General features: G+C 35.9%; 2 protein-coding genes across 16 annotated transcripts; one reads left to right on the forward strand and one right to left on the reverse strand.

The window, feature by feature from the left end:
* The first annotated feature begins 512 nt into the window (after positions 1-512).
* LOC141390574 (alpha-tocopherol transfer protein-like) lies at positions 513-3,564 on the forward strand. The gene is made up of 5 exons (XM_073963525.1): positions 513-1,261; positions 1,334-1,441; positions 2,898-3,042; positions 3,105-3,318; positions 3,379-3,564. Exons 1-5 carry the CDS (start codon positions 987-989, stop codon positions 3,537-3,539), a joined length of 903 nt encoding a protein of 300 aa, XP_073819626.1. The 5' UTR covers positions 513-986; the 3' UTR covers positions 3,540-3,564.
* A 12,521-nt stretch (positions 3,565-16,085) lies between these two features.
* Positions 16,086-60,673, reverse strand: Zmynd8 (Zinc finger MYND-type containing 8). 15 transcript variants are annotated; one of them, XM_073978521.1, is made up of 12 exons: positions 60,341-60,661; positions 60,181-60,269; positions 54,339-54,463; positions 54,171-54,281; positions 38,362-39,595; positions 36,571-36,740; positions 36,263-36,344; positions 31,323-31,500; positions 28,286-31,248; positions 24,966-25,493; positions 24,557-24,910; positions 16,086-17,389 (listed from the first exon to the last, which is right to left on the reverse strand). In XM_073978521.1, exons 5-12 carry the CDS (start codon positions 39,526-39,528, stop codon positions 17,132-17,134), a joined length of 5,700 nt encoding a protein of 1,899 aa, XP_073834622.1. In that variant the 5' UTR covers positions 39,529-39,595; positions 54,171-54,281; positions 54,339-54,463; positions 60,181-60,269; positions 60,341-60,661; the 3' UTR covers positions 16,086-17,131. The 15 variants fall into 15 exon arrangements, with proteins under 15 accessions (XP_073834622.1, XP_073834630.1, XP_073834614.1 ...); XM_073978529.1 differs by having other exon boundaries at positions 54,343-54,463; positions 60,177-60,269; positions 60,341-60,648; XM_073978513.1 differs by having other exon boundaries at positions 60,177-60,269; positions 60,341-60,648.
* Positions 60,674-60,948: the final 275 nt, after the last annotated feature.

Below are 60,948 nucleotides of genomic sequence, written 5' to 3' on the forward strand. Positions count from 1 at the left end.
AACCTTCTGTTTAGAATATAAAGCCATCTAAGTAAGTAAGTAATATCGATTTCTGACGTCCTTGTACTTACTTAGCTGGCCTTTTACAGAACATTTGTTCCATAAGCCGGACTAAGAAAAAATCTCCAATCCTCTCTGTTTGCTGCCGTATTTTCCCTATATGGGATATGTAGCTTTCTGATATCTCGTTTGACTTGTTCGATCCAACGAAGCTTTGGCCTTCCAGATCTGCGAGAACCTCCATGCGGCCCGTATTTATACGCCTTTTTAGCGGGTTCATCATCACTCATTCTTATAACATGGCCTAGCCATCGCAATCGTTGTATCTCGATTCGTTCAACTACATTGATGTCATTGTATAGTTGTTACAGTCCTGAAGTCCTTGGAGCAATTCGTATTTCCCTATTAATTTCCGTGTACATTTTGTAGTTGATATTTTGGCATTACTTTGTGGTTGTTGATTGAATTGTACATTTTCTAGAGTTGGGCAATTGAAGGACCTATTTCAAAAACATAAAGTCTCCCAGTATGATAGTTAACTCACGAGGCTTGGTCAGTTTTATCAATTTAAAGCATTATTAAATCCACAAATGCATCCTCTCTGCGGCAGATGCTTAAAATTTTAAGGTATCACTACTCATTTACTTTCAATTGTTACTACGGCAGTCAAGAGCGGCTGACGAGTATGATTAAATCACATTGAATACAAGTTTTATTATTGCTTTCAATTTTATTAGCAATTATTTATCTACATATGGATGTATGTATGTACGTCGGAAAGGGTCATAAAAAATAAAAACGTAGCAACTTGGAATGCCGTGGGATAGACAAATAATTACCCATGCAGTGAATGACCGCATGAAACGTGTTTTCACGACCAAAATCTTTAGATCAAACATTGAAATATTCTACGTTTTTGCGAATTGAAATTCAAATCAATTTGGGACTTATTGAAGATCAGAAGACATTCTTTACTTGTTGGCAGAATGTGGCAATTATTCAGTTTGGAACAGCAATATTCAAGACATCCTGAAATTAAACGCGATGAAATATTAAAACTGTTGCAATGGTTGGATGCACAACCCCACATGCCAGTGCTTACCGAACAGGAGGCGTTGCTATTCTTTCATGCCTGTGACCGTAGTATGGAATATACAAAACGGGTAATTGACATCTATTTGACATGTCGCACACATTTTGATGAATTCTTTGGTAATATGGATGTGGAGACGCCAGCATGGAATCGAATATTTAAAACTCTGTAAGAAAAAATTACCTGAGTAGAAGAGTTATCGTTTTTTGCTGATATTTGAATTTTTATTTCGTTTTTTAGGAGTGGATTTCCATTAGACAAAATCACACCGGATGGCTACGGTGTCATACTGGGGAAACTTGACGATACCAATACGGCAAACTTTAGTTTTACCGATGCCATGAAATTGTGAGTACAAGATATTAGAACAATATTGCAACATTTGCGTGGATTGAATTGAGTTTTTTTAAAACAATTTTTTAATAGAACTCACAAACGTCTTCAATAAGCAGTAGATATCTTGATTGCAGTTAGCAAGAAGACAATCTGTCCTCTATATAAAGAAGATCTTCTAAAGGAGACCTATAGGAGAAATAATGTTCTGTACACAGAAGATCTTAGGGCCTTCTAAACGGCTTCCATTGACATCTCGCAGTACTCCATAGCAGAGAGCCTTATAACAGAACAGAATAATGTCTTCTTACAATAGACCTTCTGAAGGTCGTCTATAGAAAAAGTTTATCAAACTCATACAAACTAAATTCAGAAGTCCCTCTAATGGTCTTCCACAGATATGAAGCCTTCTAAATGTCTTCTATAGACAGATGATCTTCCATGAACTTCATCATAGACTTGAATATAGAATGTAATTTCAATTGAAACAGGTATAACAGTATGAAAATATTTTAGGCTATAGCCATGGCTCGCAGGTTTCTATTTTTCTTTAACGGTGCTTACCGTGTTTCCTAGGCATACCTTTGAGGTTGTAGTGATGTTTTGTTTTACATTATTCCATAATTTCTTGTATGTAATGTAATCAATCTGAATTCTTACAATGTTTTTACTGTTGAATTGCGATGGTCTCCAACTGTACAATCTTCTAAGATGCGGATTGCTCTTAACAGAATTTCCCAATATTGCAATATTTCCGTGGATTGGCAGAGCCAAAAATACAAGTTGATTTTCTTTAAAAACATCTTTCAACAGAAGACATTTGAAAGGTCTTATGGAAAACCTTTGAAAGTTCTTATTTCCTCTTATTTCTTCTCATAGAAGACATTTGAAGGTTTTCTTCCCAGGGAAGACTTTTGAAAGATTTGTTCTCTCAAGGGGAACTTCTGGAACGTCTTCTTCCCACAGAGGATATTTAATAATCTTCTTCTCGCAGAACTGCTTCAAGATCTTCTTCCTATAGAAGGCCTTTGAAATAAATTCTTTCCATAGAAGGCCTTTACCTTTAAAGATCTTCTTCTTGCAGAAAAATGAGTTCTTCCCATAGAAGACATTTAAAGGTCTTCTTCGCAAAGAAGAAAGAACCCGAGTTGGTATAATTTGGAAACAAAAAACCATATTTTTCCCAAAACCTTTAAAATAAATTCTTCCCATAGAAAACTTTGAAAAGAATATTTCCCATAGAAGTCCTTCAAAGGGACGTATAGGAGGTCTTCTTCAAACCGAAACCCTTTAAAGATATTCTTCTCGCAGAATAATTATTTCTTTCCAGGGCAGACATTTTAAAGGTCTTCTTCGTAAAGAAGAAAGAACCCGAGTTTTTATAATTTGGAAATAAAAGACCTTCCATAAATCCCATAACAAATTACCCACAAAAAAATACTAAAGCTTACTTAACCCCATTTTATTTCAGATACTTTTTGATTCAAGACATTTGGTTGCAAAAACTCGGCCTTATAAAGGGTCTGATATTTGTCATAGACTTGGATGGTGTCACTTTTGGTCACATAGCACGAATTGGTTTAATGCAAATGAAAAAGTTCCTCTACTATTTACAGGTATGCACAAAATCATCTCTTTCCCTTTTGCTTTCCATTATTATCTTCTATTTTCCCTTAAGGAAGCAATACCCGTTCGCCTGGTGGGTTTACATTTCATCAATGGAGGACCAGTTATCGACAATCTAATGGCACTGATGAAACCATTCATGAAAAAGGAATTAAATGAAATGTTTCATATCCATCCCACGGTAGAGACATTTTATAAATATGTACCGCGTGAAATTCTGCCACAAGAATTGGGTGGACCTATGGCACACTCCAGAGAGCTTAAGGGTAAAGAGCAATTGACTTCGAGTGGTAGTTATAATATTTACTTTTTTTTCTTTCTTGCAGAAAATTGCTATAACGAGCTAAAGGCAAATCGTTACGAGATCCTAGAATATGATCGTCACCGTCGCATTAATGAAAAGCTGAGACCTGTTAAAGCATCTTTATCACTTGATTCAAGTATTTTCGGTACTGAGGGTAATTTTAAGAAATTAGATATTGATTAAATAAAGCGTAAGAAATAAGAACAAATTTTTATTACAGAGTATAGATGTTTATGGCCAATTGAAACGACTGCACTACCCATTATTGTAATATTCGGGCAGGAACTTACCCCTATCCGAATAGAAAAGTCGTATTAGAAATATCTTTTTGTATTGAAAGACTTGAGAATGTTCTGCAGAGCTTGTATCATGTTATTCTAACTAAAGTCTATGCAATGTGAAGATATTGCAAAAAGTCCAAAGAACATGTTGCCTAAGCATTAGCGGGGCAATGAGGACAACAACGACTAGGGCTCCAGAAACAATTTTGTTTATACACCCAATAGAAATTCAGGTAAGGTATAAGGCAGCCATCGCAGCTACAAGGCTAAAGTCGACGAGCGAGTGGATCAGTAGAGACCACCAAAACATTCTAAAGGTTACAATGGGTGAATCTATAAACCAAATAGTATCAGACCGCATACCTCAAACTAGTGAAGTAGTTTTGTGTGAAGTTTCAATACCAGACAGAGACATGTGGATCGATGGAACTCTAGCACAGATTCCCGTTGGAAGCTGCGGGTTTACGGATGGGGCTGTGCTAGAGGGGAGAACCGGACTGGGTTTATATATAATGGAACCGGAAACCAAAATCTCCCTTCGACTGCCGGATCATAATACGATTCTTCAGGCGGAAGTCCGAGCTATAACAGAGTGTCTGAAGTGGTTTGACACTCACACAAAGCCTACCACCGCGAACATCCTTACGGACAGCAAAGCAGACATCACGGCTATAACGGCCAAGACAGTGAAATCTAGAACTGTCTTGGAATGCATACAGTCTATTAACAACTACTTCCAACATGGTACGGTAAACATTATATGGGTACCAGGGCATATTGGGATTAGGGGTAATGAAATAGCAAACTCCTTAGCAAAACAAGCAAGGGAGCAGCCTACAGTCAGCCTAGATAACGCCAAGCCCTTAAAGGCGACGCGCATAGGGCTAAAGGCATGTGCAAAAAATGCACATATATCCCTCTGGAATAGAGAAGACAAGGGAAAAAACACAAAAATCCTATGGGGGAACCCAGACGAGGACAAAACAAAGGGACTACTTTTACTAAGTAAAAAAGACATTAGTAGACTGACGGGTATCCTTACAGGACACCTGGGTCTACAAGCGCACCTGCACAAAATAGGTTGTGCAGGAAGCAGTGAATGCAGGGTATGCAGAGAGGACGACGAAACGTTGGAACACTACCTCTGTCATTGCCAGGCTTTCACAAACCGGAGAAAACAGCTACTAAGCAGCAACATAATACAAAGACTCAACCACATCAGGACAATCGAGCTCAAAACATTAAGAGACTATGTCAATATGACAGAAATCTTAGACTAACGTCAATAGAATAATCAGGAATTTTAACTAATTCACACACTAAATTTACAACCTCATCCTGACCGCAAATTAGAGCGCACAACAGGCCTACTTTATGGCTTATGTGTATGTCCACATGGACATGTGGTGATCCTGCATCACCCCTCTTTTCAACCTAACCTAGCCTAACTAAAGTCTATTACACTGCTCAACAAAATTGAAAAAGTTGAATGTTTCAACCAAAGTTGTTGTTGTTTCTAAATGAAATCGGCGAGCTATTTTCAAATCTGGTCACGGTTTTTCTCCATCAGCTCTTGTTCTTGAGATATAGCTCAAAATCGGTTTTTACGAGTTTTACCCAGAATTTCGTTATTTTCGGATACAAACAAATATTTTTTGCGGGTTTTTCGACACTAATATATTAAGAAGATGTTGTACGCTCGACACAAAACGTTTTTTGAAATAATTATGGCGAATATTTATCAAAAAATATAGAAAACATACGATGAATCTTGTAAAAATTGCATATTTTGAGTACTTTAAGCTGTAATTACGTCATTTGGGGAAGTCATAGAAGCTTCGTATGGCATTCCGGATATGCTCAGGGTGTCTACTATATAGTCCTGTATTCAAATATATAATATAAAGTTCATAGCGCCCACGATTCGCCCATAACCTAAAATCGTCATGAAGACTGCTAAAGGGAAATTATTACCTGTGATATCATTACCAAATATGCCATTTACTTTTCAATGGCAGTCTTCATGACGATTTTTAGGTTATGGGCGAATCATGGGCGCTATGAACTTTATATTAAATATTTGAATACCGGACTATATAGCAGACACCCTGAGCATATCCGGAATGCCATATGAAGCTTCTATGACTTCCCCCGATGACGTAATTACAGCTTAAAGTACTCAAAATATGCAATTTTTACAAGATTCATCGTATGTTTTCTATATTTTTTGATAAATATTCGCCATAATTATTTCAAAAAACGTTTTATATCGAGCGTACAACATCTTCTTAATATATTAGTGTCGAAAAACCCGCAAAAAATATTTGTTTGTATCCGAAAGTAACGAAATTCTGGGTAAAACTCGTAAAAACCGATTTTGAGCTATATCTCAAGAACAAGAGCTGATGGAGAAAAACCGTGACCAGATTTGAAAATAGCTCGCCGATTTTATTTAGAAACAACAACAACTGCGGTTGAAACAAAAGTCGTGTTGACCAGTGTTATCAATGAAATAATTGATTCAAATCTATGCGAGACCTGGCAAGTCCATCATAAACCAGATATTCTAGACTAATAAGACGCAGATTGATAGTACGTTCGACTACAAGGTTGTTTTCGATCGAGCTAAAAATGCAAGTTGAGTTCCTTATAAAAAACGCTTGTCTCTTTAATAAGCAAGAGATCTCCTGTTAGCAGGAAAAATACATAACTGTCGTCTGAAGATCTTCTAAATGTGACCTATAGAAAAAAAAATAGAATATATTGTATACCGAAGATCTTAGGACCTTCTAAATGGCTTCTATTGACTTATTGACTCCAGGTCTTCTATAACAGAGCTCCATAACGTATTCTTCTAATAGAAGATATTGTGAAGGTCGTCTAGAAAAAAGACTATCAAACCTATTTACTATATACAGGAGTCCCTTTAATGGTTCTCCACAGATATGAGGCCTTCTAAATGACTTCTATAGGCATATGATCTTCCATGAACTTCGTAATGGACTTTAACATAAAATGTAATTTCTATTGAAACAGGTATACCAAAACGAATATATTTTAGGCTAAATACATAGCACGCAGATTCCTATTTTTCTTTCATGGGTTTTATCGTGTTTCCTAGACATTCCCCAAAGCTTTTACAGCCTGGAAAGATAATATGGCATCATTAGATGCTCTTATTCCTACTCCGATTTATCCCAAAGAAACTATTTGCAAATATTACCATCCACAGAAGACTCTGCTCGTAGAAGATCTTTCGAAAGCCATCTTCTTTTAATTAACGGCCTTTTCCCATTGAAGATCACTTCCTTCAGAATGTGATCCTGGTATAGGAAACCTCTAAAAATCTTCTTTCTACAAAATACTTTTAAAAAGTCCCCTTCCCATAGACAATTTTTCATAGGTATTTTCCCATAGAAGGTCTTTAAAGATCATGTAGATGATCTTTCTTTAACAAGTCTTCTTCGTTAGATATTTTTTCCATGATAGAGAAATTATTTCATAGAAGACAGGAAAGATATTCTTCCCAAGAAAGACCTTAAAATATCTACTTCCCATAGAAAAGCTGTGCAAGAGCACAATTATACCCACACAAAGAAAGATCTTATTCCGTGTGTAGACTGTCTTTTCCATCGTCTTCTTCTATAAAGTATCCTTAAAAAAAAGTATTTCTAGAAACCCTTAATCCCACAGAAGATTAAAGATCATCTTCTCATAGAAGATCTTTGAAGGTCTTCTTCCATACTAAAGACATTATTTTTATAGATGTCCTTTGAAAGGTAATGTTTTCCATTAAATACCATTAAAGATACATCTATAAGGCCTTCTTCCCATAAAAGACATTTAAAACGTCGTCTTCCCAACGAGGACCAGTAAAATGTCTTCTAAAAGCCTTTATTCCTACAAAAGAGAAGTTTTGTTGCCCTTTAAAAGTATTCTTTTCATAGATCTTCCAAAAGATGTCTTCCCATATTCCGTGTCATAGACGTCTTTTGAAAGTTCATTTTCAATTAAAGACCTTTGAAGATACCTCTTTAAGGCCTTTATTTCACAGAAAATGGCCATCTTCCCTTTTAAAGAAGAAGGAGATATTTAATATATCCTCTTTCCCAAGAAACCACTTATATATAATTGTTCCACAAACATCCCAGATGGGGCAAGGGAGACTTCTCTCATATTAATGAGTGCACCCCGATTCATATTAGCTCAATGATATGGGACCTACAGTTTATCGCCGAGTCCGAACGGCGTGTCTTAAGGCACCACTTGCAGAGAAGTTTTACATGGCTGAAATACTCAGGAAATGTCGCCAACATTACTGGGGGGTATTTTGCCACCGTTGAAAATTTTTGATGTTGTCTGGCCCCAGATAGCATTTAGAAGACTGTTTTGTCAAAAATCACATTGAGGAGTCTTTATAGAGTCCTTTTGGTGATCAAAAATTGATTAAGTCGCTTGTGTGATCAGAAAGGGACTCGAAAGTGACTCCCTGTAATGATTAAAAAGAGTTCAATTTAAAATACAACAACAAATGTGTAGCAATCACAAATAAATCATTAAGGTGTTTAAAATGTGACAATTTTTTGTTATTTATTGTCACATTTTGATCATCTGGATGATTGAAAAATGCTTAATCAAAAAAGGGTCATGCAGGTGTTTGAAAAGTGATTATAATTATGTATATTCTGATCATATTTTGAACAGTTAGGTGATTAAAAACTGATTGCTTTGTTTTATTTGGTTGTAAATAAAAAAATAAAATTCTCATATACACTTTCTACAAAATTTTGATATAAATGTAACGTATAATATTAAGTGTTTATACAAACACAACACATGTTCAGGTTTTGCCAAGTGAAATGAAGAAGCAGTATACTCACCGCCCAACATAAAGGATAATTAAAAGTCATAACAAAGCAGAAAAGAAAACAAAGGAAAGGAAAGAAAAAGAGAATAAAGGGAAAATTCTTTTAATTTATTTCGTTTAATAAAAATACTCATAAATGACTCCCTAAAGATTCATAAACGATTATAAACATGACCCAAAAAAGACTCGAAAAAGAGTTCCAAATTATTCAACAAATCACCAATAAATGATTGAAATGCGAATCGAAAAAGACTTTATATGCCATCAAAAAATGGGCAAAAATGACTCGAAACTAATACAGAGGAAGACTCATTTGTGATTTGCTTAGACGAGTCGCCTAAGGTTATGTTTTCCTACCGACAAAGGAGTCATTTATGATCAGAAAATGAGCTCATATTCTAGCTTTTTAATCGTGCAGTCGGATCAAAAAAGACTCGAATTTGATTAAAATTTTAAAAAAATGCTGACTGGGGCCGGGGAATCGAATCCACGACATACCATTGCACCACTGTGGCACCCTTAGAAACCACACTTAAAAGGTTTTATTCTTTTCAAAAGATCCTCTTCTAATAAAGGTAATTTTCCCATTGACAGTGAATGAATAATATCATGAAGGTCTTCTTCCACAGAAGACTTTTAAAAGATATTTTTCCCGTTGAAGATCAAAGAACGTATTATTTTATCTGAAAAGTGTTTGTCTGTAGAAGACATTTAAAATGTCTCCCTTCACATAGATTACAAATTATAATGGCCGTCTTTTGATAGAAGACCTTCGAAAGCTGTTGTTGTCGTAGAAGAACTATGAAAGGTCATTTTCCCCATAGAAGATCTTCATAGCGATCATGAATACTCACGTAGGGAGCTTCTCACAAGTGAGTTGCATCTCACTTCTCACTTATCGACCTATCACAAATGACAAGGGAGGAGCGAAAAAAGTGAAAAAAGCGTTCAAATGTTGGAAAATTGAAAATAGTGCCGCATTTTGTAAACCCTTGAAAATATAATTTGTGTTGCCATATCGTTTGCAAAAAGTGAACAAATATCGTTTAAAGGTCATTAAATGAATATATTTAATATTGCGTTTTGGATGATGGCCGAAAGGACAAACGCTGAGGAATACAAAAAAAAAAACCAAGCAAAATTTTGTGGAAGTTGTTCCATGCGATTCCAATATCTCACTGGATCTTTTGTATTAGTTCAAATGAAGTTGTGAAAGATCCCATCTTCAGCATTTGAAGGAATTTCAAGAATTGTAAATAAATACAATACGTGAAACATCCGATCTTTTCTCCAGCATTAGGACCAATTTTATGAATGCTAAGTACAATTCACTTAAATTCCTTTATTCAACATTTAAACCAATTTCATAATAATAATAGATATTTTCATACACACTATTGGTCTGTTCCAGTACTGCAAGAATCTAAAAATGTTTACTATCGTAGTAAAAAATTTTAGATTCTTGCAGGTTCTGGTACATAGCAGTTATCTTTCTTTTTGTTATGTTTTTATTTACCTATAATATTTTTACTTTATGAATTTAATCCTTCATATTTTGACTCCTTCTTGTTCGTGGCATATGACATGACAAAGCGTCAGCGATGTCATCCCAAGTTGTTGGTTAAGATACCATTCCACTGGGTTATTGAAAATGCCATCCAAAATGATTTGGATCTTTTAGCGGTAACGGTCTTGTAAAAAGAATGGGCGAAGGTGGTAAAAAGGTGACATGTCACTTTCACTCACGCTTGAATAGCATCTTTGGCATCGAATATTTTGCTGGGAACCTTAGCGAACAAAGAGCAATTCAAAGGCACTTACGATATGTCACTTATCATCTTGAGTTGCCGCAAAGTTTGCAAATACCTACATATGTATGTATGCACATTGTTCTATCGAGGAACAACAATTGCGGAAAGGGCTTGCTCCTGATTGGGTCCTCTTCCATTCCTGTTGCCATCCTATGATTCTGAACCGCTTCCCATATCTGAAAAATATTGGCCAATTTTAACTCCGCCTCCAAATTACGCCAAACTCGATCGATGTCTCCTTGCTTCATTAAAACACGGATGAACATGTACAGTCTCCAAAAGAATTTCTAATTGTTTTTTATTTGTTACTTTCAACGTAAAACACAAATAAATGCAATTAATTATCATTACAAATGCGAAATATTCGTTTTCGTCGATTTTTTTTACATTTTTAAATTTTTTTGTTCAACTCTGTAGTGAGAGAAAATTGCCTCACATTCTCACTTTTTTGACATTTATGATAGCTACTTTTCTCACGAACGTGAGTTGTGTTCTCCCTTATGATGTTTATAATAAGGGAGGAGGCGAGAGTAAGAAAACTCACGGTGAGATAATGTTTATGATTGGGCTGCTTATTTTGAGGTAGAATACCTATGAATGGTCACTTTTCCCACAGAAACCCTTAGAGAGAACTCTTAAAGGACATTTTCATGCACAAAAGACCTTTAAAGATCTTCTTTTAGGAGATTTCTGAAGGTCTTGTTCCTACAAAAACCTTAAAAGATATTCTTCCCATAGAAGTCTTTTGACATTTATTCCGTCTTCTTCCCACAGCAGATCTTTAACAATATTTTTTCGCAGAAAATGTTTGAAGTTCTTATTCCTTCAGAAAAACATTAAAAAGGTCTTCTTCCCCAAGGAAAACATAAATTATTATTTTCCCCATAGAAGGTCTTATTTGGCCGTTGAAGACCTATGAACTTTAATTTTTCTCATAGAAGGTCTTTAAAGAGAAATCTAAAAGGGATTTTTCCCACAAAATGCCCTTAAAGATCTTCTTCTCGTACAAGATCTCCGAAGGTCTTCTTCCTATAGAAGACTTTTAAAAGATATTGTTCCCATAGATAACTTTTGAAATATCTTCTACGATAAAGGATATTCTTTTTGTAAAAATGTTGGAAGGTCCGCTTCCAATAGAAGAAGGAATTCTTTTCATGGAAAGCATTTAAAAGTCTCTATTGTCAAAAAAAAAACTTGACGACGTTTTTCCTTTAGAAGACCTTCAAAGGTCCACTTTTCGTAGAAGATTGTAGAGGGTCTTCTTCTTTTTTAAAGGTCTTCTTCCTATAGATGAAGGAATTTTTCCCATAGAAGACATTTATACGTTCTTCTTCCCAAGGAAGACCTTGAAGAGCTGTTTCCTACAAAACATTTTTTACAACATATTCGAAGATCTTTTTCCTTTTTTATAGGGCTTCTTTCTTCCATAAAAATGTTTTAAAATGTCCTTTAAATTACTTCTAGGTTTTCTTCCCACATAAGATCTTCAAGGATATTCTATTCGTAGAAAATTTTGTAAAGATATTCTTTTCGTTGGAAATACTGGAATGTGTGGGAATTCTTTCCATTGAAAATATTCCCAAAGAAGACCTATTTCATACCGAAGACTTTCAAAGATAGATCTTAGATGGTATTTTTCTTTAAGAAAGGACATTTAACATTTATAAGTTATTTTTCCCAGGAAGACCTGTTTCCTGCAGAAGATATTTAAATTTTCCCCACAGAAGGTCTTTTTTGCCTAAAAAACCTATGAAGGGATTTTTTCTGCAGAAGAGCTATGAAGGATAATTTTTTCCATAGAAGGTCTTTAAAGGGAAAGCTAAAAGGTCTCTGAAAGTCTTAGTCCCATAGGAGACCTTTAAAAGGTATTCTTTCCATAGACGACTTTTGAAATAACTTCTACGATAAAGGACCTCTAGATCTTCTTCCCACAGAAGGACTTTAAAGATATTTTTTCGTTAAAATGTTGGTAGATCTGTTTCCAATAGAAGAAACATTTAAAAGACATTTTTCTCAAAAAAAACCTTCAAGACCTATTTCCTTTAGAATACCTTTAAAGGTCCACTTTTCGTAGAAGATTATAGAAGGTCTTTTTTCCTTTTAAGTATCGTCTGCCTATATATGAAGGAATTTTTGCCATAGAAGACATTTAAACGTTCTTCTTCTAATCATTTTCCTTTTTATAGGGCTTCTTTCTTCCACAAAAGCAGTGTTAAATGTCTTACTTCCTTTTTATAGGGCTTATTCCTGTAGAAGAAAATCTTTCTATAGAAGCCACTTAAAGCCTACTTCACAAGAAGATCACTGTAGACCTCCTTCCTAAGAAAGACGCCTTAATGCCGTCTTCCCCTCTAAACACCTTTAAAGATCTTGTTCTCGAAGTCTAAGCGTTTAATGTTAAAACTACTGGTCAATCGTGAATTAAAATTCCGTGCGGAATTCGTTCCTTTCCCCCAATTTCACAATTTTCTATTCCCATATATATGTCCAGAAGGGAATATTTTTGTCGATTCAGCGAGAATATACCATAATTAAGAGATTTCAGTAGTTTTCAACGTTTCAAAATATTCAGGGCAATCATAAATAAAAATTGCGTGCGGAAGTTCTTCCTACTCCCAAATATCAAAATTTTTTATTTCCATATTTATGTCCAAAAGGGAATTATGTTTGTCGATTTGGTGAGAATACTCCATAATTAAGTGACTAAGTAGTTTTCAAATTTTTAAAATATTCAGCCCAATTATGAACGGCATCTCACCGTGAGTTTTCTCTTTCTCGCCTCCTCCCCTATTATAAACATCATATCGCCGTGAGTGCTGTTATGTTCTCACTCTTCCCTTATTATAAACAACAAGAGGGTAAGCAAAACTCACGTTCGTGAAAAAATTAGCTATTACAAATGTAAAAAAAGTGAGAAAAAGAGGCAAATTTGTGCTGAAATTTCTCACTACCGAAATCAAAGTGAGTTGAACAAAAAAATTTAAGTGTGGTCATTTATTTTAAAAAATACGAATATTTTGTATCTGTAATGATAATTAATTGTATTTTAGGTTGAAAGCAACAAAAAATAATTAGAAATTTTTTATGTTTTGAGGTTATTGTTGACCTTTGAACGCTTTTTTCTTTGGTTTTAATTTTGGCTTGAGGTCAACTTAAGAATTACAATTTTTTTGTTTTTATTCTTATAAAAAGAAAGAAATATCATTGTTATTATAAATTTCTACCATATTGTTTATAGTTGCATAAAACAAATGTTCTTGTTTTTGAAAGCCAATCCCTGAGGATGACCATCAAAGATGGTTGAAATATTGGAAATGGAATAGATTCTACCTTATTGTGATAAGAGTTTCTTTATATTTTTAATCGCAATATGTTTTAGACAAAAACAAATATTAGGACATTTACCGCTAACATTTTTTCAGAGTTCTTTACGAATTCGGTCTGAATCTCTGAATTCTTTCAGAATTTGGTACAAAATTGGGTCTAACTTCAGTTCCAAGAATGGGATGTAACTATCCACTGAAGTTAAATGACTAGGTTTGGCATCGCACCATTAAAAGACGAAGAGTGCTATGCATGGTGCTATCAACATTTGCCCTATAAGAATTTAGACGACTGCAATATCCCGAGTATAGTTGAGCAAAAACTACTCTGGTTTGTGGTGGACTTTATTCACACTATATTTGTTTACATTAGAAACTGCGACTATGTGAAAGCTATACAAACCTACTTGAAATGCTTGTTGAGCAAGGGGTTCTCTCCTGTATCGTTGGGCTTTCCTCTCTAGAAAGTGAAGATCATTCTTGATGGACCTAGTGTGTCGGGCCAACCTACTAGATGGTGATTGGGATGGCTCTCACGGTAACGCCCAAGCAAGTACTGTAACTAAAGCGTTCCCCGTTTTCAGGTATGGACAGATCAAAAAGGTGCATACTGTATAAAGCGGTTCACAAATATACAAGGACCCAATCTGGAGCAACCCATGTCTGCGATTGTTGTTCCTAGAGAGAGTAATGTACACGATTTGGAACTTTTGGGGTCGCAGTCTTGGAAAAAATGGGTGCTGGTGCTAAAAAGATGACATGTCCAATCACTTGCCCTCAAGCTTGAATAGAATCAAATATTTTGATGGAATATAAGTCCAGACCGTTGCCCCAAAAAGATCCAAACCATTTTGAGATCTTAATCACGTCATCGTCGATAACCCAGTGGAATGGTATCTACACCAAGCAATTTCCTGGAATAGTATTTTAAGTACCGGTTGTTATATGCCATGAACAAAAAAAAATTGGAATTACAATTGAAATTTATTGAAATTGTATTTAAAATTCATTAAATTGGTTTAAGTGTTGAAGGAAGCATTAGGAATTATACTTAGCATTCATAGAATTGGTTCTTATACTGGAGAAAATATCGGATGTTTCACGAATTGTATTTACAATTCTTGGAATTGGCTAAATGCTGAACCTCATTTGAACCAATCATTGATCTCCTGTGATGTCCTAACATCGCTGGTACAGCTTCCACTCCATTTCCTTGGTATTCCTCAGAACTTGCCATTTCTGTTATCACCCAAAATGCAACATTAAACATTTACTTATTGTAGCCATTTAATGACGTTTTTAAACGACATTTGTTCACTTTTTTACGATTTTCCAATAAATTTCACGAATTCTTCAGTGTAAATAAACAATTTTCACATATATTTCAAAACAAAAGAACAGCTGTTACAGATGTTGCCATGTTGTTTCAATGTTGTATTTTCTTTTACCAATATTCATGTTCTTTTACAGTGGATTTTTAATAACCGACATTTTTCTTGCTAGAAATGTTTATTAATTTGAAAATTTATTTACTTTTTATGCAAAAAATAAGAATTTAATAATCCCAAAGTTATTTGTGCAAAAAATGACGGTATGGTAACACAAATTATTATTTCAAGGGTTCACAAGTCGCGCCATTATTTTCCATTTTCCGACTTGTCAACCCTTGTTCACTTTTTGTGCTCCTCCCTGCCCAATCGTAATAGCTCGAGCAGGTGAAAGTGAACTGCAACTCACTTGTGAGTAGCTCCCTACGTGAAGATTCATAATCGCTATGATTGATTTTAAAAGAATTTCACTTTTTGAAATTATTTTCCGTGCGGAAAATTCCGATGGAAATATTCATGATTGCCCTGTTAGTGTGGAGGAGGAGGAGAAGTATTTAATAATGCAGCTACTTTGCAATGAAACAGGCATAACAGTACGAACACGTTTAAAAAAAAAAAAAATGATAAATGACTTACCTTTACATTTAGGCGATGCACAGTCATCCTTAACCTTGTTTTCTGATCAAAAAGTCAACGACAACTGGTCCCAAAAGGTTTTTTGTTCGTTCGATGCGTTGATGGAAGTGGAGGCTATAAAATATGCTTTTCTCGAAGGTGTTATCCAATATAGTCCATCATTGAACATAGCTTCCATTTGAACGCCAGTCTTTATTTTCGATAATTGTCGAGTAAAGCAGCCATTTTAGTTGTTCATTGGTGGATTTGTTAGAGTTTTGAACCAGTTTGTCTGGAAGCATGGACTTACACAAGAAAAACATTAAAATTTGTTAGGCTACAAGAAAAAAACTTTCACTGGATTTACTTACCTTAACTGTTCGGCATCATAGATTAGTTTTTTTTTGGGAACAATTAGTTCATCTTAATTTTGTTAAAGGTTCTCTTCATCCTTCATTTGGGCCTGAGATAGACCAACTGGAGTAAGTACAATAATTTCCAATATTTCTTTATATTTTTTAAAAATTAATTCTTTTTTATTTTTTAGATTCTGGGTAATTAAAATATGTATTTTATGTGGCATTTTCTTTTAAAAATTACAGTTATCTTAAAAAACGTATTAACAAAAAAATAACCTAACAATTGAATGAAAATTCTTAAATACTAAAATGTAAATTAGGATATTTATGTATATGTGTGCAACATATATCCACAGTTACAATTGTATGTATATTAATATGAAATAAATATATATGAACATTTTAAACAATATAACATGTTATAAAGGCCAGATTCTATGTGGCGCGAATCAAGGACAATGAAATGGACTTCATTTTCAAATTCAGTACCAGGAAATACTGGTTCACAACATTTTGTTTAAAACAATTTATTAAATCAGATTTTACAGTGTAATTTATACATAAATTGAAAACAATTCAATGTGGTAATAAAAAAAGTAATTGCCTGTTTAGGGGCGATCATTATTTCTGCTTCTTACTCTTCTTTTTAGTTAAGGTTCTCAATAAAACCAAGTTCATTACAACCAATTCCATTTTAGCCATGTGTATGTAGAATCAAGTGAAACTTGATGAAATTAATGACGTGGGGCGGGAGGTTTGCCTTACGATTTCATTATACGGCTTTGTAAAAATAAAACAAAAAACTAACCTAAAGAACAAAGTACTATTGAATAGTAGTACATATATTTTAATTTACAAAACTAATATCTTATACTATATATTTATGTACAAATTTACGTACTTCTTATTCGCTGTTAAATACAACTAGTTATGGTAAAATTATTTACATATAAAGGAAGTTCTATGAAATAAATGAGCGTGTATGTTTTAGTAAGTAATGCGCAATACATATGTAGGTATGTATGTATATAAAACATCTATGGAGCAATTAATCCTTATCCACATATATCACATTTCGGGGTTTTTTGTATTTTCCCCTCAAGGAAAGTAGTATTAAAAGCAGTTTGTAATAGCAGCAGTAGTTGTGATATTAAAATTCGAAACTCTGTCTTCTGTACAACCAATCCCAACTCAATGATAACGCATTTGTCTATTTGAGTTGGTTTTATGAGATGATGCGGCAGCAGCAGCATTTGTCGAACGTGAATTTTGTCCACTTTGTGGTACCCTGGCAATGGGTGCAGCTATAATTGGATTTGTTACTGTACCAACGGCATTCATTGTCCCAGTGTTGCTATTCACTACCCAACGATTTGTTCCCTGTTGCATAATTGTATAGGTGGTTGGGGTGCAGTTGTTTCCGCTATTGGCAGGTGTTGTAATGGGTTGCTGCAAAAAAAGATAAATAACATTAGAAATCCATAAATGAGGTCTCTTCCATTACATAACAAAAACAAAAGAGAATCACTTGGCTTTGCCGGCAGCTAAATAGCCTCAGCGTAGGACTTTATAAAAAAGCAATATCAGAAGCGGTAAGGCCTAAATTAAAGAATAGTTGTACCCTGCCTTATATTCCTGATATTAGTCCGATTTTGGAAGGCTTCAAGGCTTTTCATGAGCTTTGGCTTTACGTCCAGAGGGGCATAGCGCTGGCTTAGCAAACTAAAAGTTGCATATTTTGCACGGTAAAGGAAGATGAGAATAAGAGGAGATTGCCTCAGCTCCCAAGACGTCCTGGCAAATCATAATTTCCCTTGGCTCATACCAACTTAAAACCACCGTCTCCGCTAACAGACGACTTCATAACTTTTCTGAAGCATTGCAAAGCTAACAGAATTTTCTGGAACATAATCACAGCTGCAGCAACTCGCTACCAGCTGATATGGTCGATTACCCGAAATTATACCAAATTTCCAAGCAGAGGCGACAGGATTGGCAAAAGAGCGAGATCAGTTTTGTCGTACGAACCCTGAAAACCCAATTGTTACGGAACTTACTCATAAAGTCAAAAGGCTAATAGGCGAACATAAGCCGAAAAATGCCTAGATCTCTCCTGAAGTAATACAACATTGGTACAGAATAAGGTAAATTGTGGGCAACAGTTAAATCACTCTCGAATCCGGGAAAAAGAAAAAACGGCTGTTACTTTCAACGGCGTGAAAATGACAGATTTGTACACGTGTGCGTGTTATTACCGGCAATTTGTAAAACACCCCGAGAATCATAGGGCAAAGATAAGCGTGCTACGTCGCATAAGAGCCATCTCAACCGAAGAGGTACCACCACAATTTACGATCAGTTTTTTTTTTGTTTTTTTATTCAATAGCCGTTTTCCATCTCACTCTGTTTGGAGCTATATATCTAAGTTGATCCCAGGTCAATCCGATGAATCTCATTTCGGCTTCTGTGGAAAGTCTCCAGGTTTTCTTTGGTCTTTGGACCTTCTTGGCTGAACGGATTCCAGCGTAGAGCTTGTTTTGCTATGCTATTGTCATCACGGCGAAGAACATGTCCAATCCATTGCCATTTACGATTTCGGATCCCACATCCATCTGATTTGCTTGGCGTAAGAGCTCTGCGTTTGTTATTACACGCGGCCAAAATATACGTAGAATCCGACGAAGACAGCAATTAATAAAGACTTGTAGTCGTTTTGTAACACCGTTGGTGACCTTCCACGTCGTACATCCGTACAGCAACACAGATTTGACATTGGATTCGAATATACGGAGTTCTATTCGTAGGCCTAAGCTGTTGTTTTGCCAAATCGGTGCCAGCATTCCAATTGCTGCTTTATCTTTACTAATCTTTGCTTCTACATCTACTTCTGTGCCACCGTCCGGGTCCACCAAGCTACCCAAATAACAGAACTGGTCTACTGAGGCGAAGCATTGACCTCCTGCGTGTAACTGTTGTTCGTTGTTTGTCTTAATACTCATGCATTTGGTTCTTGCTGAAATTATCTGCAGGCCTGTGCCTCCCAGGTTATCTTGGAGGTTTGTGTTAAGTCTCTGGCTCTGTTTGATAGTAGGCATATGTCATCTGCATAGGCCAAATAATTTAAAAATGTCCCATCGATTCGCCATTTTATACCTTTCCGATCAAAAGGAGTTGCGGATAATACGTCCTCAATGACAAGCAAAAACAATATAGGCGAGAGAATGCAACCTTGTCTTACTCCACTCACAACTTGAAAAGGTTTAGACAATTTTCCCTTATGCAAAACGTAGCAATTTGCGCCATTGTAGCTTTCTTTTATGAGGTTTATAAGCTTATGCGGGATGCCTCTTTTCTGCAGTAATTTCCAAATGAGTGTTGTTGCAAATTTCATCCGAAGCTCCAAATCATGCAAAGCGTTGGACCCATACGGAATCTCAATGGTTTTTTTTCTGTTACTCCTCTTGGGAGCATAGGGCTTCCACAAAGCATCACCATCTTACATGGTTACTTGCTGTTATTTTTGCATCTTCCCATGTAAGGTTGTTTTGTCTTAGTTCTTGGGTTATTTTTCGTCGCCTGGTGTTTCATGACCGACCTCGATTTCGTGATCCTTGAGGATTCCATTCATGCGCCATTCTTATTATGCTATGAACATTTTTCTTAAAGTGTGGCCAATCCACCCAGCAAACCAAATGTCGGATGTCCGACATGTCTGAACAATTTCGGAAGCAACGTCGTTCAGACTTCGTTCCGATTTCTAAACGATTTTTTGGAGCGGAAATAGTTCAGATTTTGTACCGATTTCGTTCCCATTTCGCAACGAATGTCGAAAAAAAAATCCTTTCCGAATTTCCCAAGGATTTTCTTCAGATTTCGTTACGAAATCGGATCGAAATCGATACGATGTCGCTCCGAAATTATGTCAACCACTTCATACAACTTTCGTTAAGATATTGTTACGATTTCGAATCAGACATCGGACGTATCGTCCGAATTTTGTTCCGATTTCGTTAAGATGTCGGTACGATTGGTTTGCTGGGCACATCCATTTCCTACGTCTAATCTGCTTTTGTATGGGTTCCTGGTTTGTTAAGTTCCATAGTTCTATGTTACTTATGGTGTTGGGTCAGAATATCCTGCATATGATCCTGAGGCATTTGTTTATGAATACCTGTAACTTTTGCGTGATGGTGTTAGATAAAAGTCAGGTTTCACTGCCATACGGCAAGATTCGAATATTTTAAGCTTAGTTTTCCTGGATATATGTGTGCTTCTCCATACAACTTGCAGACGTCCAAATGCAGCTTTCGCTTTATTGATTACGTCCGTTTCTGCACCACCATTCGTTGTTACAGTGCTTGCTAGATAGCAGAAGCTATCGACATATTCACCCAGCAAACCAATCGTACAGATATCGTAACGAAATCGGAACAAAATTCGGACGTTACGTCCGATATCTGATCCGAAATCGTAACGATATCTTAACGAAAGTTGTATGAAGTGGTTGACATAATTTCGGAACGAAATGTCGGAGCGAAATCGGATCGATTTCGGTCAGAATTCGCAACGAAATCGGAAGAAAATCCTTGGGAAATTCGGAATGCGAATTTTTTCCTCCGAATTTTCGTACAGATTTCTGAACGATTTCGGAATAATGTCGTATGAAAATCTGAGGTACCTTCCGAACTTTCGTAAAGATTTCTGAACTATTTTGGAATAATTTCGTATGATTATCGAAGGAAAAATTTTTTCTCTGATGCCTCTTTTTTATTGATAAATTTTCTTTGTTTTTTATTGGAAGATTATAATTTCAAAGATATCTAATGATTTTCACTGTTGTTATCATTTTGTAGTTATAGTAGAACAATGTAAACATTGTGCACGAATATGTTGGGTCTATCAGCACTAACTTGAATTATTACATGTTGCATTTATATTTAAAATATTTAAAAAATGTACATGCGAATTTTATAACCAACCATTTTGTTTTTCGACAACAAACTAAAATGTTGCTTGTTAGATATATACAAAAGGTGGTTGTTGTGCGAAGGGAAATTTGTTTCCGACATATCGATCCGAATTCGTAACGAAATCGGAAGAAAAACATTAGCATATTCGAAGGGAAATATACTTCCGACATTTTCTCCGAAATCGGAACGAAATCTGAACGAATTACCCTACGAATAATCGTAAAGAGATCGATACGAAATCTGAACGATTTTGCTTCCGAAATTGTTCCGATATGTCGGACATCCGACATTTGGTTTGCTGGGCAATTACTTGGCCTTGTAACATGATGTGTTCTGATCTAGATGGTTTTTATATTATACAGAACGTCTTGTTTCATAAGCCGAACTAAGAATAGATTTCCAAACGCACCGATCTTTTGCTTTACTTCTCCAATTTTGGATGCCATGTTTTGTGATATCTTCTTCAACTTGGTCTTTCCATCGGAGTTTTGGCCTTCCCTTGGGGCGTATACCGTCAAGTAGCTCGTATTCAAATGCCTTTTTTAGTGGGGGCATCTTTATCCATCCTGCTGACATGGCCAAGCCAACGCAATCGTTGTAGTTCGATACGTTTTACTATATCGATGTCGGTCGGCTGGTATAGCTCGTGGTTCATACGACGTCGGTATTCACCGTCAACGCATATTGGTCCATAAATCATTCGAAGAATTTTTCTCTCAAACACACCAAGTTCTTCCTCATCAGCTTTCGCAAGTACCCATCCTTCAGATCCATACATAAGTACGGGTAGTCTCAGTGTCTGGTACAGTGTAAGTTTTGTTTGAAGAGAGGTGGTTTAACTTTTGAACTGTTTATTTAGACCAAAGTAGCATCTGTTGACCAATATTATTCTTCTTTTAATTTCAAAACTGATGTTGTTCGTTTTATTTATGGCATTGCCGAGGTAAATAAAGTCATTTACTACCTCAAAATTGTAGTTCTGAACATAAACAGTTGGTCCGAGTCTACTGGACGTCTTGCGTGTTGATACCATAAACTTTGTCTTATCGCCGTTGACTGCCAGACCCGCTTTGGCACACACTTTTTCAATTTTCGCAAAGGTGGCTGTTACGGATCGAGTTGATCGACCTATTATATAAATATCATCTGCGTAGGCCAGTAACATTATATCCTCATTGTATATAGTGTTATTTTTATATCTATCGGTATATACATTCGCTTCTCGTATGACCTTTTTCAATAGAATGTTAAATAGGTCACACGATAGGCTGTCAACTTGCCTGAAACCTCGATTTGTTTCAAAAGGCTCAGAGAGATTCTTTCCTACTTTAACAGCTGATCTTGTATTAGCCAATGTCATCCTACATATTCTTATAAGTTTTGCAGGGATACCAAACTCATACATGGCGTGAAACATCTTTGATCGAATTGGGCTGTCGAAGGCGGCCTTATAGTCGACAAACAGGTGGTATGTGTCGATCTGTCTTTCGTGGGTCTTCTCCAGTATTTGGCGCAGTGTGAAGAGATTTGGTCAATAGTCGATTTACCAGGTCAAAAACCGCATTGGTATGACCCGATTATGTTATTGACCATGGGTTATAAACGTTCACACAGTACACTCGACAGCACTTTGTATGCATCTTGTCTCCTTTCTTGTGTACGGGTCATAGGAGGCTGATGCATACTCCTTATAAGCATTTCGCCACCGGTCTTGAACAGTTCGGCGGGCAGCCCATCGGCTCCTGCTGCTTTATTGTTTTTCAGCCGATTAATTGCTGTCATGACCTCGCTTTGGCTAGGTGGAAGACATTTAACGTCGTCGTTTGTGATTGCTTCTGGTGTATCTTCATCGCCGCCCATATTCGATACTAAGAGCTTCGTGAAATGCTCCTTCCAGATCATCAGTACGCTATCTGTATCAGTTACCAGATTCCCTTCATGATCTTTGCAGGAGAATGTGCCTGCACCAAATCATTCAGACAGGTGTTTTACACTCTGGTAAAATTTGCTGACTTCATTCTGACTCCTGAACATCTCGATTTCTCACGCTCACTTTTCGCTTGCTTTTTCTTTTTTCTTCTGAAAATACGCTTCTCCTCTCTTCTCCCGATGGCCTGGCCTTTGTTTTCTTGATGTTAATCTCAAGTCGAACATTACGGGCAAGTTTCTCTCCAAGTCTTCTAATTTTGACTGCATGTTGGATATCTTGTGAGAGAAGGCATATATCATCCGCATAGTCTAAGTCTTCGAGTTGTCGTGAGAGGCTCCATGTTATGCCTCTTCTCTGAGGGCAGACTTCATTCATTATTTCATCCAGTACATCCTTGCTTTACTCCCGCATTTCTGAGGAATGGTTGGCTTATGTTTCCGTTGTGAAGAACTGAGAGTTCTGCATTCTCGTACATCCTTTTATTATTCGGATTATTTTCTGGGGTACTCCCTTTTTGCTCAATGGTTCCCATATGGCAGTTCGTCTGATGGTGTCGAAGGCTTTCTTGAAATCGATGAACAGTAGATACAGGGGGTGCGCTATTCTATTGATTGTTCTATTATGACTCGTAGGGTCTTGGCCTGGTCTACACAGCTTCTATTTGGTCTGAAGCCAGCTTGTTCCTCTCTCAGAATGTTTTCTACTTGCCTTTGAATTCCTTCTTGTATTATAACTGCTAGTATCTTGTATATGGTGTTGAGCAGGGTTATTCCTCTCCAGTTGTTACAGTCTTTCAAGTCGCCATTTTTGGGTATCTTTACAATGTTACCTTCCTTCTTCCATGTTGGAGACAGTCTTTCTTCTTCCCAAGCTGATATGATGAGATGTCGCAGTAATTCAGCTGCGCTTCTAGCGTCGGCCTGTAAAGCTTCTGCCGGTAAACCATCATCTCCTGCTGATTTGTTACTTTATAGCAAAGTCGTGCTTTGATATTGTTAAAGTTACGAAGTTTTCGGCAATTCACACACACACGACCCGAACGAAACGAAAGAGCACACAAATGTTTTGATTTGTTTTGTTTTGCAGCATGCGTGCATACAACGTTACTAACACACTGTCAAAAATTTCAAATATTGAGAATTTTGTGTGCCCTCTTGGTCGGCTATGCTTTATAGTTGTTCTATTGCCTCTTTTATCTCATTCAAGCTGGGAGTGTTACGGGGTATATTCAACGTATTTTCCCTTGGACTGCTATCGCACATTTTGTTGTTTTCGACGTTTCGAACGTTGCTAATTTCTTCGAACTGTTCTCGCCATCTTTGAATTTGTTCATCATTGTTCGTTAGTAGTCTACTACCATTGCGATCTTTTACTGCTTGGTTCCTGGTACACATTCGGTTTGTGAGACTATCTATCGTCCGGTGTCGCTTTCCCATGTTATTCTCAAGTTATGTCTTCACTTGTTTAGCTAGTTGTTTATACTGATCTCTTGTGATATTGTTGTTATTCAACTGCATCTTAAGTTCACCTCTATGAGAAATTAGGTTCCAAGTGTCGTCTGATATCCAGATTTTTCTGTGTTTTTGGAATACGCCCAGTGTATCTTCAAAACCGAAATACTCTTTCATTGGTTACCAAAAGTCTTCTCTTAAGATATTACAGGTATCCTTATTTCTAACATTTCTCTTCAAAAGTCCTATCTTATTTAATACTTACCGTTACATTAAAGCGCTGCACCGGTATACTAAATGTTGTATTACAAGGTACTGTTTGCGGCTCCAGGCGTGAAACAACCGGCCGCAAAAGTGTGTTAGATGGTAGCTTGAGATATTCTGCCGAGCTATTACCACTCGTTGGATGTGACGATGCTACAGATGACGTCATTAAATTACTTGCAGATGGCCTTTTTCCCAATACTTTTTCTTTTTTCATAAAGGATGAGGATGACGACGAGGAGGCAGATGATGATGCTGTTGCTGAGGCTAATGTTGATGATCCAGTTGATGATTTTATAATAATTTTGGCAGGAGTTGTTGAAGAGGTAGAATTTGTGATATTATGATCGCGTTGCTAGAAAAGCAGACAAAATTAGTTACCAAAACAAATCATCAATCGTTCCACTTACCACTTGAATATGATGATTATTGCTAACAGCTGCTACAGTGGGGGTGGTTTCTTGTATTTTCTGTCGAATTTGAGCACAGTGGGCTTCATGCCGTCCCCAATGCATATCTTGGCAGGGATAATCACAGTAAGAGGTATTCCAACAACAATAGAATTTTGCTTCACGACCACATTGAGCGCACCATTGTTTTCGTTTCGTCTCCTCAACCAAACGTTTCCATTCAAATTCTTGTTGTTTCCATTCCAGTTCACATTGTTTACGGGTTTCGGCAATTGCACGTGTCTTTTCAGTTTCCATATTCTTACGGGTTTCGGCAATTGCACGCGTCTTTTCAGCTTCCATATTCTTACGCATATCATCCATATTTTTACGCATATCATCCAATTGTTTGCGCAAATCTTCCTGAGCTAATCGAGCATTTTCCAAGTCGATATTGGCTGTAGCAAGTTTTGCCATTAAACTTGTGTCATCGTATTGTACTAAGTCACGTATGCTGTCTTCAATGGCATTCATAAATTCCGCCGTTAACTGCAGGAAGGAGGAAAAGAGAGAGAGAAAGATGAAATGAGAATGTGAGTAGAAAATATATTACGGGAAAAGAAAAGGTTAACCGCCTGATTCCCGCACTAGAAATTTAATAGAAGACTTTAATGGTGTTCCCTTCTGAATAATAGAAAAGCTTTTGGTGGTCTTCCATGCATAGAACGCTGAAACCTTTAAGCGTAGAAGTCATAGGACCCCTCCTAAAAATCTTCAATATATAGATGACCTTCTGATGGTCATCCAAAGATAGAAAAGTGACTAAGGGTCTTTCAAAGATAGATGACCTCCGAGAATTTTCGATATACAAAAGGCCTTCTAAGAATATTCCATACACAGAAGACCTCCTTAATGGCCTTTTAGCTATAGAAGACCATCAGAAGGTTTAACATGTATAGAGAAACCTCAGAAAGTTTAATATGTACACAAGAAGGTATTCTATTTTTAGAACACTTTTAGAAGAAGTCTCTTAGGAGGCCTTCTCATCATAATGCTCTTCTATGCATGGAAGACCTTATAAGTGCCCCCAGAAAATTTTATATATGTATAGAAGACGATTAGTAGGTCTTCTATTTTTATACAAGACTTTCAAAAGGTCTTCTATTTGTATAGAATGGGATCAGAAGGTTCTCTTGTGTATAGAAGATGATCAGCAAGACTTCTATGTGTATAAAATTCGATCTGGAGATCTTCTATTTGTATGGACGACTTTCAGAAGGCCTTCCATTTGTATAGAATAGGATCAGAAAGTCCTCTTGTGTATAGAAGAGGATAAGCAAGTCTTCTATGTCTATAAAAGATCATGAGGTCTTCTATGTGCATAGAAGACTATCAGAAGGTCTTCTATGTATATAGAGGACGATAAGAAGGTACTCCATGTGTTGGAAGACGTTCAGGAAGTCTTCCATGTGCACAGAAGACTATCTGACGATCAGAAGGTCTTCTCTTTTTATATAAAACAATCAGAAGGTCTTCTATATGTACTAAAGACGATCAGAAGGTATTCTATGTGTATGGAAGATGATCAAAAGTCTTCTATGTGTATAGAGGATGACGAGAAGGTCTTCAATGTGTATAGAAGACTTTCAGAAGCTCTTCAATATGCACAGAAAATGTTCCAAAGCTATTCTATGTGCATAGAAGACCATCAGATGGTCTTTTAAGTGTTTAGAAGAAGACAGTCAGAAGGCCATCTATGCGCATAGTAAACCATCAGTAGGTCTTCTATGTTCATAGACGACGTTCAGAAGCTCTTCTATGTGCAATGAAGACCATCAGAAGGTGTTTTATGTATATAAAATAAGATCAGAATGTCTTCTATGTATATAGAAGACAGTCAGGTCTTTTATGTGTGCAGGAGATGTTCAGAAGGTTTTCATTGTCTATAGAAGGCGATCAGAAAGTCTTCTATGTGTACAAAAGAGGATCAGAAGGTATCCCATATGCATAAACTATGATCAGAAGGTCTTCTGTTATTACGGGAGGTCTTCTATTTGTATAGAAGGTCTTCTATGTGCATAGAAGACGATCAGAAGGTCTTGTATGTGTTTAGAAAACGATCAGAAGGTACTATATTTGTATAGAAGATAATCAGAACATATTGTATGTGCATAGAAAACCCTCAGAAGGTCTTATTTGTAGAAGACAAACGGAAAGTCTTCTGTGTGCATAGTAGACCATCAGAAGGTCTTTTATGTGCGTAGAAAAAAATCAGGTCTTCTATGTGCATTGAAAGGTCTATTGGGTGTATAAAATACCATCACAGGGTCTTCCAAAGACCATCAATCAGAAGGACTTCTAGGTGTACAGAAGAAAGACAAAAAGTCTTCTTTCCATAAAAAACAACCAGAATGTTTTTAGAGAATATTTTTATGGTCTTCTTGTAGAGAAAGCCTCCACAATATCTTCTATCTACAGGTCACCTACCTATAGTAGAAAACCATAAAATTTCCTATCTGTATCAGAAGGCTTTCTGATGATCTTCCATAAACCTTTCTAAAGATCTTCTATAGATTCAAACGATTCTGAGATTGTTCCATGTAAATAGAACCTTCTGACACAGAAGTCTATTCGATGGTATTTTATAAATATAATTTCGGATAGTCTTAAATGCATGAAAGACTTTTTTTCCGACGATCTTAAAGAGTTAGAAAATCGAAAGGTATTCTATAAGTGATTAAAATGCCTTCAGATGGAGTTTTATCGGTTAAAGACTTCTTGGTGGTCTTCTGCACATATCTTCTGATGTTCGGCCAACTAGAAGACGCTCAAGAGCATTTCTACTGTTCTTCTATAGACAGCTGAACTTCTTCCATAGACAAAAAAATGTTCTGATGGACTTCTGGCTGTCTTCTATAAAAAGAAAACGTTTAGGTTATCGTTCTCTTCATAAATAAAGTATTTGTATGAAACAGGTACAACAGTACGAAAAGCTTTTTATATTGGAGTTATTCTGAACGAACATTTTCCGTGAGTTTTGCCTTTCCGCCATTTTATCTTAAAGGGGAAGTGAAAAAACTCACGTGGAACTTTCGTTCACAATAACCCCTTGTATTTCGAAAATTTTAAAAATCTGTATATGTTAGCGCTTTTGATATATGGGAGACCGCCTAATGGAATTCTATAGATAGAACACCATCCAAGGATATTTTATATATAAGATAGATAAGATTTTCCATATAAGTGTATAGAGGAACCATGTACCTCCTAAAGATCATCTACAGCTAAAGTCCTACTTCTATCTAATTTTAATATTTATTTAGCTCTTCACTAAAACTTACCTTACTAGCATTGGCAATTAAACGTGCACGCACAGAACCAGCCTGTGGTGGAAATGCGGGTCGTTCATCAAGTGGTGTTTGTCCTTTTGGCATAGCCATAAGTTTGGGTCGGAATCTAATAGTAGCATCACTTGATGATGATGACGACGAAGGTGCTGCTGCCGGCGTTGATGTTAATCTTAACGGGGGAACAGGTAAACTATCAGGTGTAATGATTTGAGATTGAAGAGTTCCAGACCCCAATGCTGTTGTTGTTGTGGCTGTGGTTTCTAAGGGAGTTAGGCCACCACCTTCATGATATGTGATGTTATTCAAACTGACTCTTGAAAGTCCTGCCAATGGTGGTGGTGTTGTTAATCTTGGAGTAATGGCTGGTTGTGAAGACAATGGCAAATCAGTTTCTCCACTTGTTGTAGTCGTTGTTGTTATTGTATTATTATCACCAAGAAGAGATGCAAGTGTTGTATTAGCTGCACTTGAGTTGGCTGTTGTGTTTATTGTTACACGTATTGCGGTATTCGTTGTTGCTGGCTTTGAAACCATTACCAATGGTGTTGATAGGTTACCTGCCGTCCTGGAAACTGTAACTGTCACCGGATTATTACGTGCCATTGAATTATGAGGTTGACTTGAATGGGACACAGTTTTTGAGACGGCAGTTAATGGTGGCACTGGAATATGTGACATATCACTGTGCGTTGTTGACCCCACATCAACTGGTATTGTTACCATGGTATTATTAGACATTGTGACGGTTCGGGTATCTTGTATTTGTTTGTGGCTGCCCGATTCCAGGGGATTTGTTGATTGATTAGATGTCACAGACTTTTCAGTATTTACAGAGGATGTGGCTGCATTTTTTGTTTGTGTTTCACTTTGCGTGGAATCTGTGGTGGGTGTTTGAGAATATGCCGACTGCGGCAGTGGACCATAGGGTATACCCTTCAAGACAATACGTTTGTTTGTTGTTGTAGTTGTTGCATGTTGAAAACTCGTTTTGGGTATTAACTTTTGTATGGTGGTATCACCTACAATACGTATTTCATTTGGATTCTTTGATATGGGCTGGGTATTAGTTTTCGGAGTTTCTAGTTCTTCTTCACCATCATCAGAAAAGACTTCTTCCTTAATCCGTGCCAAGAGCAGTAGATTTGTAGATTTTGCAACAGAATTACCCGATTGTTTTTGCGGTGAACTACTTTGTGATGTTGACGTTTCTTCTGCCACATTTCCATTTTCAGTTGAACTGGAGACATTTAAATGTTCCATTTCGCTATCGCTGGGAGGCGTATTGGCCGGTGGCAAATTTTTATCATTTGTTGAGGTGCTTGGTTTATCCACAGCACCACAATTGTGTGGGTTTTGTTTTGTGGTTGTTTTCGGATCTTCTGCTTCCTCATTATCTGACATCACTTCCTGTTTAACCTCCACAAAAGGTACTAGCCCTTTTAGAATTATATTAACCTGGTGATCCTCATTTGTTTTTGATTTAGATGTTGATGGCTTTTCTGGGGGTTTGGCTGTTTTTGCACTAGAAATTGCGCGACTATCTGGAGATATACTGTTGGTTCGTTGTGAATTATTGGATGGTGGTGGCTCTGCGTTGGTAGTGGTTAGTGCTGATGTGTTTTCTTTGCCTATCTTTTTTATTGTAACACCTTGCTTGTTCCTGACCAAATTTTCAACAATTGTTGCTGCACAGGAGTTGGCAGAAGAGGTGGCTGGAGTTGGCAGGCTGCTGTTTTCGTTTTCCAACTCATTGCCTGATGTTGGATTTGTTGTTGTTGTTCCAGCTTCTTTGGAGTTTAGGGCATTCGTTTTGATGGTTATAGTGGGAATCTTCTGTTGCTCCAAGGATTTGCCATTGACCTTGTTGCCACATTTGCTTTGGTCAATTTCGCTTCCCTCTTGCCTTGCCCCAACCTCTTCAATCCTTGACAACTTTGACAAGCATAACTCTTCGCCATCATGAACGTTATTATCATCATCTAAATTCTTTTTCGCATCACCAATGCCGCTGGTCGACTTCCGTTTGAGTCTAATTAACTTGCTGGGGTGACTACCGTTTTCCGTGGCGTTATTTTTCATTACCTCATGGTCATCTTCATCGTTATTATCACCATTGGCCGATTTACGTTTGACTATAACCAGCTTGGTGGGATGACTGCTATTTTCCATGGCATTATTTTTCGTTACCACCTCATATTTGGCAGCTGCAGATGCCGACGACGTTTGCTGTTTTTCATGTGTCGCCTTGTCTTCCTCTTGTGTGGAGGATGAACAGGTTTTTCTCTTCTTATGAGGATTATTATGAGCCTCCTCAGCCACAACATCATGTTGTTGCTGCTGCTGGGCAATTACCAAATCAGGTGTACTAGAGGCCTTTTGCACAATGGACATATTATTGTCGGCCGTTTTGTAAATTTTAAATTGCAATGGCGGTTTGACCACCTCCTCCACCTGCTGTTGCTGCTGTTTAATAAATTCCATTACCCCAGGCATCATTTCCTCCAATTGACGCATTTCATCAGCCGGGTCATATTGTGTCTTAAATGGGGCATAATTAAAACCACCAATTTTACTCCTAATCTTCTCGATGTGTTCCCCCACCTCTTTCATACAACCGGCCAATTCTCTTGCCGCCTTTTTACCCGTCTGTGTGTTGGGATCTTGTTCGGAAAACAGGTAACAATCTTTGACCGATACAAATGCCCTATCATGTTCTCCAAAGAAACGAACATTAACTAAAGCTGTTTGTCCTATTCCCATTGCCTTGGCTGGCCAATAGGGAAACCCTTTTAATTTGGCCCACAATAACAGATGAGGCTGGGAACACACGTCGACAAACCAATCTGTACGGGTATTGGCATTTAAATAGCATTCATCGCAGGTTTCTATTTCAATGGCCTCCTGGCGACATATCTTTAATATGTTTTTAGCGCTCGTTACCAATTTGGTGTTATCTAAAAGGGGATGCAGAAGGAAGAAGAAAAATAAGGGAATTAGGTTATGTATTGGACAATAAACTAAAACTTACTTCCGCCACTCAGTATATAGGCATTGTGCAACATCCATTTGGTATCATTTACGAATTCTTCTGCACAGCGATATTCCTTGGAATCGATTTTTTCCATTAGCGTACCAAAGTGCACCGGGTTCACAATAAATTTCTTGTATATATTGGTACTTTCATAGGGCATTACAAAAGTATAATTCTGAAATGAAGTAAAAGAAGAAGGAGCATTAAAATTTGGTAACTGCAAAGATTTTGACAGAAATTTATCGGAATATTTCAACTAAAAGCGGGATATGACACCTCCTAAAAAACTACTGTGACTAATGAACACTTTACGCGAGCAATTTTGGCTCAATTATAATCAGAAAAGTGGAAGCGACTCTATTCGTATTGGTTCCAAATTGGCATCACAATACCGAAGATATTCCCTGCAAGTGAAACTACAAAACTCACTACATCTCTTTAATTTCGCAGCTAAACCCACACGTTTCCCATTCTTTATAGAACCAGCATGTCCAATTGCAGAGCAAGCAGAACCGGTATCCGAAGAAAGTAAATTTGTAAAGAAAAACAAATTTCTTAATCTTTTCGAATACGTCCAAAATCTCCCACAAAGCAAAGTTTGTTTAGAGATGGTCTTAAGGAAGAAAATATCCCCCATCAAATTCTACCATAGGTCTCTAAAAAAACGAATTCAGTAATCTCAAAATATATCAATATATAGGCGGTATTTATTTGGGTATAATAGCAGGAGTTAATTTGGAGGTAAAATCTATTAGTTCGTTTCGAATTGACTTAAAACTCCCCCAAAAGTCAATTTTAGATAAATACTGTCAATGAAGAAAATGTTCCCCAACAAATTTCACTATAGGTCTTCAAGGAAAACAAATCATGTGCTATAATATATATCAATGTAATAACACTGTCCATTTGGGTTCTAGAACAATGATTTCATTTTTAGGAAATATAACAAGACTTTTCTAATTGTGCCAAAATCTCTTACAAAACTAAGTTTTATGAAGGTGGTGACAATGGAGAAAATATTCACCACCAAATTTCACTATAGGTCTCGAAGCAAACCAAAATCGTAACTATAATATTTATATCTTTATAATAGTAGTTACAATTTGTGAATATATAAACTAATTGTAGTTTTAGGTCAAATTCCGTAGACTTATCGAAAAGGCCCAAAATCTGCGACAAAGCGATGTTTTACGGAGATAGTGTTAAGGAAGAAAATGTTCCCCATAAAATTCTACTATATGTCTCCAAAGAGACTAATTCAGTGACAATGGTATATATCAACATAATAACGGAATTTGTTTACTGTAGCAACAAGAGTTAATTTTTTGGGTTATATTTCTTAGTCTTATCGAATTAGCTTAAAAACTTCCACAAAAGTATATTTTAGATTGGCACGAGCAAATGAAAAAATTACCTCAGCAAATTTCACTATAGGTCTTCAAGGTAACCAAATCATATGCTATAATATATATCGATGTAATACAAGTGTCCATTTCGGCTCTAGAACATAGCGGTATTCACCCATGTTGGTAAAGTGGCATTGTAGATCTTGTACATCTTGTTAATATTGTAGATCTACAAGGGTTTACAATACCACAACAACAAAATACATGAACGTTTAATTTACCACAGGGTTGTTAATTTACTCGACCTAAAAGTATTGTAAACATTCCATTGTACTTTTACAAGGGTTAGAACAGCTGACTGTTGTGCCGTCACTTTGTTGTGAGTTTTCTTTTATGTCGGAGTTTTGTTTTTTTGGTAGAAAAATGGGAAAAATAAAAAGAATAAAAGAATGGAGGTCAAGAAAAAAAAAATTATGAAAAAAGTGTAATAAAACTGAAACTAAAAGATAGACTTACGACGACGTTGAGATGCTTTGATTTGTTTGCGATATTCACAAAAACGACATTCACACTTCGTTCCAAAAAACCCTGGTACATATAGTACATTAACAAGAGTTGTAAATCTACCACAATGAGTGAATACCGCTAATGATTTCATTTTTAGTACATATTAAAAGACTTTTCTAATTGTGCCAAAATCTCTCATTTAACTAAGTTTTATGAAGGTGGCGACAAAGGAGAAAATATTCACCACAAAATTTCACTATAGGTCTCGAAGCAAACCAAAACTGTAACTATAATATTTACATCTTTATAATAGTAGTTACAATATGTGAATATATAAACAAATTGTAGTTTTAGGTCAAATTCCGTAGTATTATCGAAAAGGCCCAAAATCTGCGACAAAGCGATGTTTTACGGAGATGGTGTTAATGAAGAAAATGTTCCCCATAAAATTCTACTATATGTCTCTAAAGAGAATAATTCAGTAACAATGGTATATATCAACATAATAACGGAATTTGTTTACTATAGCAACAAGAGTTAATTTTTTGGGTTATATTTCCTAGTCTTATCGAATTAGCTTAAAAAGTATATTTTAGATTGGTACGAGCAAATGAAAAAATTACCTCAGCAAATTTCACTATAGGTCTTCAAGGTAACCAAATCATATGCTATAATATATATATCGATTTAAAAAGTGTCCATTTCGGCTCTAGAACAATGATTTCATTTTTAGTACATATTAAAAGGCTTTTCTAATTGTGCCAAAATCTCTCATGTAACTAAGTTTTAGGAAGGTGGTGACAATGGAGAAAATATTCACCACCAAATTGCACCTTAGGTCTCGAAGCAAACCAAAACCGTAACTATAATATTTATATCTTTATAATATTAGTCACAATTTGTGTTTATAAACAAATTTTAGTTTTAGGTCAAATTCCGTAGTCTTATCAACAAGGGCCAAAATCTGTGACAAAGCGATGTTTTACGGAGTTGGTGTTAAGGAAGAAAATGTTCCCCATAAAATTCTACTATATGCCTCCAAAGAGACTAATTCAGTAACAATGGTATATATCAACATAATAACGGATTTTTTTTTTCTATAACAATAAGAGTTCATTTTTTGGATTATATTTTTTAGTCTTATTGAATCATGTAAACTCCCACAAAATTATATTTCAGAGAGGTACGGTCAATGAAAACAATGTTCCTCGCCAAATTTCACTATAGGACATCAAAGAAATTATATCTTTCTAATTGCCAATTTGGGCTTTGCAAGAATGATTTCATTTTTCTGCAAAATTCGCAGTCTTTTCTAATTGTGCCAACATGTCACACAAAACTACGTATTAGAGAAATGGTGTCAATGAAGAAAATGTTCTCCACAAAATTTCACTATGGGTCTGGCAAACAAATCAATCCCTTAACTAATATCTAAATATCAATATGACAGTACAAATCGGATATAAGAACAGAAGATATTTATTTGGTTAAATTTCAAAGTATTTTATAATTGGAGCAAAAACTCCTAGAAAAGTACGTTTTTGGGAGGTGGTATCAATGAAGAAAATGTTCTCCATCTAATTTCATTATTGGTCTCCAAACAAATCAATCCCTTAACTATATTCTATATATCAATAACAGTACAAACTGGGTATAGAAACAAAAGCTAATTGTTTGCTTGAATTTCGCAGTCTTTTTTAATTGGACCAAAAACCCTGACAAAACCTCGTTTTAGGACAGACAGTGGTGCCAATAAAGAAAATTTTTCCACCAAATTTCAATATGGGTCTCCAAACAAATCAAACCCTGAACTATGTCAATGAGCGACATTTTTGCAGAACATTTCGAAGCTGAAAAACATGATCTTGTGGTACTTTTGTAGCGGTTCTTAAAATAAGGGACGAAAAGGACATTGAAGAAAGCCAGTTAGAAGGTCGAAATGCTCTACGAAAATAATCCTCATTCGATTTGACTGAATAGATGTCATCTCATAAATAAGCTAGAACAACACTTAACGAAGATATAACGCTAATTTTATATGCCTCACAGGGTATTAAGCAGAAACTTTATCACGCTATAACTCGGAAGTTCAACTCACGGCGGATCTGTTCTTCGGGATTCTTAATATACTCAACAAGGGCTATCATCCCCAAAAGGAATTATCTCTGCCCCAAATTTTCACCTCCATTTTGTGTCACAGTGTAATCGATATATAAATATAATGACAGTACAAATTTGGTATACTGTTTGGTTGAAATTCTAAAAAAAAGTAGGTATTTTATAATTGGGCTAACAACTCTCACAAAACTACTTTTTAGGACAGTGGTGTCAATTAAGAAAATATTCCCCACCAAATTTCACTATCGGTCTCCACACAAAATAAATCACTAGACTTAATAATAATACCAAAAAAATAAACATTTTGTACCTAACCTTAAAAATAGTTTAACAATGAAAAATTACTGTATATAATTCATATTCGTGCGTATGCATTTTTTTAAAATACAAATGCAAAACAATGTTAGAAAACGAAAGAAAGCAACACTGTTGAGAATATAAGAAAAAAAAACAAAGTTGAAATACAAAAGCATGGGTGAGAGAGGCTGATGCAAAAATTCTCACATACCATCACACAAAATACACTCAGAGATTAATGAGTATACCAAATGGAAAAGTCTACAAAAAACCAATACATACATATATACACAAATATTACACAAAATGGATGGAGATAGTAAATGGTACTCACAAATACAAATAGAAAACAAAACTTAAAAGAAATGCAAAGAAAATTAAAATAAATGAATATAAAAATAAATGATAGCAAATAGCGATAAAAATATGCAACTCAAAAGCTTACATAAACTAAAAAAGGCCATTAAAATTAATATTGACAATTATTATGCAAAATTTGTTTCAAAAGCAACAAAACTTAAACTTAAACTACCTTTTCCACTTAACATAACCTAAAAAAATTAATTTATTTTCATTGCTAATAGGTACAAAATAAACTCTTATTTGTTTAATTCATTATTATTTATGCAAAAACATACATATGTACGATGCATGTATGTATGTACATACCCCTTTGGTAAAACGCATACGTTTTAAAGCAAATTTCAGTAATTGACTTAACAAATCCACCGACAATTCACTGCGTCGTGGCCTGAAAATTCAACATTTATAATACACGAACAACGAAGGTAGCAACAACAACAGCAACAGCAATAGTAGCAGCAACGTACGTACATACATGAATGATGATGACAAAGACCCAAGCGAGCGCCATATAGACCCAAACGGGTGAAGGGGAGCCAACAAGAAGAAAAAAAAACAAAAACTTGTTTAGTTTATTTTTATCATGATAGAAAAAATATGGTGAAAAAACTTACTTCTTGTTGGTACTGTTTAATATATTGTCAATTGTGGTACATTCAATGCAAATCCATGATGTATCCAATTTATTTTTAATGCAGGCTGTGTGAAAGCTTCGGATACAGCTACTGCAAGATATGTCTACGGCGGCATCACGACATTTCCAACAGAAACTATCTGCACCAGGCTAAAATGGCAAGAAGAAAATAAACATTAATACATTAATAAGTTAGACTCGATTTATAAAGTGGATTTTTACGTGGATTTATTTAAAGAAAAAAGGACAATCGACGTTATTTTTATGATTATTTGCAGGATATAAGTATTATAGGAAGATTTTTAGGCGGACCTAAAAAGGACAATAGTCGTGGATTTTTTAATGATTTTTAGGAGGGCCTAAAAAGGGAAATAGGCGCGCATTTTTTAATGATTTTAGGAGGATCTAAAAAGGACCATAGTCGTAGATTTTTTAATGATTTTTTGGAGGACCTAAAAAGGACAATAGGCCTGGATTTTTGAATGATTTTTAGTAGGACTTAAAGAGGACAATAGGCGTGGATTTTTTAATGATTTTTAGGAGGACCTAAAAGGACAATCGGCGTGGGTTTTTTATTGATTTTTTTCAGAGGACCTAAACAGGACAATAGGCGTGGAGTTTTTTTAAGATTTTTAAAAGACCCAAAAAGGGCAATAGGCTTTGATTTTTTTAAGATTTTAAAAGGAGCAAAAAGGACAATAGGATTGGTTAAGATTTTTAGAAGGACCTAAAAAATACAATAGGCCTTTATCTGTTAAAGATTTTTGGAAGGACCTAAAAAGGACAACAGGCGTGCATTTTATAATGATTTTTAGGAGGACCTAAAAAGGACAATGGGCGTGTATTTTTTAATGATTTTTAGGAGGACCTAAAAATTACAGTAGACGTGGATTTTTTAATGATTTTTACGAGGACCTAAAAATTACAATAGGCGTGGACTTTATAAAGATTTTTGGAAGGACCTAAAAAGGACAATAAGCCTGGAATTTTTAATGATTTTTAGGAGGACCTAAAGAGGACAATCGGCGTGGATTTTTGATTAATTTTTAGAAGGACCTAAAAAGGACAATAGGCTTGGATTTTTTAATGATTTTTAGAAGGACCTAAAAAGGACAATAGGACTGTTTTTTACAATTTTTAGAAGGGCATAAAAAGGACAATAGGATTGGATTTTTTAATGATTTTTACGAGGACCTAAAAATTACAATAGGATTGGATTTTTTAATGATTTTAACGAGGTCCTAAAAATGACAATAGGCGTGGATTTTTTTAAGATTTTTAGAAGGGCCTAAAAATGGAAAAAGCCGTGGATTTTTTAAAGATTCTTAGAAGGACTCAAAAATGACAATAGGCGTGGATTTTTTAAAGATTTTTAGAAGGACCCAAAAATGACAATAGGCGTGGATTTTTTAAAGATTTTTAGAAGGACCTAAAAAATGACAATAGGCGTGGATTTTTTTAAGATTTTTAGGAGGACTTAAAAGGGCATTAGGCGTGGATTTTTTAAAGATTTTTAGATGGACCTAAAAATGGAAATAGCCGTGGATTTTTTTTTAAAGATTTTTAGAAGCACCTGAAAATGACAATAGGCGTGGATATTTTAAAGATATTTAGAAGGACCTAAAAATGGAAATAGCCGTGGATTTTTTTAAGGATTATATGAGGACTTAAAAGGACATTAGGCGTGAATTTTTTAATGATTTTTAGGAGGATCTAAAAAGGACATCAGGCTTGGATTTTTAATGATGTTGACCCCCATTATTGCACTCACCTTTGGTGGTGGTTGCCAAACCTTCTTCAAATGATCTAAATTTTCCGCCACAACCATAGACCTTTGTGAATCACCAGCACTTCCATGAAACGACGAACTATCATCTGCAGCCACACCGTCTCTATCCTCCTGCTGTCGATCACTTGTTGTGTCCGGATACTCATCATCTGCTGTCGATCGTATACGTTTTGTTAACTTATCACGTGATTTAGAGCGGGACCGAAGATCTCGAACTTTTTTATCCCTTGAATTTGGTGATGTTGTCTTCTCTGAACCAGTCGAACGTAATCTCGTCTTTCGTGGAGTATCTTGGGTAGAGTTAATAAATTGTTGTACAAATTCCCGATGCTTTTGAACAAATTTTGAATCTTCTGAACGCATATTTGGCCTTTTACCAGTTGTAGCTGTAAGATTTTCTTCGGATGGCCATTTTTTATCCATTTCAAATGTGGTGGAACAATTGCTGTTGTCATTATCACTGTAGTGGAGACTTTTACTGCGTGAACGTGTACGACCACGACGCCAAGCTCCAGCTTCATCAAGTGGTATGCGACGTGGTTTCTTGCGATGTGTGTCCTCCTCGTCTGTGAGACTATGTTTCTCTTGCGTTAAATGTAATGAATTGTTATGGCTTTGTGAGGAACTATAGGAATGATCGCTAGATGTTGCAGTTGTTGATGTCGCGTTGCCACCACTGTGACTGTTGTTAGCTGTCGTTGGTGAGGTGGTATTACTGAAGATTGCCTTAACCTTGGCTTTACGCGTCTTCTCTACCATGGCATCGGTGACAAATTTTTTAATAATTTTTGATTCATTCTGTGTTTGTTGTAGGGCGACATATTCCCGCGACAGAGGTGTACTGCTGCGTGGCAGCTGCGTCTGCGTTGGTTGTAATGGTGTTATGGGAGATTTATCTTCGTTAAGTATTTCCAATCTTCCTGCAGTGGGAGGAGATTGTTGGGAGTTTTGTGCATAACTCTGTACTAATTTCTTGGCAGTGGTCATTTTTATTTTCTTTATTAGACCACTATCGTCCTGTACAATGCGTGGCCAGGCGTATGATGAGTTATTTGAGGGTTGACTGTTTTGTTCCTGCTCCGCCGCATTGTTTGGTGAATTGGTATCACCATCAATTTCCATTTGAGATGGTACCGATGTTGTGGCCATATTGGGTTACCTATTGTTGTTGATATTGTTGATGGTGTTGGGTGTTATTGAGGAACATTAATATTTGCTGAAAATGAAGAGTGGAAAAACTTTTTATTATTAATAATACTAAGATATGTATATATACATATTATGTGTATCCTCTGAGACTCTACCCGTCCAAATTTCATAAAGACAATAAGAGTAGATTTTAAATGAGAAGGCAAATTGTTATAGGTTAATTCTCCAAAAGGGTAGATTTTATAAAGATTTTTAGGAGGATCCATTTAGGGTAATAGTCGTGTATTTTTTAAAGATTTTTAGGATGACCCATTGAGGGCAATAGGCGAGACTTTTTTACCAGGATTTTTTAAGAACCACACTGAGGGTAATGGGCGTGGATTTTTAAAGATTTTTAGGAGGACCACTGAGGGTAATAAACCCGGATTTTTTTTAAGATTTTTAGGAGGACCACTGAGGGTAATAAACGCGGATTTTTTTAAGTTTTTTAGGAGAACCGATTGAGGCCAATAGTCGTGCATTTTTAAAGATTTTTAGGAGAACCGATTGAGGCCAATAGTCGTGCATTTTTAAAGATTTTTAATAGGATTCATTGAAAGCAATAGTCGTGTGCTTTTTAAAGATTTTTAGGAGGACTCCACTGAGTGTAATAGGCGTATATTTTTTCAAGATTTTTAGGAAGACTCACTGAGGGTAATAGGCGTGGATTTCTCAAGATTTTTAGGAAGACTCACTGAGTGTATAGATGCGTATTTTTTAAGATTTTTAGGAGAACCCATTGAGGTCAATAGTCGTGTATTTTTTAAAGATTTTTAAGAGGATTCATTGAGGGCAATAGTCGCGGATTTTTTTACTTTTTTAGGAAGTCTGATAAAGGCCAATAGTCGTGGATTTTTTTAAGATTTTTAGGGGGCCAAGAGTTTTTTTTAAGATTTTTAGAAGACCCCAATAAGGGCAATAGGCGAGGATTTTTTTAGGAATTTTAGGAGGACCCCAATTAAGGCAATAGGCGAGGATTTTTTTAAGATTTTTAGGAGGACCCATTGAGGGTAAAAGGCGTGGATTTTTGAAGATTTTTAAGTAGACCTATTGAGAATAACAGGCGTGGACTTTTTTAAGATTTTTAGGAGGACCCATTGAGAATAAGAGGCGTGGATTTTTTTTAAGATTTTTAGGAGACAACATTGAGGGACTTGGATTTTTTTAAGATTTTTAGGAGACAACATTGAGGGACTTGGATTTTTTTAAGATTTTTAGGAGGACCCATTAAGAATAATAGGCGTGAATTTTTTTAAGATTTTTAGGAGGACCCATTGATAATAATGAACTTGGATTTTTTTAAGATTTTTACGAGGACCCATTGAAGGCAATAGGCTTAGATTTTTAGGAAGACCCATTGAGGGCAATAGGCTTGGATTTTTAAGATTTTTAGGAGGAAGTTAAGACAAATTGAGGAGACTTGTAAACTACATAACTCCGGATTCATCCAGTTGCTTATGCATTACCATTGAGATTTTGTGCGGGTTAAATGATTTGGATGATTTTGAGTCGGTACTTTTTCAGTCAGTGTAGATGGTTTCGGTGGCGTTTTTAGAGCTCTTGGACCATTATTTCTGGAAGTATGGACTTTCCTTCGATAAAAGATTATGTCATTGTAATCAACACCACATTAAAGTCTACTTTTGTGAGGAACATACGATATTGTCCATCTCCGAAAATGATTTATGTTTGGAAGAAATAATACGATGTAGAAAGTTTGGACCAATTCGGCTTCCCCTTTCGAGAGTTATAGTGGTAAGAAGCTAAGCAACCAGGCAAACGAACGGACGGAAATGGGTAGGATCGACGCCATTGTAAGAAATTATTTTCGGATTTATATATGTGACGTTGTTATGCTCTTACGGAGGTGGTCGATTGAATGAAACACGATGTTTAAAACATAACAATCAATTCATTTATTAAATAAAACTTATAGTTGTTTTATGAGTTGAAATAAAGTATTAATTATGATGAACAAAGGAATATGACGAAATATGTACAGATGAGATGTTTATCAATTGGTGGTTACAAAGTGACTGATGACTGTGTACTGAGAAGAGACAATAAGATAAAAACTACAAAAAAGTTCAACACATTCCTTATAGTGACAAAGTATATATGAAGAAAAGACAAAATTTTTTAGTTTTCCATAAAAAAAAAATTAAAATTTTTTTTTAAGCTACATGAAAGATTTTTGGTACATAGATTGGGAAAAAAATGCCATTCTTAAATCTGTTCGTGATACTAATTTTGGTTGTTGCGCGCAAAAGTTATGGCGGTTTCAATTCTGATAAAAAGAAAAAAATCTTTAAAATACTCTAATCATTATATTGAGAAACTCTCTTAATTAGGGGCTCCCTACATACTATATGTTTACTGAGGTCCCATAACATTAGTGAAAAAGTTGTGCATTTTCGCGGAAATTAGGAAAGAATTCCAAACAATTGCTAGTTTGCAACTTGTTTTAATAAAATTCAACCTGCTTATGCCTCTGAAAATTATATAAAAAATATGTACGTAATCTATACATCGCGAAGATTCAAATGAAACCAAAACTATACAAATCCGTTTAGTGGTTTTCATATTATAGCGAAAACAAAAAAATATATTGACGAAATTTATAAAATTTTTGTAAGAGAAAATATTTATTAAAATTTATTTTGTGAGTTAGTTGAACAAAATGTAAGAAAAATTGGTCAGAGTTTTTCTTCTATTTTAGTTAAATTTCACGCAATAAATCACATTTTTTATTCTAATCACTTCTCGAAAACACGCTAACATCTAGCAGAAGATATGGATATCTTTCAAATAAATGTTGGTTTCCTTTAAATGGGGAATACTCTTGAAATAAAATTGTATCGGGTAATGTTCATTTTGAAATGCGTGTAAATCGCGAAATCTTCAAAATCACTTGATGCGCATGCGTTTTACCAATACAGCGAATTCTTCTCTTTTAATTTGTACACATTTGCCAGGATTTACTTTGGCCGCTAAGATGTAGCATCGTCTGCAGTTTAGTGTGCAACAAACTGTATAACGCTTATATTTTGCACAAAGTGCATACACTTTTTATGCGCATCCGATTTCACTATCAACCGTGAAAAAATACATCGATCTAAACATATTTCAATAAAATCCATCAAGAACCGTGGATGTAGCATCACACAGTATTTATACCCTCAGCCTTTAGGCTAAAGAGGGTATTTACACTTTGATACGACCAAAAATGTGCCTCATCGAAATAATGGTTTTAGACCCCAAGTATGTTTGTACGATATCCGTTTCAGACAATTTTGAGTAGATCTAGCAATGTCCGTCCGTCTGTCTGTCTGTCTGTCTGTCTGTCCGTCTGTCTGTCTGTCTGGCTGGCTGGTGCGCACGATAACTCTCGAACGGATCAATCGATTCGGTTCAAATTTTGGGTATCGAAATATTTTGTCCAGATTCGATTTAAGTTCGAAGATGGGCCATATAGGTCCACTCCTTCAGCTACCTCCCCCACAAATGTTCAAAAATTGTCGCAAAATTTGTGCGCACGATAACTCTTGTAGGGAATAACCGATTTGGTCCATACTTTGCACATCGTGTAATTTCTACCAAACTTAGATGAGGTTCTAATATGGACTCAATCGGTCCACTCCTTCGGGTACCTCCCACACAAAATTTCGGAAAAGTTCAGTTTAGGACCTGGTCTCGAATCGCTTTGATTTTTGTTCACGCAAGTTGTATTCGCTGTCCTCTATACGACGCTGTAAGTTTCATTAGGGGCAAGTCCATACTTCCTGAGAAAATGGGCCTGAAATTTACAAAAAAACCCTATGACACCGTGTTAGTGGTTGGAGCGCAAGATAACTCACGAACGGATCTGCCGATTCGTTCCAAAATTTGGCTTTCGTAATATTTTATTTAAGCTTAGTTCAAGTTCAAAGATGGATTATATCGGTCCACTCCTTCCGGTACCTCCCCCACAAAAGTAAGAAAATGTTCGGAAAATTTGTGCGTACGATAACCCTTGAAGGGAGTAACCGATTTGGTCCATACTTTGCACATTATGAAATTTCTACCAGATTTAGATGAGGTTCCAATATGGACTCAATCGGTAAACTCCTTTGAGTACCTCCCACACAAAATTTCGGAAAAGTTCAGTTTAGGACCTGCTCTCGAATCGCCTTGGTTTTTGTTGTACCATCTTGTATTCACTGTCCCCTATACGAAGGTACAAGTTTCCTCAAGGGCAAGTCCATACTTCCTGAAAAAATAGCCTGAAAGTTGAAAAACAAACCCTATGACACCATGTTTATGGGTGGAAGCGCAAGATAATTCTCAAACGGAAATGCCGATTCCGACCAAAATTTGGCCTTCGTAATATTGTTTCCAAACTTAGTTTAAGTTCGTTCTCCTTCAGGTACCTACCCCACAAAAGTTCAAAAATATTCGGAAAAATTGTGCGCACGAAAACTCTTAATGGGAGTGACCGATTTGGTCCATACTTTACACATTCTCATAATATCTACCAGATACAGATCAGGTTCGAATATGGACTATATTTGTCCAATCCATCCCGTACGTCCCACACAAAATTTTGGATAAGTTCACTTTAAGACCTGCTATTGAATCACTTTGATTTTTGTTGAGACAACTTGCATTCGTTGCCTCAATTACGATGGCAAAATTTTTTTAGGGGCAAGTCCATACTTCTTGAGCAAACAGCCTGAAGAGTGTAAAAACATCCTATGGCACCATATGTTGTGGCTGGAGATCCACTTCCATAACGGTCAATGTCGATCCATTCCTTTTAGTATCTCCTCCGCAAAACTTTTGATCTTTAATCCTAATCAACATTGTTGTCGGTTCAAGCGTCCAAAATTTTTAAAACCCCCTAAATACATACGTATTTTGGGAAACATTTTTTTCAATATACACAGGCTGAGGGTATATCTCTGTCGGCAAAGCCGACTGATACTTTTTTTACTTGTTTTTGGATAAATCGGATACAGCTACCACGCCACTAAATTTTTCAAACCGCTGTTTTCGCACAAACGCGAGTGATGATTCACTTTCTTCATTGAAATGGAAACGATCCACATAAAACGCGAATTAGTCAGCGATATTTTGAAAAACATTTTTCGCAAATTTTTCAATTTTTGCAGTAGCCATTTCCGCCGTTCTAGTAGATGGATTTTTACGATCTGTGATTCATATGATCCGGATCGTCGAAAAACTAAAATATCGCGGGGTACCAGCACACTCAAAACGATATTGTAAATACTGTACCCAAAAAATAGGTTTTTTAGAAAAAATATCACACTAAATTTTGGCCTTTGGCAGTAGATTACTCTGCTTCTGTGTGGGCTACATACTCAATATACATATCAGATTATGCGAAATCGCGAGTTCTTTAATCTGTTGTACGTTTCACGGCACTCACTAGAATGGCGTCTTTTATTTCTTCATCATGCTTCGTTCTTTTGTATGTATCGTTTACAATTCAGTGTTGTATTTTTCAATTGTATTGATAATCGGTAATGGTAATACAACAATAGGTTTGTTCGTGAATAAAATATGAGCTTAAAGCTAGTTCTACAACAAATCCTATAATTGGTTTTTCGAAATATCCGAATGCGCGTCCCAGTTACATAAAAAATACAAAAAACACCTGAAATCCGGCTTCAAAATGTCAGCATCCATAAAAGGTGGATGCAGTGGAAATTTTGGAAAGTGATACATTAGAAGTGTAATCTTCATTTTGTATTCTCCTACTTTTACATTGGACAGATGTCCGTCATTTGAATGGTTTAATCAGAAATCGAATAGCAATGTAAAAAACCTGTTTAGCTTCAACGTGTTTTTACCTATGTTTTTTCCTTTACGCGGTCGTAACTACCACGTAAATTAAATTTTTTTGCTAAATTTTTGAGCTTTGTACAAAAACATCTAAAATAATCCAGCAATAGTCATAGTTACTGGTAAACTACAATAGTTCGCGTATTATAATAGTGCAAACCTTGGCTTCATGGAAACTAAAAAATTTTGACTTTTCCTCATATATACCCCCTATGTAGACACAAGGGGACAAGTCAGGTTTACCCGCGACTCGCCTTATTATGTACTTTCAACGCCCCTATCTCGGGAAGTGTGGACTTCCCCCAGACAAAAAAAAAAGTATTTTTGTGTTCAGGACAATAACCCTATCTGTGGTAAAAATGTCAAAGAAATCGCAGAGCCGCGTCTAAACTCTACTTAACCCAATAGCAGGTCTTCGGCCGGAGATTTAAAACTTTCTCCTATGGTTCAAAAATCGGCTACATGAACTAAATTTTCTTATAAATTGCAAGTTTGTCCCAATAGTCGGTCTTCTGACGCACAGTGTCACGACAGCGGCCAAAAAATGCTCAAAACCAAGTACTTCGGAGTACAAATATATTGATGGGAGTCGATAGAAAACTTTTTTATTAGAAGGATTTTGAATTTGGACTATATGAGGGTTCAAATCCGATACATAATTGTTGGCAATGTGATTAATAATATGAGCGGTATTCGGTAAATTGGCATTGTAGATCTTGTACATATTTGGTCTGTTCCTTTACTTTTAAAAATGGTAAAAGTGGTCAGCTGTCATCATATAAATTGTATGCTTCTTAAAGTAAGGGAACACTTTGCGGATAAAAAGTGGTAACAACTGGTAACCTCAGGCACTTAAAGGAATACGACTATTGTTAATATTGTAGATTTACAACTGTTTACAACACCACAACAAAAAAATACATGAAAGTTTAATTTACTACAGGGTTGTTAACTTACTCCACCTAAAGGTATTGTAAACATTGCAATGCACAGTGGATCCACTTGTATAGAGAAAGTGGCAAAAATATGTAGAGTGTTAAAATCAAGTCAATGCGCCGATTACAGCTTTGTGCTGCTGCGAAGAGTGTTTTAAGAAACCACGAGCGTGACATTCTCCCCTCCTTACTCCTCTGGAGGGGGTATACGGTAAGAATTGTTTTATGCTGTTTATACAAAATGACATGAACAAAGGGTCCGATTATCTTATGATGCAAAAAAAGGGCTTGGGGAGACAAAATAATCCCCAAAACAACATAAAATCCAACCAATTTAGCGGATAAAAAAATCAATATTTTTGTCTGAAAATTGGTAAAATTTTAAATATAGATCTTATAGCGTTCTTCCTGGAAGGCACATACCGCCAACGTAAGACTAATTTGGAAGAAGATTTCTTCATCTTGCCACTGATGCCAATTATGTTAATTTACGTGGAAACCATATTCTAGGTCAGCATTAGTCAGCGACCCACCATTTATAGTCTGGCACTAGATGGCAGCTGATTTTAATACTGAATAATCTTAAACCCATGACCTACTTTGGAAAATTATTCCCGAGGTGGGAACTGGTGGCATCATGACTAAAACCGTAGGACAAATTTAAGTATATGATCGAATTAGCATTACAAAATACACTAAGAAAATACGCAGCTAACTAGAATTCCACAACATGCTAAAACACTATTTTTTAATGAAAATTAAGCTATTACCTCCTCCTTCAAAATCCACTATAATAGTTTGCTATACGTATTAGTTTTGCCATATTTTTTTGTATATATTAACTTGCACTTAAAACATCCCAGCAAAATGTTCGATGCCAAAGATGACATTCAATCATGGGTGCAAGTGATCTAGCATGTCATCTTTTTAGCATCTTCATCGATGAATTTTATATGAGCGTGGACCCCAAAAGATGACGTTCTTTTCTGGATCCTAAGCATGTCATTTTAACCAATGCGTTGACATGTCATTTCCACCAATGCTTTCATTCATTTTCACCCATGCTTTGACATGTCATTTTAAATAATGCTTTGGCATGTCATTTTCACCAACCCCTTGGCATGAAATTTTCATATTGTTTGGAAAATGGAAATGCTGTATTGAAATATGGTTTTCATGAAAAACAAAACTCTTTATTAATTCAAACGAATTCATGAAATAACTACAATTAATTTATCAGTTTAGTTTTTCAAAAGTTTACATCCAAAATTGCAATGTAATCACCACCACTGCAACGCAAAAGATTACTTTCTCCGTTCTCCGCAACTGATATTCTTTCATCTTTTACAATTAACTTCCCATCACCAGTTCAGATTTCGACATGGACTCCACATGCACTCCTTTAAGTATTTTTATTTCGTAAATTACTTTTATTTTATAATTTTGTTATTTTATAACAACATTTTGGTAATTTATACTCTTTTGTTTACTGACGGAAATATGTAGGGATCTACAACCCGGCTTGCTTTAGGGATCTCTAAGAACAAAATGTAACGAACGGGGAGGAGAGACTTTTTATGGAAAATACCATTTATGCTTAATTAATTTATTTTTAATTGTTTCTTTCCAAAAGTAGTTTCTTCTTTATTTTCAGATTCTTGTTCCTTTTCGTTTCGGACTTTTTTTTTTTAAATTCCAAGAAGCGAGATTTGATTGATTTCATTCTATGTCAGATTTAGAACAGACAAGGGAACTTTTAAAATAGCAATGTGTGCAGTCCGATTCTATTTTTAGCTCGATGGTTGGGACTTCATATAATACCAATTGTTTAGAAGTTTTAGTTGTTTGATATGCAGGAAATGTAAGACAACATCACGACGACAGTTCTAACAACTTTGGTCTGTTCCAGAAACTGCAAGAATCTACTTATTTTTACTACGATAAAAATTTTTCCTTTATGTTATCGGAAAAAATAGTAAAAATTAGTAGATTTTTGCAGTACTGGAACATACCAAAATGAAAATAAACAGGTGTGTAAATAAAAACACAAACATCATCTCTATTGGATCGATGGAATGGGTACAAATGCTGATGAAAAGATCGGATCTTTCATGACTTCCTTTGCATTGGTTCAAATCCTAATGAAAAGATCGGATCTTCCACGACTTCCTTTGAACCAATGCAAAAGATGACATGAAATCACGTCATCGCAAAGAACCCCTTCCGTCAAATTTTGCTGGGATAGGTTGTACTCACAACAAAAATATTAGTCAAATGTTCCGACTTTTGAAGCTATTCTTAAGAAGATCGCGTTTGAATGTAACAAAAACTAATATATTTTTAAAAAGGTCCATGTCATAGCTGTCAGAGTTGCCAGATGTTGTATCAAAATTTTGACATTCATTTTTTTATTTTTGGCCAATGGGTGGATCCACTGTGCAATGGAACTTTTACAAGGGTGTAGAACAGCTGATTATTTTAGCGCCACTTTAGCTTTGTTCCTTTACTTATTTAATGGTAAAAGTGGTAAAGGAGAAAATTGTCAAAATTGCTCTCTCATGAACATTTTTACCAGAAAAGTAAAGGAACGAAAAAATGGTAAATCTGGTAGCAATGTCAAAAAGAAACATAAAAATCAAGTTTCTTCTTTTATTTTACAGTTTTTAATATTGTTTTGTCAGCGTTCGCCTTTTTCTTCTGTTTTCGTACATTTTATTCTTCATTGTAAAATAATCGTCAAACAAATGTCGAAAAAACAGTTCTACTATTTTTTACCTGCAGAAGTTTGTCTGGTAGCATGTGGTAGAAGAGAAAGGCATATGTGCAGCACTCTCTCCTCTCTCAATCTCTTAAAAATTGCTGCCAGTTTTACCACTTGTTGGGGTTAAGGCTTTGCAGGTTAAAAATGGTAACAAATGGTAACCTCAGGTAAGTAAAGGAACACAGCTTTTGTTGTGAGTTTTATTTTGTGGTAGAAAAATGGGAAAAAATAAAAAAATGAAGGGCAAGAAAAACAAGTTTTTTATGAAAAAGTGTAATTAAACTAAAACTAAAAGATAGACTGACGGTGATGTTAAGATGTTTGAATTTGATTACAATAGGTGTGTACGATAACCCAATAATTTGTACAAATTCGTACAAATTTTTACTGAATGCTGTACGAGAACAAAATTATCCAGCAAAAGAGAGCGAGTTTGGAGAGATTTTTGGAGAGTTCTGTGACTGAGAACTTGCAATTTTTTGCTGGGAAAATTTTTCCCGCAAAAATTTGCAAGTCTGATCAGCTGACTTTTAATCACCTGTTCAATGTAAACAAACTCGAAATGTTTTCACAATTTCACAATTGCACATTTTTTTAGATTCTAAAGCGTTGTGGATAGGATTAAAGCATTAAATAAGTAAACTGCAATATTAAAATTTATGTTTCCATTTTGTTTAAAATATCAAAAGAAACAAAACCAATTTTCATACATTTTCGGAAACCGCTGACTTTCGTGCAAGTTTTTACAAAATGTTGTTCGATAACTTTCTGCAATTTTTCTTGCTTGAGAGAGCAAAAAATTCACTGAGAGAGGTTGCTGGAACTGACTGAGTAAATATTAGGTGTGTCTTTTTACGTGATAATTTGTAATAATCCCAGCAAAATTTATTTGAAGTTGTTCCTTGTGAAGTAGTGATTGAATAGCTTTTTTGAAGCAGTCCACGCAGAGTCATGAAAAATGCAGTTCGTTCTTCACATTTTGACAATGTCCGATTTGAATCCATTTCATAAATTTTTCACATTTTAGAAATTTCAAAATTTTGCAAAAAAAAACTTAAAAAGACAAAGAACATAATTTGTTTCCTGTTAATTATAATAACAGCAATATGTTTGCATCCATAAAAAGTAATTTGTATACAAAAAATAATAAAAGTGATTTCGAACTACATCTTTGTTTGTAGCCAAAGAAGTAGTTGAATCATATGTTGTTGTGATTTATTCACTACAAAGAACTAATGCAAAATGTGTGCTTAAGAAGCAAATTAGACAGTATCCTCACTGCACCATGCCCTTGTAAAAATCATGACTTCTTTCACGTAAAAAGATGTAGTCCGAAATCACTTGCACTCATGATTTAACTACTTCTTTGGCTACAAACATTTTGCTGGGATTATTACGAAATGTTAATAAATGCTGTCTTTTTACACAAAAGTTCAGTAAAAGAGAGCGAAGTGAGAGAACATTTTGACAGTTGTTTGCTGAGAAATTGCTAAAAGTTACTGAAAGAATTTTTCCCAGCAACATTAAGCATGTTCGATCAGCTGCTTTGCAGACGAACATTTTACTTATCTTTTTCAGTAACCACCTCATTAAGAGGTTACCCCGTTTTTTAACAAAGCGTTTTGCGGTGTCGACTAATACTATGTTTACATTTACGAAATCCACTCGATTTCATCTGTCAATTCCATTGTGTATACGTAAAATGAAAACTCATCTGAAATCGATTGGATTTCATTTGTCGTTTGAGCAATGGAATTGACAGTTGAAATCAAGTGGATTTTGTAAATGTAAACATAGTATAAAGCTCGAAAACGAATGGACTGATCATCATATATTTTTGTGGGCTTATTAAGTACCTAAGAATCCCTTCTTTAAACGAAGAAATTTTAAAAATATAAATTTAAAAAAGATGGTGAACAGTAAAAATCGAAATTTCGATTTTTAAGAAAAAGAGGCGCTTTTTTTGATTTATTCAATAAGCCCACAAAAATATATGAAGACTGAACACCAATTTTCAGTCATTTCAAAATACCGAATATCGGGGGGTAGCGTTCCATTGGGGCTACAAGAAAACGTGGTACAATACCAAAAATTTTCTGTAGGATTTTTTTCGCAGCCCTGGCGAAGGCTAAAAACCAAATATTAGCTACTTCGGTTAGATAATGTGGCTAAAACCTTAAATATTGCGAAAATCGTGCGATATCCTTCTATGGGTTCTATATAAAAACGTGGACCTATACCCATAATTTTTTATCAGAAAAAAATTCGACCAATTTGGTCTAGAAAGTTAGGTGAAATCTTTTAAATACCGAAAATCGGGATGTACCGTTATATGGGGTCCATATCAAAAGGTAGACCTATGTCCATGGCATTTATCGGGAAAGTTTTTTATCAACTGGGAACTTGCACATCAAAATTCCGCGAAATTGGCCGATAAATTTAGCTAAAATAACGAAAATTGGGACCGACCTTCCCCATTTCTTGCCCTCGACATTGTCAGCTAACAATAAGTAATTGTACCAAAATTCATCCACCTAAGCCTAGCGACATAGTGTGACGGGGATTTAAGACTTGTATGGCTACGAGATTTTTTGGAACATTAAAGGATTATATCTCGGGAAGTATTGACTTTCCTTAAAAAAATATTTATTATTATTAAGGACAATGAGACCTAACTGTGTCAAAAATATCAGAAGAATCGGAAGGTCGCACGTAATCCCGACTTATGCCGCCATAACGCTGAGTGTATAAAAATGCGGGATTATTGCCTCTAAACAACAATTGTAAAAATCCGTATTTTCATATTTGGTCAACTATTTTTCTTTTTTTTTTCTACTAAAATCACGTTGTTCCAAAGTTTTTACATCGCAAAATATCATCCAAATATAAATCAGATTAGAGTACGGACTATATCGGTCCATTACTTCGGGTAACTCCTCGCGGCCCCATTAATGATGTACCAAAAACACTATTGGCACCTACTAAAATGATCATTGAGCACAAGTAACCGATTTGGCAGAAAGTTTGCATATCGTGAAATGTCTTCCAAACGTACACACCAAGTTCAAAGAAAGTTCCTCTTAAACACTTGCGGGAACAAATCAAATTTAAGGCCTCTTGTAGATCTCTTTGTCATGTCTACCTTTAATAGCCCTTTCCCTGTTTACAACTGTCGATATATTTGTTGTGGTAAGGTTTATAATTTCCCATTAATTGTGCCTTCAAGTTCTGAAAACACCGTTGAATTTATTTCATTGTTTACCCAACCTTTACCCCCCGTTTACACATGCAAGTGACAGTTCGAAAAATACCAATACACTCACACATATTCACTGCCACACCAACTAACAACCTCACTGCCGACAACATATCATTGTCAGTAATCAATGTAAGTGCTTTGAAAGTAACTTCAATTTTTTCCGAACGTTTACACATGCAAGTGTCAGTTCGAAAAAATTGAAGTTTCGACTATAATATGTATACACAACTGCCTGCAAGTTACTTGCATGTGTAATCATTGGGTTACACATGCCAGTGACAGTTCGAAAAAACCAATACATACACAATATTTTACTACCACAATTACATTTTTTGAATTGTCGACTCCACTGGCACTAGATTTTTCATGCCAGCAAAATTTTGAGCTGGCTGCCAATGATATGTCGAAAATGAAAAAAGAGTTGCCGAGACTATTTTTTAATCCATGTACATTTTTGTTTCTTTTAAGAATGCAAAGATTTAATGCATATTTTCAAAAAGATTAGGAAACACAAATAATACGTCTCGGTAGCTGCAATATATTAGTGGTTAGTAAAGACATAATTTTGATGTTTTTCATGCAAATATAGGTTGATAAATAATTTCCCCTCTGGGATTATACAATATTGAAAAGGCGGCAATACCAGATTCATTATGTTTATGATTGAAAACAATCTTTTTAAAACGAAATAAAATAAAAAGTAATAAAATATGTTGTGAATTGTGTTTTAAATCTGAAATATAATGCACTTTTGTGTGTTAATGCGCCTTAAAATAATTAATAATTAATTTTGAAATTGAACTTGCACTGGCATGTGTAAACACACAAGAAAACTGCATGCCAGTCGAACACTTTTTCGGCATTTTCGAGTATAATACATGTACTCAATTGGCACCAATTCACTGGCATGTGTAACTGAAGCGTAACGTTTTAAAAAGATTGTACATGTATTATACTCGAAAATGCCGAAAAAGTGTTCGACTGGCATGCAGTTTTCTTGTGTGTTTACACATGCCAGTGCAAGTTCAATTTCAAAATTAATTATTAATTATTTTAAGGCGCATTAACACACAAAAGTGCATTATATTTCAGATTTAAAACACAATTCACAACATATTTTATTACTTTTTATTTTATTTCGTTTTAAAAAGATTGTTTTCAATCATAAACATAATGAATCTGGTATTGCCGCCTTTTCAATATTGTATAATCCCAGAGGGGAAATTATTTATCAACCTATATTTGCATGAAAAACATCAAAATTATGTCTTTACTAACCACTAATATATTGCAGCTACCGAGACGTATTATTTGTGTTTCCTAATCTTTTTGAAAATATGCATTAAATCTTTGCATTCTTAAAAGAAACAAAAATGTACATGGATTAAAAAATAGTCTCGGCAACTCTTTTTTCATTTTCGACATATCATTGGCAGCCAGCTCAAAATTTTGCTGGCATGAAAAATCTAGTGCCAGTGGAGTCGACAATTCAAAAAATGTAATTGTGGTAGTAAAATATTGTGTATGTATTGGTTTTTTCGAACTGTCACTGGCATGTGTAAAGGTTGGGTAAGACAACCAAGGTACCATATGCCAGCGCCGGTTATACAATAAAATTTTCCGCCATAAAGTGAAAGCTTTGGCTAATGCCGCATTTCGGCCTGGAAATTTAAGACTTTCACCTATGGTCAGATTCCAACACCGGCACATTGCCTTGGTTGTCTTTCAAAACAATGAGAACAAATCAAGGGTACTTGTACTTATGCAATTTTAAAGTCCCATTTCTCGGAAAGTAGGAACTTACTCATCAATTATTACTTATCGTTGTATTCAGGGCCCCTAGCCCTATCAATTGTAGACATGTCATAGATATTTACGAGGAAGCCTTAAACAGTACTGAAGCCCATCTGTCGATCTAATGCAATGAAGAAACGATACTTATAGATTCTATAAAATGAATTACAATACTTACATACATAAGTTTTGCTTTTGGTTCAAATTCCAGTATTCCATATATAGATGTTACAAATATCTAAATAAGTTCCAATATCAGTTAGGATGTATTTATGCGCAGCAAATGGACGATTTGAGTCCAAACTGTAAAAAATAAAAAAAAAAATAAATTAACAAAATTGCTTGTTTTTCAGAAATATAAAGAAGAAGAAAAACGAATGACTTTTTGTCTTTGCCGTATGGCACCTTCGTGGTCTTGATTTGTGTTCGGACTTCTTTACCATTTATTTGTGCAAAATTTTGTTGAGGTGTTTTTGCTGTGCTGTATTTTTATTCAATAATTTTTTTCTTCATCCAATCAAACTATGTAATCAACGCCGCCGCCGACGCTGTCATCTATCTCTTCTGATGTTGTGCTATTAGTTTTAACGTAATTAAAGACGACGAACTTCGTTCCAAGGGAAATAAATTAAATAAAACCCAAAACGTTCATATCAAATTGTATAAAAATTCACACACCACAGTTCGACGTCGTCGTGTAAGAAAATAACACAACCGAAGACAACAAAATATGCCCGCAAAATGCAAAATAAAACAAAAAATTTAATAACAAAGCCAGAATAGCCATACAAACAGACCAATTGCTCTCTCACACACAGCGTAACAATAAACGAAGAGTCCAACAAAGTGTATAATCAACAACAATAACAAGAAAAACAACGGCAGCACAATCCAAATGCCATGATGAACCATTATCGATGTACTCTCCATTCTCAATACCAAACCACATGGCAAAATTGTCGTTAATAGAGATTTGTTTTAATCACAACATGCTCCTCTTCCCCCCTTTTTTGGGACCACTCACAGTGTGTTTTGTTTTGAAAAGAGAGCAACACACCGGTATGGTTATCTTGTATAATACAAAGACCAAGGAATGTGTGTGCATCTTGTATTAAATCACATACACACAGACACCCCATTCCCATGTACATGCCGCTATATGTATACAAAGAGTGGGAGTTATACATACGATTTGAGATTTTGTGGAGACTTTTCTTTTGGGTGAAATATGAAAAAATTTAAGCTTTATATAACTTTTAGGTTATCTGGCCCATTTGACTAAGAAAATTGACTACGTTGGGAAAACACTTAGGGAAAAGATAAAGCCCAAATCAAATCCACGTTTATTACGTCTTCCATATGAAACAGTTTAAAAAACCACGCCGCAAACATACGAAATGGGACAAAAGGTAACTTCTTTCATATCAAAGAGTGTAACCCGATTCAATTTTTAGATCTTATTCCCCTGTCCAAACGGCTTATCAGTGTCTATAGAAGCACCGTTTCTTTGAGAAGGGGTTTATAGAACCACCCGTTCTTTCAGAAAGAGATTATAGAAGCACCCCTTCTTTCAGAAAGAGTTTATAGAAGCACCCTTCCTTTCACAAAGGATTTATAGAAGTACCCATTCTTTCAGAAAGGGTTTTTAGAGCACCCTTTCTTTCAGAAGGGGTTTTTAGAGCACCATTTCTTTCAGAAGGGGTTAATAGAAGCACCCTTTCTTTCAGAAAAGGTCTAAAGATGCACCCTTTCTTTCAGAATGGGTCTATAGAAACACTCTTTTTTCTTTCTTTCAGAAAAGGTCTAAAGAAGCTCCCTTTCTTTCAGAATGGGTCTATAGAAGCACCCTGTCTTTCAGAATGTGTCTATAGAAGCACCCTTTCTTTCAGAAAGGGTTTGTAGAACCAGCCGTTCTTTCAAAAAGGGATTATAGAAGCACCCTTTCTTTCAGAAAGAGTTTATAGAAGCACCCTTTCTTTCAGAAAGAGTTTATAGAAGCACCCTTCCTTTCAAAAAGGGTTTATATAAGCACCCTTTCTTTCAGAAAGTGTTTATAAAAGAACCCTTTCTTTAAGAAAGGGTCTAAAGAAGCACTCTTTCTTTCAGAAAGGGTCTATAGAAGCACCCGTTCTTTCAGAAAGGGTTTATAAAAGAACCCTTTCTTTCAAAATAGGTTTATGGAAGCACTCTTTCTTTCAGAATGGGTTTAAAGAAGCACTCTTTCTTTCAGAAAGAGTTTATAGAAGCACCCTTCCTTTCAGAAAGGGTTTATAGAAGCACCCTTTCTTTAAAAAAAAATGGTTTATAGAAGAACCCTTTCTTTCAGAAAGGGTTTATAGAAGCACCCTTTCTTTAAAAAATGGTTTATAGAAGAACCCTTTCTTTCAGAAAGGGTTTAAAGAAGCAACCTTTCTTTCGGAAGGGGTTTACAGAAGCACCCTTTCTTTCAAAAAGGTTTATTGAAGCCCCAGAATGGGTCTATAGAAGCACTCTTTTTTCAGAAAAGGACTAAAGACACACTCGTTCTTTCAGAATGGGTCTATAGCAGGGACGCGCTTCTTTGCCTAGACAGTATCGTGAGGGCGCCCACTGAGTTGTTTTCGCATTTGCTTCTCTCTCTCTCACATACAGTGTACGTGTACATAAACACACGATGAACATAATGTGGTTGTTGTTTTTTTCAACCATGCATACACACATGCTTTAGTATTGATGGAAATATTGTGGGCGACACTGGTCTATAGAAACAATCTTTCATTCAGAAAAGGTCTAAAGAAGCTGCCTTTCTTTCAGAATGGGCCTATAAAAGCATTCTTTTCCTTCAGAATGTTCCTATAGAAGCACCCTGTTTTTCAGAATGGGTCTATAGAAGCAGTCTTTCTTTCAGAAAAGGTAAAAATGGGCCATATTGGTCCACTCCGTTGGGTACCTCCCCCACAAAAGTTCAAAACTTCTCGCTAAAATGGTGCACAAGAAGATTTACGAAGGCGTAATATTTCTACGAGACATAGAACAGGTTCGAATATGAACTATATCAGTTAACTCCTTTGGGCACCTCCCACGCAGAAAAATCGAAAAAAATGCAGTTTAAGACCACCCCTCGAATAGTTTTGATTTTTCTTGCAAAAGGTTACACACAAGGCTCCTACCGCTATGATACAGATTTTTAGATGGGCAAGTCGATACTTCCTGAGAAAATTACCCGAAAGCTGTAAAAATCCCCTAGGATCAGCATGTGTAGCCACAAGTGTGTAGCCACTTTGCCTATCGTAATACTTCTTCGTATATTAGATAAAATTCGAAGATGGAGCGGTCCACTCCTTCCTCACAAAGGTTCTATAGGATCCTTCTGAAAGAAAGGGTGCTTCTATAGACCCTTTCCGAAAGAAAGGTTGCTTCTATAGATCCTTTCTGAAAGAAAGGGTGCTTCTTTTCACCCCTTCTGAAAGAAAGGGTGCTTCTTTTGACCCCTTCTGAAAGAAAGGGTGCTTCTTTTGACCCCTTCTGAAAGAAAGGGTGCTTCTTTTGACCCCTTCTGAAAGAAAGGGTGCTTCTTTTGACCCCTTCTGAAAGAAAGGGTGCTTCTTTTGACCCCTTCTGAAAGAAAGGGTGCTTCTTTTGACCCCTTCTGAAAGAAAGGGTGCTTCTTTTGACCCCTTCTGAAAGAAAGGGTGCTTCTTTTGACCCCTTCTGAAAGAAAGGGTGCTTCTTGTGATCCCTTCTGAAAGAAAGGGTGCTTCTTTTGACCCCTTCTGAAAGAAAGGGTGCTTCTTTTGACCCCTTCTGAAAGAAAGGGTGCTTCTTTTGACCCCTTCTGAAAGAAAGGGTGCTTCTTTTGACCCCTTCTGAAAGAAAGGGTGCTTCTTTTGACCCCTTCTGAAAGAAAGGGTGCTTCTTTTGACCCCTTCTGAAAGAAAGGGTGCTTCTTTTGACCCCTTCTGAAAGAAAGGGTGCTTCTTTTGACCCCTTCTGAAAGAGAGGGTGCTTCTTTTGACCCCTTCTGAAAGAAAGGGTGCTTCTTTTGACCCCTTCTGAAAGAAAGGGTGCTTCTTTTGACCCCTTCCGAAAGAAAGGGTGCTTCTTTTGACCCCTTCTGAAAGAAAGGGTGCTTCTTTTGACCCCTTCCGAAAGAAAGGGTGCTTCTTTTGACCCCTTCTGAAAGAAAGGGTGCTTCTTTTGACCCCTTCTGAAAGAAAGGGTGCTTCTTTTGACCCCTTCTGAAAGAAAGGGTGCTTCTTTTGACCCCTTCTGAAAGAAAGGGTGCTTCTTTTGACCCCTTCTGAAAGAAAGGGTGCTTCTTTTGACCCCTTCTGAAAGAAAGGGTGCTTCTTTTGACCCCTTCTGAAAGAAAGGGTGCTTCTTTTGACCCCTTCTGAAAGAAAGGGTGCTTCGTTTGACCCCTTCTGAAAGAAAGGGTGCTTCTTTTGACCCCTTCTGAAAGAAAGGGTGCTTCGTTTGACCCCTTCTGAAAGAAAGGGTGCTTCTTTTGACCCCTTCTGAAAGAAAGGGTGCTTCTTTTGACCCCTTCTGAAAGAAAGGGAGCTTCTTTTGACCCCTTCTGAATAGTTTTGAATTTTCTTGCAAAAGGTTACACTCGAGGCCCCTACCCCTATGATACAAGTTTTTTGATGGGCGTATCGACTTGCCCATGAAATTGAGAAAATTACCCGAAAGCTCTAAAAATCAACTAGGATCAGCATGTGTAGTGGCTACACACTTCGTATATTAAATAAAATTCGAAGATGGAGCGGTCCACTGCTTCCTCACAAAAGTTCTATAGGATCTTTCTGAATGAAAGGATGCTTCTATAGACCCCTTGTGAAAAAAGTGATTCTAAAGACTCTTTCTGAAAGAAAGGGTGCTTCTGTAGATCCTTTCTGAAAAATGTGATTCTATAGACCCATTCTGAAAGAAAGGGAGCTTCTATAGACCCTTTGTGGAAAAAGTGATTCTATAGACCCTTTGTGGAAAAAGTGATTCTATAGACCCTTTGTGGAAAAAGTGATTCTAAAGACTCTTTCTTAAAGAAAGCGTCCATAGACCCTTTCTGAAAAAAACACCCTCGATAGACCCTTTCGGAAAGAAAATGTGCTTCTTTGGACCCCTTCTGAAAGAAGTAAAAGGATGTAGAGGAAATCTTACTTTATCCAACAATCGTGTATATTTCCAACCAACATATGTATTTTTTGGATGGAAGACTGGACATGTTTTTCATAATTAAAAACAGATCTTACAAATTGTGTGTACATTCAAATCTTTCAAATTTGCTTTACCTTGTAGGTGTCAGCTTTTATCGGCTTCCTCTAAAAAAATAAGTTCACAAAAACTGTCTCAATTTTTTTGCTTTATGGAGCGATATTTCCGCTCCATGTTTTTTTCAAGATTTACTAATATCAGAAATGTATGTATGTTCCACTAATTATATAATTTTATATTTTTTACGCAAAAGTTGAAATTAGTCCCAAGCACTGGATATTAACAAAATGGCGTGAAACGATAAAGCGCTACAATACTTAGTGGAGACTTTTTAAGTCTCCACAACATTAAAAAAAAACAAACATGTATGTAATATCAATATATAAAAACCTTATAATCCCACCAAATCAAGTTGCCACAAAATCAAAAGAAGAAAGCTAAATAGATAAAACAAAAGAAGAAGAAAGAAAATACATAGCAAACAAAAAGAAAAACAATATTTAAAGACCTCAAAATACCAATACCACAACAAGAAGAAGAGTAGAAAGCATTTTAGCATTGCTGATGAAAGACAGCAGTGGAGTGGCAGTGGCCACATACCGATGTACATAAATATGTAATAAATTGTACGTGTACCAGAAGCGAAGTACATACAAACATTCATACAAAGTATTACAAGTTTGCGCTCTGGTAGATTAAGATTTGTGATTTTGTGGCAATACAAAATGGGAAAATGGAATTGGTCTATTAAAAAACCATAACCATTAATGTCTTCAATAACATTTTCTTAAACTAAGGAATATACACAAAAATTGCATACCTACATTGAAATGAGCATCTTTTCAATCGCCTAATGTCTCTTGTTGTGTTGCCAGCAAAATGGTTTAGGATTCCAAGAGTCAAGTCTACAGCACTTTAGTTTGGGGGAAAATGTAGGAAACAATGAGTTTAGTTTAGAAAAGTTTAATTAGCATAGGTACATACCAGCTGTGCTTCTTGGAGGAATCCGTAATTCGTTGTCTGGGAATACCACAAGTTTCCAATATCTTCTTCTCGCAAATCACACACCAATCAATTTTAACTTTTTTGTTTGTACCAAATTCCCTCTAATCTTATGTTTATGTTGCTTTGCTTAATAGTTGAATAAATATTGTATTTCCTGTTCCACAACTAGCGCCAGCCTGTATAATTATTTGTCTTCTTCAGAGATTTGCAAGTTGTTTGTCTGGTTAGTTGATGCTTTGCTAATTTTTTTATGTGCGTAAATTCGTCTCAAAACCGTGCAATCAAATACAAAGCCCATACAATTAAATGGTTACTCGTTCTTTTTGTGAACCGATTACTTGCCGGCCATAATAACAAATACTCGTTATCCCGTATTCATTACAAATGTTCAAGGATTTTATTTCGAATAATTTTGGGAAATTTCGGAAAACTATCGGGTATGTTCTGAGACACACTTCACGCTTCAACCATTTTGTTCCCCTCATTTACGTAGGGGGTACTCTTCTTTTTAAATGCCCTAATGAATCTTAGCCCCAAGAGATTCGCTAAAATAGGAGTAAATTGGGTGAACAAGTGAGAGGTGAAGT

The sequence above is a fragment of the Musca autumnalis genome, unplaced genomic scaffold (assembly GCF_047663935.1).
Source record: "Musca autumnalis isolate F117 unplaced genomic scaffold, ASM4766393v1 scaffold_1, whole genome shotgun sequence".
Classification (NCBI taxonomy): Eukaryota; Metazoa; Arthropoda; class Insecta; order Diptera; family Muscidae; genus Musca; species Musca autumnalis.

Excerpts from the sequence above, each read along its gene's own strand:
- LOC141390574 (XM_073963525.1), top strand. The coding sequence starts at position 987 with ATGTGGCAATTATTCAGTTTGGAACAGCAATATTCAAGACATCCTGAA. Across the intron at positions 1,262-1,333 it reads AATCGAATATTTAAAACTCT|GAGTGGATTTCCATTAGACA; the intron begins GTAAGAAAAAAT and ends TTCGTTTTTTAG. Across the intron at positions 1,442-2,897 it reads TTTACCGATGCCATGAAATT|ATACTTTTTGATTCAAGACA; the intron begins GTGAGTACAAGA and ends ATTTTATTTCAG.
- Zmynd8 (XM_073978483.1), bottom strand. The coding sequence starts at position 39,528 with ATGGCCACAACATCGGTACCATCTCAAATGGAAATTGATGGTGATACC. Across the intron at positions 31,249-31,322 it reads CTATATACTGAGTGGCGGAA|ATAACACCAAATTGGTAACG; the intron begins GTAAGTTTTAGT and ends ATCCCCTTTTAG. Across the intron at positions 25,494-28,285 it reads TAATTGCCAATGCTAGTAAG|TTAACGGCGGAATTTATGAA; the intron begins GTAAGTTTTAGT and ends TCCTTCCTGCAG.